Raw genomic sequence first — 72,089 nt, 5'->3', positions numbered from 1 at the left:
CTCAGAACTGTTGGGCACTACAGTGCCACAGGCATCTGTTCTATGGGTATGATTTGGCAGGGCATGCTGAACTGAAAACAGGACAATCAACACAGTGACTCGACAGCACTCTTTCAAATCAAGAAAAAGCATTTGTGTGTGTGTGCCTGTGTGTGTTTTCTAATCCTTCGAGGAAAATGAGAAAGAGAAGAAAGAAAAAAAAAACAAACAAAACTCCAGCATTCTCTTAAGCTTGAGAGTGGCCAACTGCACTCCTCAACTGCAAGTGCATGAAATGTTTCTGTTTGCCTGGTTTCCTCGAGGAGAAGAGAAAACACAGCTTCTCTTCATCTATTTATAGTGTTTCTGGGATTGTCCACAATCATGGGACCCTTGACATGAATCCTTTCTTGTCCCTGGCTGCCAGTGGGAAGAGCCTCAGCCTGAAATCACTGCAGGTTTCAGACAACATGCTTCTGGGAGTCTGCACCCACAAAGCATCAACTTTCGCATCAAACATCTCCAAAATGAGCAGGAAGAGTCCTGCAAGCTGGCAGTAGAGGCAGAGGAAACCTAGGGCTGAAACCAGTTGGGATCCCAGAAGTCCTTGGCCAAGATGGAACATGATTCACTAGGGACAGTTCTCAAAGGGTGCAAGCCCAGGCCCTACTCCCATGATTCCTTTTGATAGGACTCAAGGCATCTGCATTTTACAGAAGTGTCTCAGTGATTCCAGTGTGTACCCAGGTCATCATACACAACTGAACAGGACCAGGCAGCCTCATGGGCCTCTCTAGTTAGAACCACTGGTTTTGACCCAGCAAGCCAAGTAGCTTCTATGCAGAAATATATTTGTATAGGATGAATAAGGATATGATGTCCTTTACTGGCAGTGAGAATAGTCACTGTCATTTCTATCTGAGAGCATGAAGAGGGTGGTGAGGAGAGCTGAGAGGCGGTTATGGCCAGGCCATACCACCCAGGAACAGCTCAAAATACTAATCTGTGGCATATCAACCAGTCAGCAGGGTTCTGCCCAGGACTGACAGACCCAGACGATATGAGACTCTTGAACTCTTTAGAGGAGAGAACCAGATTTTCTTTCTCTCTCTTTGTTTGTTTCGTATAAGCCTCAAAATATAACCTACCAAAATTTAGGAGGAATGATCAAGAAGACATACTACTTATTATCAGTAACCAGCTGAAATCTGTGGCCAACTAGATAAATTGGTGGTTAAGAGTGTAGAGGCCGGAATCAGACTGCCCAGGTTCAAATCCTAGCACCACCACTTACTGTGTGATCTTGCACAAGTTAATCTCTCTCTCTCTGAGCCTCAGTTTTCCTATTAATAAAAAAAGAGATAAAAGTAGCACCTACCTCAGAAAGTTGTTGTGAAGAGTCAGTTAGATAATATACACTAAGTGCTTAGAATAGTGCCTGACCCAGAGCGATGAAAAAAATGTTAATTATTGTTATTACTGGTGGCAAAGTTCTCAAAATTTCTGTCAGTCATCCTCAGGCACCAAATCCTGAAAAATCAGGATCTGAGGGGGTTCTCCCAGGATCCCTGATGGCAGCAGCAAAATAAAGATGCTCCCTCTTCTAGCTCTTTGGAGATTTGGGCCTTAGAAAGAGATGGGGTTAAGAAGAATCTGGATGGGGCTAGTTGAGAAAATTGTGGTACAAGAAAATAATGCAATGTGATGGGGCCATTAAAAATAATGGTGAGCATATATGAATATACATGGAAGCTGTCACTCAGCTCTCATGCTGAGTCAAATAAACAGGTAAGGGAAGAGGATAGTCTTATTTTGTTAAAAGTATACACTTGCACCTTGTAGGAATCATACTCCATGTGCTTAGATCTGCAAAAAGGAACACATGTTGTTATTTTATTTAAATCAGCTCAAATCTGACTCTAAGTTTCACTCTGCTGGGCTTGTAGAAAATGCACTCTGAGGCATTGCTGGGGTTTCTTCCCCTATCCAGCATCAGTTGAGACTCCCACATGTGGTGCCCAGAAACAGAGCCCAGCCTCTAGCCTCCCTCCCTCAGGGCTGCACTGACATTCTCATGTTTGAACCCACAGGCTTCTGTGGATGTGCCAGGCTGTTTATGAGATGGGTGCTCAGGTGTTCATGGGCTGTCACCTGGGGAGAGTCATTCTTCTGAAGTGTCCTTTACCCTCTTCAGGTGCTGCCAGGGCAGGTCCAGGTTGCCTGCAACTAGGGCTCACAGCTGCCATTCCTGATCAGGGCTGGGGAATGGTCTTGTCACCTCTCCCAGCTGTCAAGAGACATGCACATCTGACATAATGTGTGACTTTGAGAACCTTGATTTTCCTGGGACACAGAATGAGAGACACCTCTTTCTTCTTCCTCTAACAAAAGCTCTCCCAGGCTACCCATGCTTAAAATCAGGGATGGAAGGAGCCAGGGAGAACTTGCACCAACTAATAGCATGGTAAATGGCTTGGCTGCATGTGTACATGTGTGCATGGGGTGATTCCAGCTGGGTGTGTGCTCAACATAGTTCTCTCTGATAGAGTGGTGGAGAGACTATTTGTGAGTCTCCTCAGTCCATCCTTCCTGGTGTTCCCTCAGTCCATCCTCTCCCAAGTATCCTCATTCCATCCTTCCACAGTCCCTCCTCCCCAGTATTCCCTCAGTCCATCCTCCCCGAAGCCCCTCAGTCCATCCTGCTTCGAGTCCCCTCAGTCCATTCTTCCTCGAGTCCCCTCAGTCCATCCTCCCCCAAGTCCCCTCAGTCCATCCTCCCCCGAGCCCCTCGTTCCATCCTCCCCCAAGCCCCTCAGTCCATCCTCCCGAGTCCCTCAGTCCATCCTCCCCGAGTCCCTCAGTCCATCCTCCCCCAAGCCCCTCAGTCCATCCTCCCGAGTCCCTCAGTCCATCCTCCCCGAGTCCCTCAGTCCATCCTCCCCCAAGCCCCTCAGTCCATCCTCCCCGAGTCCCTCAGTCCATCCTCCCCCTGGAGTCCCTCAGTCCATCCTCCCCCGAGTTCCTCAGTCCATCCTGCTTCGAGTCCCCTCAGTCCATCCTCCCCCTAGAGTCCCCTCAGTCCATCCTCCCCCTGGAGTTCCCTCAGTACATCCTCCCCCTGGAGTCCCTCAGTCCATCCTCCCTCTGGAGTCCCTCAGTCCATCCTCCCCCAAGTCCCCTCAGTACATCCTCCCCCGAGCCCCTCAGTCCATCCTCCCCCGAGTCCCTCAGTCCATCCTCCCCCGAGTCCCCTCGGTCCATCCTCCCTGAGACCCCTCAGTCCACCCTCCCCGAGTCCCCTCAGTCCATCCTCCCCCAAGTTCCTCAGTCCATTCTTCCCCTGAACCCCCTCAGTCCTTCCTTTTCTGATGGCCCTCAGCTTATCCCTACCCCGTCCCCTCTGCACCTCCTGCCCTGAGATGCAGCGCTACCTCCAGATGTGTTTTCATGTGTCACCACCTCCTCCCCCTCACAATCCTTCACCGGGCGACAAAACAAAAGGATAAGCAAGAGGCTCCAAGCCTTGTCCTGCCCCTGATGGGAGACCTGGTTTATTTGTTTTGGTGAGCTGGCCAGCTGTGAGCTGTTTGTTTGGGGGCTGTGGAATTAGGATTGTTTTTCTTACTGAGTTTGGTGGAGTGGTTTGAGCAGAAGGATCCCAGGCTTAGAATGCCCAGGACCTGGCCTCAGCTGTCACCTCTCACTGCTGCTTGGGCTTTTAGCTCCACTAAGAGATATTGGGAATCTGCTTTTCAGGGCAGGGCAGCTCTCTGGACACTAGTAACGAGGTATCCCCCCTGCCCCAGGGGCTAAAACACTTGTAGCCTCTGGGGCTTTTCCCAGGAGTGGAGGTCTTGGAAAACTCAGAGGAAACAGGAAGAACAGCTCCCATCTCAACTCCTCCCCCAGGCCTGTCAAAAGCCATTTTCCTCCACCTCCCAGCAGATTCTCAGCATCCCCAGGACATGCAGTAAGTGGGGTCCTCAAAGGCTCTTTGATCTCCAATCCATGGGAGTGCCAGGCCATAAATATTATGCTACTACCCCTGCCACTAGTCCTCCAGTGCAACAATGTCTATGCTTTTAATTCTGACTTAGATTAACAGTGGTTATGTTCTGTCTAATGATTCCTCTGTCTGGGCTTTTCCTCTTTACTTGATTGAAAGCTTTCTTAGGATAGACACCATTTTCCCACAGGCAAAAACATAGGTTTGAAAACTAACCAGGTACCCAAACACACTTGTAGAATGACTAGGCTGGCTGGCTGGACGGACAAATGAATGAATAGATGGCTGGCTGGAGGGCAGACATCCTTTGTTGAGGTCTTCCCACAGCAGAAATAGTTTTTCTGTGCAATCATCTAACAAATATTTACTTACGTTTGCCAGCCACTGTGATACAGGCTTGGGATTCATCACAGTGAACAAAAACAAAACAAAATCCCTCCCTTGTGGAACAATATTCCATCGGAGAAAACTGTAAACAATAAACCTTTAAAATAAGTACATCATGTAGACTGTCAGCAAAGGATAACTACTAAGGAAACAACAAAAATAGAACAGGGTAAGAAGGGCCAGCATTTGAAGGAGGCAGGTTGTAGCTATAGAGGAGTGAGAATGGGTCTCACTGAGATGGTAACATCTGAGCAGATTGGAGGGTGGGGAGAGAGGGGATCATATGGCTATTTGGGGAAGGAGTGCTCCAGGGAGTAAACAGGCAGTGCAAAGTTTTTAAAGTGGAGCATGCCTGGTGTGTTTGAGGAACTGACTGCGGTGAGGTTAGTTGGAAGAAGCAGAGGAAACAAGGAGGGGATGAGTTCCGAGAGGTAGAGTTGGGACAGGCTAGCAAGTCCCGCGGGGCCTTAGGGAAATAGAAAGCCATGGAAGAGTTTTGAGAAGAGGAATAACATGATCTGATTTTAGTTTTAAAAGCCTCCCTCCAGCTACTGTTTTGAGAATAGATTGTAGAGGGATAAAGATGGAAACAGGAGGCTATTGCAGTAATCCAGGTGAGAAAGGATGGAGGTTCCAACCAGGATGGGAACCATGGAGGTGGGAAGCCCAAGCTATTGAAAGGATGGAGTTGCCATCAGGTGAGATGGAGATAGCTATGGATGAAGAGGTTCACTAGGTGGGGGTGGGCATGGGGCAGATCAAGAGCTTAAGGTATCATCCAAGTAGGCATCCAAGTTGAGATCGAAGCCCAGATACATCAATTTAAATTTGGTTGTCAGGGGTATTTAATATGCAAGGCCACAAGACTGAGTGAGATCACCAAAAGAATCAATATAAATAAGAAGAGAAGAGGACTAAGGACTGAGCCCTAGGGAATATCAACCCTAAATCATCAAGGAGATGAGGAGAAACCAGCAAAGGAGACCAAGAAGGAGCAGCTTGTGAGACAGGAGGGAAACAGAGAGCCATGCTGTTCTGGAAGTCAAGTGAAAAATACACATCATTGAGGAAAAAGGATCAACTGTGCCAAATGCAGCTGTTAAATCAAAGACCCGACCACTGGAACCAACAATGTAAAGGTTGAAAAGAGCAGGCTGTGGAGTATAGGCGCAAAAGACTGGCTGGAGTGGGTCTAAGAGGCCGGTCACAGTGGCTCATGCCTGTAATCCCAGCTCTTGGGCCAAGATTGTGCCACTGCACTCCAGCCTGTTCAACAAGAGCAGAATTCCATCTCAAAAAAAAAAAAAAAGACTGGGTCTAAGAGAAAATGGGAGTAAACAAATGGCAAGAATGGGCACAAACAATTTTCTAGAGAAGTTTTATAGCATATAAAAATCAAACAAAAAGTTGAAGAAGAAAACTTTCAAGAAAAGGTTTTTTTTCCCTTAAATGGGAGAAGTGATCACATGCTTGTATGCTGGTGGGAATGATTCAGGGAGAATGAACAGTGAAGATGTGGGAGAGAAGCAGGCAATACTGCTGGAGGTGAGAGGGGGTGAAATCACCTTGCGTAGGTGAGAGGGGGTGAAATCCAGTGTGTGTGTGGAGAGGTCTGCTCTAGAAATGGGGATGGAAAGTTCACCCCTATTATAGTCAAAAAAACAGAAGATACAAGGTCAGATGCTGACAGGTGGGAGGTGTGGTCTGAAGAGGGAAGAAGGTCATCTGCCAGGAGTAATATGGGGGGAAGGTGTTAGGGGTGTGAAGAGAGAAGGGATGGTGTAACGTTGTCATCTAGGGGAGTGGATGGACTCGGGACATAGTGTACGATGACTTAGCAGCAACTAAAAGTCTCCATGAATTTAAATTGAGATCAGTCACAGGGTTGTGTGTTTTTTTTTTCTATGAACCAGCATGGAGTAAATGGAGAGCTGAATCTAACCATGGCTATGGTTTTGCCAAAACAGTACAACAAAATGGGAGGGACAAGAGCGTCAAAGGGATACGCACGGGAGTGATTATGATAATTGACCATGGAATTTAAGTTGTATTCTAGTAAGAAGGGTTTCCATTTTAGTAAGTGGGAACATGTGAGGTGTTTTACTTTGCCAAGAGTGAACTGTAGATGGAAAAAGTCTGAGACTCACTGCCTGGAGCCATCATTAACTCAGTGACTCCCTGATGATTTAATGGAGGTGACCTGCCTCCCAAACTTGCTCTCATGTAATTGGTGGGCCAAGAGATATGATGTAGTACAGAAGTTGGCAGTGGAACAGGGAGATTAGGAGCTGTCCTGTTTTACTTAACTTGCTGTTATGCCACCCATGCAGCACCCCGTTTGCCCAAAGACACAGTCCTCCCTGCCTCTTCAGCAAGCCTGGCCTCACCAGGAGTAGCTCTAGTAATCTCTGACTGGGCCAAGCCTTTAAGCTCCTCCAATCTGGGCTGAAGGAGCTCTGCCAGGCAGCTGCCTATCCCTGTGCTCTGGCCTCCCTTCACATAGTTGGCCTTTCCCCACCCAGCCTGTTAGTCCTGGGATGGCAGTTCCCACTCAGTTCACAGCCTTTGATTCCCATATATTTCTGATTCTCTTCTCCTGGCTTATAGGACCAAGTCCTTGGCTGCCCTGCCCTAGTCAACTCTTTACTCTTCCCCATTACTAGCCCCCATCCAACATCCAAGCTGGGCCTCACCAGCCAGCCTCATTCCTACATATTCAGCCCTGGGGCTTGCTGGCTCAGCCTCCCCTAGCATTGGCAGAGAGTCACTTCTAGGCCTGTGTCCAGGATCTGATGATGATAGTAATAACACTAGCGACTACCACAAAGTAACCACTGAGAAGAACCTGATCTACTTTGCTTCCTGCTATGCTCATGGTTCCAGAATGCGGCACAGAACCTTACACATTGTATTTAGGAATGTCTAAGGAATGAAAGAATGGATGAGTACCATCTATTAAGTGTTTATGAAGCCCCAGAAAGGCTACCTAAGTCTTGTTCACACAATACCTAATTTAATCCTCCCAACAACCTTTGGCAATGGATAATACTGTCCTAATATTATGGGTGAGGAAATTGAGATGCTAAGGAATCATATAGCCAGTAAATAACAGAAACAGATATATAATCCAGTTCTAGATGTCTTTTAGACCCACTACCTATACCCACTAGCCTGCGAGTTTCCAAGGTCACTCTGGTCTCACTAAGAACAGGGCAAGAGGTTACAAATCAGAGCCCCCCAGGCCAGAGCCCTCGCCGGTCAAGTTATACCTCATGATGTGTTGCATGGGAATGGCAAGCTGCTGGCTCCCAGAAATGTTTTGGTTCCCCCTCAGCTCTGGCTCCAATGCATAACTTCCCAGTCCCCTCACACAGTTCTGGCCAGGGGGTACCTGCTGATCATTCAGAGCTATGGCCATGAACTCTAGAAGTTCTTCCCACTGGTGACCACCTTCAGCCCATCCCCTCTACACTGTGCATTCCAGGCAGACGTCTCAGACATGAGGTGGGACTCCAGTGATTCTGCAGGCTGAGTGCCTGAAACAGATGAGAAGACCACTGATCGTCCCCAAACATTCATTCTCTCTTTAATAATAGAACTCCCAATTCTATGTGGGTAAGTTCTGGGAAAGAGAATGACACCAAATGTGTACTTTTTCTAGATCAGTGGTTCTTACTGGGGGTGATTTTCCCCCTCCAGCAGTTACTTGACAATGTCTAGAGATATTTGTCATTGACACCATTGGTACCTAGCGGATAGAGGCCAGAGATGCTGCTAAACACCAAAAGTGCACAAAACAGCCCCCCACTAAAGAGAGTTATCTGGAACAAATTGTCAACAGTGTCAAGCCTGAGAAATTCAATTCTAGATCATATCCTTAAAAGAAGTGCACATGACCTCCTCTGGTTTTTTCCTCCTCGTCTCCAGCCTACAAGTTGAGGAAAATTGGAGCAATCTCCTTGGACTTAGAAAATGGAAACTACCTGCTTGGGGATGTCAGAACTGCAATAACAGCCCTGGATGACCTACCTCTACTATTACCATGAAAGAGAAGTAATCTGCCTTGTATTTTGGGGTCCTTTTGTTACAGTAACTTAGTCCATACCCTAATACGAGGGATTTTATAAGGCTAAATAGGATTTCAATTTAGCATAATTTAGTGTAATTCCTTTTTATCTATCCTCTTTCTCTCTTACCCTTGCTTTTTGTAACACTCTGTGGCAGGCAGAATAATGTTCCCCTAAAATGCCTCTGTCTTAATCTCTGGAACTTGTGAATATGTTAGGTTACATGACAAGAGGGAATTAAGGTTGCAGATGCAGTTAAGGTTGCTAATCAGCTGATCTGAATCCAAAAGCGAGTATCCTGGATTACCCTGGATTGCCTGCTGCAATCACGAAGATCCTTATAAGTGAAAGTGGGAAGCAAGAGAGGCAGAGTCAAAGTGATGCAGTGTGGGAAGGACTCAACTGGCCATTGCTGGTTTTGAAGATGAAAGGGAGCCACAAGCCAAGGAATGCAGGGAGCCTCTAGAAGCTGGAAAAGGCAAGGAAACGGCTTCTTCCCTGGACTCCAGAAGGAACCAGCCCTGCAGTCACCTTGACCTTAGCCCAAAGAGACCCCTTTAGGACTTCTAACCTTCTGAACTGAAGGATAATCAAGTAATGTCAAGCACCAAACAGTGTGGTGATTTGTTACAGCAGCCAGATAAAAAGAATATTCACTGCTTTCTTTCTTTCTCCTTCCTCTTTCCTCTATCCCTCTTTTCAGTTTACCTTCTGGGGATCTATTCATTTTCTATGAATGTCTGAGCCACTGTGTAGGAGATGCCAAGGCCCTAGTTGGCCTGTGTCTGGAGTCTCCCGGAAAGTCTTCACCAGCAGGATAGAATGTACACCTGCACATGGAAACAGTGGCCATGCTAATCTGGAGCATGGGTTGGGTCCAGCAACTCACAGATTTGACTCTAATTTCTTTCATGATTTGTTTCCAGAAACACACATTTCATCAACACCCAAGATCCTGCAGTAACGAGCCCAGGCTGCTCTTTATGAAACCCAGGCCATTGCTACAGTTGTCCGCTTTCCCACTGCCCTGCCCAAAGCCAAAGGGACCAGTAGGCAACAGCCATGCTAAATGTAGGTGGAATTAGCCAGCCCTGTAATTCCAAAGTGTTTAGCTTTGGAGCACAAAAAGTTAAACACCTTCTTGCAACACATTGTAAACATGTCAGTGTGTTTAACATGTTAACCATGCTCTGTTCTCCTGCCCATGTGTTTAGAAAAGAAACAGGTTATGATGTTTAACTAGTGAATGGATGTATGCACTCAGAACGGCTAACACTTTCTAAACACTTGCGGATGCTTAAAATTATGATGTGTTTAAGATTTGAACACATTTGCTTTTCTACACTCCTAATCCAATGAGTGCTGGCTGCATTTTTTTTTTCTTTCTAATTGCAAGGGTTTGTCCACCTTGCAAAGGCCGGTCTGCAATGATGTGTTCCAAGAGCTGTCAGTTGCCCTTTTTCTTTAATTAGTATTTTCTTTGATACAAGAATTTCCTTCTCTGGGAAAAGAATAACTAGGAGAGTATGAATAATGGTCATTCTTTAGAGGATGCTGAGAGTCCTATTCTGTTAGAGAATCTAAAGGGTTTTATTGGCATCACTTGCGAGGCTTTACCAATTTCACCATATGGTTCAATGAAAATGAAAACCAAAGAGGCTCCAAATCCCAAGAGGCCACACAGAAGTGTGTGGAGGAATGGGATAATACCAGGCCTCCAGGTGCTGCCCAGGCCTCTGCACACTTGTCCTCTCTACCCATCTCCTCAAATCAGTAGCTGGAAAAGGCATTCAACACTGCCTCCCACTTCCAAGCATGGGCTCACCATCTGCAGTCATCAAGGGAATGTTTGGGGTGGTTATGCATCCACTCCCCTCTGTCCTGCTGTAATCTTTCAATCCTATACCTCCACACTTTTCTGCCTGATAACGCCAGTAATCTTCCCATTAATCTCCTTTATCTACCCTGTATCTGCCCACTTCTCCATTGCCCCATTCTGACCACAGCCCCTCCTGTTGGTGGCCTCCAAATGGCCTCTCTGCCATCAGACACTCTCCCTAACCAGTCTTATTTCTTGCCACTGTCTTCTTTCCCCCATATCCTCCAGCCACCCTGGCCTTCTTTTAAGCTATTTCCTGCCCTGGGGCATTTCAATGCACTATGAGAAAGCTGGTCTTCCCTTGGTTCTTGTCAGCTAGCTTTTCTAAACAGCAATGCCTCAGGAAAGCTTTGCCTGACTACTCCACAACCCCCTCCAACCCACATCATATCCTCCTTTTCTATGCTATCCTGACATTTTTGCTTCTCCCCATATAGCTCTTAATTATTGTTTATTTAGGTTTGCCTTCCCCTACTAGGCTAAATTTCCACTGGGGACAGGGTCCAGGGCAGTCTTGTTCACTTTTGTATCCCGGGCACCCAATGCCTGACACGTAGTTAGCACCCATCCAGTCACTCTTGGAGTAGTGGAAAGAAAGACTGCATTATGAGTTGGGGCTGTGAGTGTTGTTTCCCACCTGGTGCAAGTTATTTAATTTCTCTGACTCTCAGTCGTCTGCATGCCAGATGGGGAACCAGTTCAACTCAGCAAATGTTTATCAAGCTGGCCCCATTGTATACAGATGCTGATAGGCTCTCTTTGTGCCTGCAGAGATGAAAAACACAGTCCTGGCCCTCAAGGGGCTTGTCCTTTAGTGTGTAAGATCAAGACTTCAACATAAATAGCCACAATACAAGGCAAATTTGTTTTTTGTTTTTAGTATATGTCTTCATTTTTTCATTATGCCATTAATATTCTCCCTGCAATATTTTGTAGTTTTTAGCGTACAGATCTTTTACATCTTTTTCAACTTTATTCCTAAGTATTTGATATTTTCCAATGATATTTTAAATTGCACTGTTCATAATTCTAATGTTCAAGGATTCATTATAGATATATAAACATACAATAATTTATATATGTTCATCTTGCATCCTGCAACCTTGTTAAATTTAGTTATTAGGTGTAGAATTTCTTTCTTTCAACTTTTAAGTTCAGGGATACAAGTGCAGGTTTGTTACACAGGTAAACTTGTGCCACGGGAACTTACTGTACAGATTCTTTCATCACCCAGGTATTAAGCCTAGTACCTGTTAGTTATTTTTCCTCTCCCTCCTCCCACCCACAAGACAAATGTGATAATGCTCCAAGATAATTTGAAAGGACTAGGAATGCACAGAAGAAAGAACCTACCTCCAACCAACATACTGAGAAGGCTTTATGGGGAAAGGGACACCTGGGCAAACCTTAGAACAGGAAGGACTTCAGCAGACCAAAATGAGACGGAATCCTTTCACTAAGACAGTGACATTAAACACACAGAGATGGAGAAGCCTGGGAGAGGCTTGAGGAACACCTAGGATCCAACTTAGCTGCCATGTAGGTTACAGAGGAGGAGATGAAACTGGAAAGCTTGATTGGAGACACATCAGGAGATTCTGAAATGCCATTCAAGAGTTTGGAATAAATTATTTATGCTGTAGGAGCTACTGGAGGGCAGTGAGCAGGAGAGTGACCTATAAGAGCTACGCTTTAGGGTGGTTAATCCATCTTCCAGGACAGGAAGGATGATGTGTTAAGAAGCACCTGTAGTTATCAGGAGAGAAGGGAGAAGGCAGACGGCAGTGAGAAAGGCAGCAAAAGGTGGAGGCTGAGCTCAAGGAGCTATCAAAGACAGAAGCAGCAGGACTGAGGAGCTGGCCAGATGAGCAGCCAAGGGGAAGAGTGAAGCCCAGCAAGGATGCCAAGGGTGCAAGCTTGGACCATCAGGAACACGACGGGATAATGCACAAAAACAGAGGCCACCAGACTGGGTGGGAAATACATAGCATATTTCAGAGGCGCTTACTGCAAGGCCCTGGTGAAGCCATCAGGTGAAAACACTTGCAGGCAATGGGAAATGCAGGTCTTAAAACTAGAATGTGGATTAACATTTCCAAAGGAGACGGGGAAGCAGAAGGTACACTGGGACCTAAAGTCACCATGTATATGTAGGGCATGACAATTTGTATTTCTATTACCACTCCGAAATACATTTTAAATATCTCCAAAGTAAAGCTGGGGATGTACATTTGGTCTCTCTCTAATTTCTAATCTTAGAGATCAGAAACCCTAAATTATTCCCTAAGTTTAAAATCAACCCATGAAGGAACAGAATGGAGGTCCTTGTAAGAGACAGAACATGGCTTCAGGGTCATCAGATAATGGCAAGACACTGAACCATCCCTGTGGACATGGGAGAGGGAGAGACACGGGACATGCCAATGCTTATCTGAGTACTATCTAGGGACACAGAGGCAGAAGCACTTCCACCTCCCTAGAACACCTACCCCTGTCATCACACAGGACTTCACACCTAAGTGCAGAGACACACATACATATGTATTCCTGATGCCTGGATGCTACCCCCAGAGATGCAGGCTGGCCTTCTGGTTTATACAGCAGCCTGTGTGAATTTGGTTAAGTGAGTTATGCCATTCATGGCAAGCAAGGCTGATCACCAGACGTTACACCAGTGATTTGCCAAGTGAATACCACTTGGTGGGTCCTTAAGGGATCTTAAGGAAACAAATGATCCTGGGCTTTCAAAACAATATTTTAAATATATTTAACACCTATTTAGAGAAATAAAAGAGAAACTCATTTTCTGATAGTAATGAACTCTCATATTTTCATTAATAAAAATAATTCTAATATAAAATAGAATTCCAGACACTGAATGTGCCATCAGCACCTTAGTGCATTTGAAACTGTCTTTCATTTTCCAGTTTTGGCATCACTCATAAATGGATAACATTAGTCCCTCACACTCACTGAAGTCTGAGGTAACATCCATGGATAATGTTACAAGGTCATATTGAAAATATGATTTATGATTTTTTTTCCTGGCTTTCCATTTTTCTGTAATTCCTTTGGAATCAGGTGGGTGGATGGTTGGTTTCCTGAAGGCAGCCTCCCAGAGAGGGAGCTGGCCTCCTGCTGAGCTCCGTGGCTCCTCTGCAGCTTTCTGAACCAGGTAGCTTCTTGGGAGGTATATTAAGAAGTTTAAATTTTAGATTATAAAATAAATCACTCATTTCCTGAGAACAGCATTACTCCATGCGTGATCCACTTTCCAGAATTTCAGCTGGCTATGCCTGCTAGCTCTGGGCAACAGTCAGCTGGCTAGTCTCAGGACAGATGGGGACACCCACAAGTCACACCATGCAACTCGCAAATGTGAGTTACCAAAGCACTTGACGGATACAGGTTCAGTATGGTAGAGACTGTTTCCCATAACTGTCTGTGAGGACACAGTAGACTTTATTTATTGTCCTCCTGGTACAGGAAGTCTGTACTTCTCAAGCCCTTTGGAGCAGGGCAGAGCCATATGCTGGGCTCTGGCCAGAGGCAGAGAGAGGAGGTGATTCCTAGGTTGAGGCAGTGATGAGCCCATGCAGGGTTTTTTCTCTCCCTTCCTGTACCTTATTAAGAAGGCCATGTGTTTTAGAAATATAGCCTTCATGGGCCCCTGAGTTGTTATATGGAGGACATTTACTTTGCACAGTTGCCAGAATTGGTGTAAGAAGTAAACCTTGTGTGTTAGAACTTGGGTATTTGAAGATTGTATATGGAAATGTGACCCATGCCAGATTTTTCACTTATTTGGTGACATTTCAGCTCCTATAATTGATTGGTGACTATATTATTCTCTATTGCTGCTGTAACAGATTACCACAAACTTGGTGGCTTAAAACCACACAAATTTATTATTTTACAGCTGTAGAGGTCAGAAGCCCAAAATCAGTCTCAATGGACTAAAGTCAAGGTGTTGGCAGGGCTAGTTCCCTCTGGAGGCACTAGGGGAGAATCCATTTCCTCGCCTTTTCTAACTTCTAGAGGTTGCCCACATTCCTTGACTTGTGGCCCCTCCTCTATCTTTAAAGTCAATAGTGTAGCATCATCAAATCTCTCTTGGGCTTCTGTTTCTGTCATCACATCCCCCTCTGTAACTCTGATTCTCTTGCTTCCTCTTATAAGGACCATTGTGATTCTATTGGGCTCAGCCAGATAACCCAGGATAATTTCACCTGAAAATTCTTAACTGAATCACATCTGTAAAATCCCACTGCCATATAGGGAACACATTTACAAGTTCGGGGGATTCCATTGTGGATAGTTTTGAGGGGTTACTATTCAGTCTTCCACAATGACCCATGCATTTGCTTATCCAACTGATCTTTAATTCCATTCTGGTGAGATTTAGCCAGTAGCCAGATGGCCTTTCCCAAGTAATATTCCTCCATATTGCCTATAATAGCCATATAGCTTTTCTTTTGAAACACATACATTTCCACATATGAGAACTGATTATAGGGAAACAGTCCAAATGAAAATAAGCTTTATGCACAAAGATGGTTATGAAGGATTATGAATTTTGTTATAAGAAAAAAATGGAAACATCTAAATGTGTAACAATATAGGGAAATGTGTAAAGAAATTCTAGAATACCCCATGTGTGAATATCATACAGCCATTATAAATCTTTATGACAAATGTTTGTAACTCTGAAATGTTCTTTATAATAATTTTTAAAGCAAGTTACACATTTATATGATCTCAACTCTGAGGAAAACATAGGTAGAGGAGAAAATTCTGTGCATGTATACACCAAAATGTCAATAGTGAGGTGTTCTTTTTTTTCCTGGAGGCTATATATGACTAATTTTCTTTTTCATACTTCCATTTTTTTAAATGTCCACAATAAAACAGGACTTTTGTAATCAGAAATCTCTATTGATGATAACAGCAGATCAGCAGGGTAGGTGGGAGTGATCTGGAAGTCCTAGAGAATTCTGTTTATGAGGAAAGGTGCCAAATCCTCTACTTATAAGCACCTAAGGACTGGGTGCTGGGCGATTCGCCTTCTATGTGTGCTGGGACCCTAGGGCATCCCTTCTCTCAGAGCATTTGCCCTGGGGGAGCATCTAGGATTTCTCCAGAAGGCACAGGGACGCACCCATTGGGCCATACTGGACGATGAGGTGCAAGGTTGGAAACATCACATGGATGGTTACTCTCAGGCTGCTGTTCAGTTCAGCAAGAAGATAATGGAAGGAAGGTCTTTAGTGTGAATATGAAAAAGTATATCATCCTCCAGTGTGGCCAGAGTCAAGGTTAAAAAAAGAAAATCTTAGGCTGAAGCAGTGCTGGTCTCAGACCACATCATCCCCAAGATGAAAATGAGCGGCAGCCAGTGTGGTAGAAGGGGTGGGAAAATGGGAACATTCAAAGACTGCCAGAGGAAGTGCAAACTAGTAAAAACAAAACAAAACAAAAAACCGTGCCTGGATGATAGTAGTGTCTGAATCAAATCACAAAAATGTCAGTTCCTGTGGCTCTGTATTTCTACTTGAAGAAATTATCCTAAAATAAGAAAACTAAAAGCTACATTTCCAGCTTTATAAGATCTGAATATACAACCATTAAAATCATGCTTGAGTAGAATATTTAATAAAAAGGATATTTATTATATATTGCTAAGTTTAAAAAGCAGAATATAAAATAGCAAATACAGCATAATCAACTTTTATAGCAAATAAATACGTAAATAGATGTTCCTAGCAAAAAGTCTGCTTATACTGAAATTATCAAATATGATAGAATAACAGGAATTAGCAGGGTTTTAGGGGAGGTTGCTATGGGGAGGTATAAATCTCAGTTCTCCATGTTTTCTGCATGAAGCATGCATACCCTTAACATAAGGCTTTTGCTTCCAAAATAATCAGCCTAAAATTCCGTCTACTGTTGGAACCCCCATTCTGCTCCCTGGCAGAAACGCCTTCATGTCCTCCTGGGTCACATCTGAGTGGTCACTGGAGAATACAGACTTTGAAGGACTTCCTGGCTTTTGCAGGTCCTGCCCTGCTGTTGCAGGACTGGGTGCCCAGGAGTGGTTTTAAGGATTGGACAAGCTCTTTTAGGCCAAGATTATGGTTCTTTGGATAAAATCATTTTTTCAAGTACATTTAAAATACTTTTGTTTCTCGTCATTCCATATGTAAAACACTAACGCTAAAGTTCTTGCCTATTCACAATTTTTGAACCTACAAACTGTTTTTTTCACATACTGCCTGCTGGGCTCTGCCAGTGCTCACAGTTTAATGGTAACTATGTTGAGGCCATCTGAAAGCATAGGTATGGGTGGAAAGGCAGCCGCCCTTTAGCCCACCTAGACCAGCAGGCTCCCCATCACTGTATGGCAGAACACTGATTTTTTTTCCTCTGCTAAGTCTATGACTTCTTAAATACCACTTACTCTCTGCTTCAGTTTCAGGTACAGAAACAGTTGGCTTTTTCAATCCAGCGAGGCTCCGAATTACTGAACTCTCAGTCAATTTAGACTCCAGGCTTGCAGCATATCTGCTCTTGCAAACTAGCTTATGCTACCCTAACTTCACCGCATTCTTACAGGATGTCATAAAAACAAGATGTAACCCAAAACACACCAAGAATCTGAATCTCTGACATAATTCTCCTATTACCACAAACCTCAGGCAGCAGATGATCTCTCTTCAGTGTCAGGCACAGTGTGATCAAATGTTTTGCCACACACCAAAGTCACTAAGCAACATCTGAGTCCTAACTGACTGGTACCTCAAATTCTTTTTGGAACAAGACAGAGTATGTAGCAAAATATGCACATCCCAGTGCATGACGGCCACTTTGAGGGTGACAAGCTTCACTTGGCTGTGTGCATTCTGTAAACTTCATTTTTAAATTGCCAGCCTCATTATCATATTAGTCTCACTTCATAATTTCCTGCTTAACGTCCCTGGAGGAAGATTTTTCTCCACATTTAAATGCCTTTCCGAACAATTAACAAAAAGCGGACATGGGTTTGGCTTGATTAATCATGTCATGTAGTAAGGTGTCTGCACATAGCAGGTAGGTTCAGCAGTTCCTCATTAGATAGCAGTGAGATGTCTAAGGCTGATCTGATGACAGATATGGAAGCTCAACACTCAGGATAAAGTAGAATGATGCCTCCCAACCCCCAATATAGTTTGGATATGTTTTCCCTCCAAGCCTCATGTTGAAATGTGATCCCCGATGTTGGAGGGGGTGGGTAGTGGGAGATGTTGGATCATGGTTGACAGATCTCTCATGCATAGCTTGGCACAATCCTCTTGGTAATGAGTGAGTTCTCACTCTACTAGTTCGTGAAAAGAGCTGGTTGATAAAAGGAGCCTGGCAGTTCTCTTGCTCCCTCTCTTGCCATGTGACATGTCTGCTCCCCTGTACCTCCTGCCATGACTAAAAGCTTCCTGAAGCCTCACCAGAAGCTGAGCAGATGCTGGTGCCACCCTTGCACAGCTTGCAGAACCATAAACCAAAAAAAAAAAAAAAAAAGCCTGTATTCTTTATAAATTACTCAGTCTCGGGTATTCCCTTAGAACAACACAAAACCTACATCCCCATTTCCCCAGTTCCTGACCAGAATGATGGTGTTTTTCCCCACGGTTCTAGACAGAAGGTGATGAGTTGGGCCCACCAACCCTAGTGGCTGAGGCGACAGCTCTCATTGTGGGTCTGACCTGAGTCTACCAGCCCTTCCTTACTTGACCCTCCTCTTATTGATATTATTGCATTAGTGATACAGCTGCAGGGAGGAGTATGCTTTTTCCAAGACAAATGACGGCACTACTGACAACAGCTTTGCAAGTTTGGAGGAATCAACACCAATTAGTACTGTCATCTCCCTGGTCAGGACAATTCTTCATAAAAGACCAACCTGGGGGTTGGGTGGGTAAAGAGGAGGGGCAAATGAGCAGGCTGCCTTTGGAGCCTGACCTGTGGGTACAGGTACACTGCAAAAGCTCCCTGCTCACAAGTCTCTTGCAGCCCCTGCAGACTCCATAGTCCTCCATTACGGCTCCTGTTCCGTCACTGGAAACCTTAACCAGGTTCCTCTTGTAAGTGTCTCTGCCCAAATGGGACAGCTGGTAATGCAGGTGAACCCCAACACTGAGGCTTAGCCCAGGAAGGTTCCTGACTTCACTCAGAAAAGAATTCAAGCATGAGCCAACAGTAAAAGGAAGCAAGTTGATTTGAGCAACAGCTTACAGCAAAATGGCTGCTCCATAGACAGAGCAGGGCTATCCCACAGGTGGAGTAGCACTGGTGGATGGCTGGCTAGCTACATTTACACATACTCCTAATTACATGCTAAATAAGGGATGGATAATTCATGAACTTTCTGGAAAAAAGGCAAGCAGTTCCCAGAAACATATAAAGTCAGTTTTGGGCATTACCATGGCATTTATAAACTGTCATTGTGCTGGTGGAAATCTGTAGAATGCAATTGTAATTCCTAGTTCTTGCTGGTTGTGGACAGTTACCTTGCTATATCACCAGCGTCAGGAGAACAAACTCTGCTGATCTCCTGGCTCAGTTAGGTTAGGGTTGGGGTCTGAGGGAGTGCCACAGTGAAGACCCCAACCACAGACCCAACCCCAGAACCTTCTCAGTCCTCCAGGCTCATTCCCTACTCATTCCTTTGCCTATTCCGTGTGTTTTTTTGGTTTCTATTTCAGCTCCCCTTCCTGGCTACAACATCCAGATAATGGCTCTCCCCAGTCAGCTCAATCCCTGGGGCTCCTGCTATTCACCATCCTTGAAGGGAGTGAATCCACCCAACACCAAATGCTTCAGAAGAGCTGCATCAACAGCTGCTTCCCAAGAGGATGGGAGTGGGTTCCCAGAGAAAACTTTGGGCAGGGATGAGGATGACACCAAAGGTTAGCTCTGCTCCCACTGTGCTCACGACTCTCCAGGTGGTCATGGTGCTTGGCCAGGTTCTCTTGGCATCAACCTCCTTTCTTCAGGTCCTGGTCCAAAGCCCATCCTTGAGGATGCTGCCTGTCTGAGATCCTGAGCTCCTTAGGAGGAGAAATGGGACCATCCCCGGCACTGGGGCAGATGTAAAGAGCAGTTTAAAAGACTATGGAGAAAAGGAGGAAGTAGAGGACAAGGGAAAAGGGAGAAAGAAGAGGGGAAGGAGGAAGAATGACAGTGCCTCCTTTATTCCAGCCTCCATGCCTTTGTTCATACTGAAACCTAAAGGGCTGCCACGTTTGATCTCCCCACAGCCATTCCCATCCTCACTGCTCTCCCCTACTGCTGGTCTCATGTCTGTCACAGAGCCTCGCCTTGCCTGTGCCCTCCCAGCCCAGCCTGGGCTCACAACCTGCAGCACTGTGGCTGTTTCTACGTGTGCTTCAGGCTCAGGTCCACACTGTAAGCTGCTCTGCTCGCTTCCCTGTGGTGACTCACGGGCCCTTGCTGCAGCCTTGATTGATTGGGTGACAGGGTAGCCAGGGTCTGAGGCACCCTAGTGGCTTTTTGCAGAAGAAAGGGGAGTCCAGGGCACATTCCAAGCCCTGTCAGTGCTGGCTTAGCCCCTTAGTGGTGTAAAATCTCACGCCTGGAGTCCTGTAAGCTCCTGGTGCCAGCTGCAATTTTATTGGTGGTCTGTGACTTCAAAGGCCCTCCTCCCGCTTGGCTGAGCCAGGCAGGCGGCAGAGCAGAAGGCCTGTGCCCAGGGCACCAGGGAATTCTCCTGGGACCTGAACCCAGCCTTCTCTCCAACCTACCTCTTTTTTTTTATAGTCACAAAAATCACTTTCCCAGCTCCCTTGGTAGCCAGAGCAGATGGAACTGCAGAAGAGGAACTGTCTTTCCTGGATCCATTTCTTAGGATACTGCCTTCCTGGATCTGTTTGTCCCATATTTGCAGGCAACATACTTCCGACCAAACATCTCTTCAATGTCCCAACTGGATACTTTTTTTTTTCCTCTAGAAAGCCCCAGCAGTAGAAAGACAGGAAGTTAGGGTGTGAGTCATTCTAAGCACCCACTTGACATCTGTCTGCCTCATCTATCAAGGAGGGTGACAATGAGGCCTGGCCACTGCCTCACAGTTCTTTGGAGGTTATAAGAGGTCAAGTCTGGGAAAGCAGGCAGTGAAGCTCTCAAAGAGAAGGCCCTGCTCAGTCTACACTGCTGGTGCCCCTCGCTCGCCATCTCAACACTCAATGAAGTGTTTAAGACACACTCAGTGTCTGAATTTCAACTCTGACATTTCCCAGCTGCATTCCTTTGGGACAATTACCCAACTCCTCTGGGCCTCCATACCCTCCATGGGGATTAGCTCATATTGGTGAAGCACTTGAACAGTCCCTGGTAGGTGCTATAGAAATGTTTGCTTGCTTTCTGTGTGTGTGTGTGTGTGTGTGTGTGTGTGTGTGTGTGTGTGTGTGTTTGGTTTGGTTTTGAGACAGAGTCTCACTCTGTCGCCCAGGCTGGAGTGCAACTGTGTGATCTCAGCTCACTGCAGTCTCCACCTCCCTGGTTCAAGTGATTTTCATGCCTTACCTCCCGAGTAGCATGGGTTACAGGTGTACGATATCTAGCTAATGTTTTTTGTATTTTTAATAGAGATGGGGTTTTATCATGTTGGCCCCACTGGTCTCGAACTCCTGACCTCAGGTAATCTACCTGCCTCAGCCTCCCAAAGTACTGGGATTATAGGCATGAGCCACTGTGCCCAGCAAGAAATGTTTGCTGTTATTATTGCCACACATATCCCTCATGTTGCTCATTTATTCCACATAATTAGTATCTGTCTCCCAACAAGATGACAAGCTTCCAGTCTCCCTTCCTCCCCAACACACACACATGCCCCCAGCCCAGCCTGGTGTGGTCAGGCAAAAGCAGCAGCTCAGACCATCCTTGGCCTTTTGCTTGTGAAGTAAGCTTGGGCAAGTTATTAAACCCCTGCAACCTGGCATGTTCATTTATAAAGGGGAGCTAAGAATAACCTGCCTCACAGAGTAGCATAGAATTTACATGGAATTTAGATAAAGCTACTAGTAAATATCAGCAAAGCTCAATGCGTGGCCTAGTGCAGGCATTTAATGAACATCTTAATGAATATTTGTAGTTTGCATTTAATGAATGCTTGTTCTTCCTGGTGCTGGGCAAACAACAGCTCCACAACCACGTGGTGGCTTTAAGTCAGTTCTGAAGAGACTGTGTTAAAGGGGGTGGTGGCATCAAGTGACTGGCCCCACCCTCCACTGCTGGCCACACCTTCCATAGTAACCACACTAAGAAAACACTTAGATGGATGGGTGTGAATCCCTTGAGAACAAGGACTGCATCTTCTCTCTCGCACTTGCCAGCATCTGGCACATCTAGGTATTAACCACGCAAGACACCACCCCAGCAGCAGTGGCCCTGGATGTCTGAAATCCCATCCAGAAGAAAATGGAGAGAAAGCCAAAGAAGGAAAAGCTGCCCTCAAACATGCCCAGAATCTTGCTGGAGATGGAAACTAACAAGGATGGAAACATGACAGCAGAAAAATACAGACCAGTTTGAAGTCTGCCCACCTGGGAGTCAAGCCACATTGAAAATCAATAAGGCATCAAGGCTGGGAGCTCCGAGAGCCAACTGGATACCTGCGTGGGCCTCCTTTAAAGAGGGGAAAGCTTTGAAGTTGCAGACGACCAATAAAAATACAGCTGGCATTTACAGCTTCAACTCCTCCTGCTTTTGCTTTTCACCATGTTGCTAACGCTGCCTACAAAGCCGCTCCAGGCTGGAATCCCGGCCCAGGTCAACAGAGCCCATTCCCATTCCAGGGACAAGAACAGGGGCTCTTGGTGTCCACTGGCCAGGGATTGGTGATCAACTTTAGGCAGGCTGGTAACTTCCCAGGACAACCCCATCCTAGGTTCTGAACATCAGAGGCAATGGCTAAGGTTCCCCCAAAATACTTTGGTTAAGTTCATTTAGAAGCAGGCTAAGTGGTGGCCAAGATGAGCCTTGGAGAAGCTACGATACCTTTGCTCTGTTTAGTGTCTTTTCCAGTCTCCTGCCCTTTTCAATGACTGTAACACCAGGAGGAGGAAGGGTCTTCTGGAATGAGCCCTTCCCCTCAAAGATGGAGCAATCCAGGCACAACAGGTTAGTCTAAAAGGGAAACAGTAGTTATAGTGAGAAGGAGCTGGACCCCGATTCCCAGACCAGTGCCTAGGATTTAAGATGCTGAAGCTAGAGGCTCCTCTTTCTTCCCTCATTTCTCTATTTATCACTCACAGAAAGTTTCAGGACCTTCCTGTTTCTTCGATAAGCATAGAAAGGGTTCTCAGAGCTAGGGGCTTCTGGCCCAGTCAGGGAGACAAGACTTAAAGCAAAAAACATCCAGACAAAAAGCTGCAAAACAGTCTCAGAATGAATGGAAGGTGTTATGCTATGCAACATATATGGGCAATGTCAAGCTTAAGGACCAAGCTGAGCTAATGTCAATAAACAGAGAACTATTAGGAAATTCATTAATCAAAGTCTTGTTTATACTCCTATTTGTCAACCAAATTATTTGTTTGACTTGTGGCCTCCTTGGTTTATTATGGTCATTTCTGTCATCAGCAGAGCTGGGCTGCTGGAATTTCACATATAGGTAGTCCTGCATATGCCTTTAGCATGCTCCTGGTCAGCCTTCTCCCAGAATCACACCACCTCTCAGCAGGGGCCAAGGTCTGTCTTCAGTTAACAAATAACCATTCTTTATAATCCAGTGGTTTACTGGGACTTAATTAATTGATTTGCTAATCGCTGTTTCCTGTTTTAGAAACGAGCCCAGCAAGTTGACCTTTGAAGCACTCTCCTGCTCTTGGGGGCATGTCATCAGGAAGAAACTCCAGGCTGAAAACACAACTGCAAGGCCAATGGTGGAGAAACAGCTTTCTCAGGACACCTGAGGTCCTTTCCCACCAGGCTCTGGTCTTCACCTACCATCTCTCACTGTCCTCCACCCCCAAATGCACTTTGCCTTCCTCCTCCCTGAGCTCATGTTTGCCCCTCCCTCAGGATCTCCCCAGCCCCAGCCTGAAGGCCGACCTCCTCCAGGAAGCCTCTTCCTCACCATGAGGCCAGAAAGAGTCTGTTTTGCCTCTAGGTTCTGAGTTTCTTAGTTCCAACAACTGTCCCTGCTCCGTTGGCACCTTCTGTACACAGCTTTGTGAGCTGTGCACATCTGTGGGTACCAGAGGGTAAGTTCTCTGAGGGCCAGCTGACCCCTATCATCTCACAGCTCTGCATCAGGTTTCCTTGGCCCCTCTCCCCAATGGACACACATACATGTGCACATTCACACTTGCACACACACCGCTAGACCGATGGAGAGAACTTTATCAGTGCCACACAACTATTTCATCACACCAGGACCTACCCCTGTTTAAGGACCTACCCCCAAAGCAAGTAGAGAATGACAATTACCTTGGTAAGGAGCAACAGCCTTCCCACTTCCATCTCCTAAATTACACTAATTTCTGGGGTTTCCACCTTCTCTGAGCCAGTGCTTCCTGTTTGGGAAATAAATGTGAAATGATTTCTCCATTCAAAGTGACAAATCACAGAAGGTTTCTGAGTAGCAGGCAGGGGAACCTGCCTCATCCTTTATGACTTTGAAGAGAAAAGGGTGAAGGGCCTTGTGGGGAGTGGGACCAAGGATCAGATTTCTCCAGAATCACTTGGAGTAACATCTATCCTCAGCAGCCGCCCTGCGGATTCTCACACATCTCAAAAAAAGAGGGGTCTGGAAAAAGCAGTCAGCATCTCTTACCTTCTGCAAAAAGCTACCGTGCAGACTGTTCCTTTGTAGTTTGGGTTAAAAAAAAAAAATCAAGCCATCTTGGAAGAATCAGAAAGCAGATGCGCCCATAATTGAACTTGGCAAGGGCAATAGAAACCTCATTATGGGTGTTACAGGCACTCGCACCTCACTTAACCTAGGGGGCTTGGGGCCGTCAGTTTCTCTGCACAGATGTCAGGGGGTGAGAGACCCTCATGGGCAGAAGATTTAGATGCCCTAAGACCTCTTTGGAAACCAAGGGACCGTGATCCCCACTCAGCCCCAGCCTAAGATCCCTCTCAGAGCTTCGGAGCCTCCTGTCCAGGGTAGTCAGTGGACACAGGGCCGCCTCTGGTGCACCCCAGGCTGCCTAGGCCGCCAAGCCCACCCTGGAGTGGCAGGAGCCCGGCCTGCGGCCAGCTCTCTACCAACAGCCATTACCTGGTGCTGAATTTTACTATCTGCCATTTACCATTCTGATGGGGAAAACAAATTTAAAACACCTGGAAATTTATGTCTCTGATGGGTCAGGTTGCACTGTTCCATTATATTAAATAATCCAGGCTGTGCACTTCAAAGGCCTCCAGCCTCCAGAGGCCGCCAGGGCGAGGGGCCTTTGTTAGTGGTGGGGACTTGGGCAGCCCCGTGGCCCACCTGTGTCTGGGAGCACCCTGGGGTGCTTGGGCCTGAAGGCAGGGGGTGGGGGAGAGGGCAGCCTTCAGAATCAGCCCTGGGCACTTGCATGTGCTTGTGAGCTCTTTTGCACGCCTGCTTTCCCTGTCCCTGGGCTGGGTTTGACTCACCATCTGCACCAGCCTGAGTTCAGAAGGCGGAGGTTTCCTTTCTCACCTGGTCACTCACAGGCTCAGTGACTTGGGCCCTCATCTCCTCCTCTGTGTAACAGGACCTTAGTGGCGGGCAGCTCTGTTCGTGTAGCTGACGCCCCTCTCCAGCCCTAGACTTACCAAGGGGGTTCACTTGACTCCATTCAAACTCTCAGAAGCTCTCAAGGCAGGCATGAAGGAGTGAGAAGATTGGAGTTGGGAGGAATGATCAAACTGCTGAGACTTGGGTGGCTAGCGAGGTCAGTAGCAGAAGCTGGGAGAAGGCTCAGGAGGTGCTTGCTAAGCAAAGCTCTCAAGGCCAGGCTGGCCAAGAGCAGCAATGATTTGGGGGAAGGAGGGGTTCAGCACACTGGGGCCATCTGGAGAATGACCCTCAACCAGCACTAACACTGCAGGGGAGGTGGGAGGCCCAAGGGGCAAGAGTAAGGACTTGTGTCCCAGAAGCTGGGCAGGAAGGACAGGTGAGTTTTGAAACCAACAGATTGGTTTAAGAACTCACATGAGGTCTGGAAACTTCTAGAAAATGCTAGAGAATGGGATGGGAGGGGGCTCTGAGATGTTCTCACTCCATGGTGAGGCTTGTGGAGCTTCTCAACGTTTGTGCTACATCTGTAAGATGGAGATAAAAGCTTCCTGCTCCGTCTGCCTCCCAGCACTGCTGCGAGGGCCAGAGGACAAGTCTCCTGGAAGCACCTTGTAAACCTACGATTCTGTAAATGAAGAAAAGGAAGCCTGGAGGAAGCTGGGAACATGGCAAAGCCACAGCAGGAAGAGAAGAAAGAGCTGGGTGTTCTCTCTCCCAGCTCTGCGCTGTCCAGTCCCCTGTCCTCACAGTCATCAGGGCCCCTGCCCCCTCCCCCATGTCTCCTCTAATCCTCCAAGTGTATCATGGGTCCTTCCCCTGGTCACTGGCAATGCCTTGCTCAGCCACAGCACCAGAGAGGAGAGAAAACACCAAAACCATCTTCATAGAACTAAAAGACTTCCTAGAGCATGCTTGCCCTTTGTGCTTTTACAGCTGCTGCTAGGTGGATAAGAGTCATTAGTCAGCTCATACTCAGGACCCACAGAACACTTCCAAAGATGTGTGACCCACCTCAGACACTGGGACTCCAGAGGTCAGCGTGCCTTTGTCTTGCTGTGCTTTCTAGTGAACACGTTACTTCATCTCACCTGGCCTGGGTCTTGTCACTTTGGAAATGAGGGTATTGGGCAGCATTTACTGATGCCACCCTACTCCCTTCAATGGTCTGGAACCTTAGTGGTACATTTGAATCATCTGAAGAGCTCTTTAAAAATACCACGGCCTGGGCTCTGCCCCCAGAGATTCTGATCTGATTGGTCTAGGATAGAACCTCAGGTGGGTCTCATGTGAGGGCAAGCTTGAGGCCCCCTACACTAGTTGCTATGAAAATTTTTTATTAAGCAAACATCAAACCCCACATGGAGCAGTCCAGGTGCCAGAACCCAGACATTCAAGAGGGAGTTCCTGTGAATTTAACTTCCTCTCCTGGAATAAAAATTTTAAGAACTCAAAAAGCACAAAAGGTGATTTTTTTTCTTTTGGTCTCTTTTCAAATTATGACACTAAAGTTAGGCCACCAGCAGTCATATAAAGGGCAAAAGGGGGCCCAGTCCTGGCCTGGATGTTAGATGAATTTATTGGCCACAGAAAGACTAAATTGAATTAATCTTAAAGGGCCCCCTTGGCAGGAGGAATCAGCAGCCATCATGGCCACTCGACTGCCTGACCCAGACCCCCAAGGTGAAGGGGCCCTTTGAGCCTCCACACAGCAGCCCTGCCAGGGGGCACGACAATGGCATATCACCGTGGTCAACCATCCCTCTAAACCTCAGGGCAGCCTTAGCACCGGGTTCCCCTGCCCACAGTGCAAAGCCAGTGCTCTGAACAGGCATGTCAGAGAATAGTGCCAGAAAGTCACTCCACTGCCAGAGGACCTTAAGGTCCTTCAAAAAGGTCCAGCAAAAAGTTCTCCATCAAAGTGTTTAAAAGTAATCCTATGTTAACCTTTTTAAGGATACTAAATGGCAGATGTTGGTGCTTAAAGAGGCCTTGCCCAAACCTTCCCCACAGGCAGAATAGGTTCTCTTAATCCCAAGTTACCTCTATAGTAAAAACCCAGAGGAAGAGCTGATTACGCGCTGCACACCTGGTCTATGCCAGTGAAACAGGATCATCTCTAATTAGCCAGATTCTAAACAAATGGGTGCCATTGACATGCTGGGAACGTTTTCCTAAGAGATAACGATAATATTTTCCCTTTATCATGTGCTTGACTCCAATGTGTTGCACAGGATGGCACTTCATAACCTCTTTAGAAAGTGAGGCAGGTATTCCTGTCACTATTTTACAGATTAGGGACCCAGCATAAGTTAATGCCAGGGCAAAACCATTTGTAAGCCAGGTCTCCTGGCTTATCCCCCGCCTCACATTATTATTAAATAACTCTCTCTCCAGCTGCAATTAAGCTTACATTATCTGTGTGCTCAGCAATTTTATTTTTAATTTAAAGGCATATGTTGTGTTCCCAATTATAATTTAAAAACTTAAAACTATGATATAAAATTATGTTTAAAGTATGAATCCAAGTCTGAAAAAGTGTAAACAGAGAACAAAATAACCAAAGCAAAATACATTAAAATATTAACCATGGTTATCTATGGATGGTGAGAATGTGGTTGACTTTCACTGTCTTTATTCTACCTATCTATATATTTTGAGCCCTTTAACGTGAGCATATGTTAACTTGGAATTCTAACACAAGATGTTTCAAAAATTGAGTTTTGGTTCAGCAGACTGGGCAAGAATAAGCTTCTGTTGGCCCCATCTGCATCATCATGAGTTTCAAAATGGCACTGATCCAATTGGGAATGTCAATTACCAAGGGAGAGCTTGTAGTATAGCACCCCAAGCTAAGCCCAAAATTAATGGCTGTTAGCCATCACAATGGCCGATTTCTCAGGGATCACTCCAATTAGGATCTTCTCCATGGCTTACAACACTAGCCCTCTGACTTCAGACAAGGCGCATCTGCAGCACAGCTGGAGCAGCTGGGTTGGAAAATCAATCACTGCCCAACAACTGTGCAACTGATGGCCCATCAATCAGAAACATAAGGTGTTCACTCCATTTGTAAAACACATACATTTGCTTGCAAATCTGCAAATGCAATAAGCAGCCCAAACAGCTCCAGCTCTGGAAAAATGGCAGCACTGGTCACGTTTGCCTGTAGAGAGTCACAGACTGTCAACCCAAATGAAGTACTCCCACTGCAAGAGTCCACAGAGACCCCTGGCCCCACACTCACTGGCCCTCAAAGCCTCTACTACCCACAGGATGGAGTTCTCCAGATATATTCAAGACCTGACAAGAGTCATGCCTTAACTGTGAGAACCCATCAGTGCTTGAAGAATTTCTTTGAGACCTTCTAATTATTCCTTCCTTCTTCCTTCTTTCTTCTGCATCCTTTCCCCCTTCCTCTCTTTCTCCTTTCCTCTCTTCCTTCCTTCTTCCTCTTCATCCCTTCCTCCCTTTCTCCTTTCCTTCCTCCCTTTCTTTCTTCTAAATTCAAACATTAAAGGAAAAATGTCTTTTCCCTAGGTAATGTTCGAATAAAGACCTAATTTGTAGAATTTAAATGCACACCTGCACGTGAACTGATTTCTGGGGCAAATTCACTTTCTCAATATCCACAAAAACTTTGTTGCAAGGTCCACAGACAACATCACTTCACACAGTGTTCTAGATGCCCCCAGTAAATATATTCAGAATAAATATGAACAGAACACTTTATAGCCATAACTGCCTATGTTCCTCCAGGACACCCTGACACTGCCTGGTGATATCTCCCTCATTTGCCTCTGGAGTAAGATGAACAGTCCTCGGTCTTTGGCAGGCACTAGGGTGGAAAAATAGCCCAGCCAATATTCCTAATCCCTACCAAGACCACTTAATACATTCCTCTCTGAATAATAATAATGATAATTATAACCATCATATGCCACTTTGTGATTTATAATCTCACCTGATTCTGAAAATCCTGCCACATAAGCATTATCATCACCAAGAAAGAAGATAAAACTGAAAGGGAACTAAGGGAGAATAATATTAAGGACCTATCAGTGATGTGCAGCCCTGTGCTAAGTACTTTTCCAATGTGAGATCATCCATTCTTTAGGACACCCCTGAATAATGTAGCATGTAGATATTAGTCCTAATTTATAGACGAGGAACTAAGACTCAAAATGGAAAAAGAATCAGAGAGGTTGTAAGGCACATGGTCACATGTAAGTGATGGAATGAACTTGGACTTACCAAGGTCACATGGTAAGTGATGGAATGAACTTGGACGTAAACTTGAGACTTCTGACTCCAAGTTCTCAAAACTTTCTGACTATGGTTCTGTGAATCAAAGTATGTTAGTGGTATAGTTCTTAAAGTCACATGAGCTTTCCTGGTTGGCCGATAACCTGAAGTTCAGGATTTCTTTTCTGGAGCAGAAGACTGGACCAGGAAAACCCCAAAATGGCCTGCTCTGAAGTCCAAATTCTATCTTGGGGATAGTCTTCCATGACCCACCCTAGCCCAACTCAGCCCTGAAGCTAGAGCTCAGGATTCTGGGGGCATCATTACATGAATAGCAAGTGCAGTGTCAGGCCAACTCCTCCATCCCTGTCCACTCAGCCCAGAACTGCAGGCTCTGTTTGCTCCTGAGGGAATGCTTCCTGAAGCCCCAGGATCCTCCACCTGCACTGATTTAGGAAGAAAAAGACTGAGCTGCCTCTGCCTATGGCTTTCAGAGCCTTTCCTTCTGTAAGCAAGGAGTGCATGCCATTGTGGGGGCAGGAGGGAGTGCTACAACGGGCCCCACTCTTGTTCTGAGAAACTTAATAGTGGCATTGCTACTGCATCAAAAAACTCCAGGCAGCAGTACCAGACTTCCGAACCACATTATGCCTGGGGGTGAGCCGTGAAACAAAGGGGCAAGCAGTACATGGGGAGCTTGGCTGGGTTCATGGGTCTCAGAAATCATCATTGTAGAGAGCAGTCATTGAACATTATTTACACATGCCAGGTGGAAGAGCAATCCAGCTTTTCCATATGGTTCCAAGGAAGGACCACAGGGAAGAAGCTAAAGGGAGACCAATCTCAAGTTGTAAAGGGAAGAACAAGGCTCTGTAGAGATACAAAGGCTGCCTTGGTCGGTAGTGGGTTTCTTGTCACTAGAGGTATTTAGACATAGTGTGGGCAATCCCTTGCTGTGATGCTGTAGATGGAATCATGGAATAGAGGGGCAAAGGGTAAAACCTGAAGATCTTCAATGTCCTTTTCAACGATGAGGTTTCTGTGATTCTACTTTGGTGCAATAGCCTGGTACCTCCTCTCTTCAATCCTTCAAACTAGGCATTTGCTGAACAAGGAGCAAGGTTGCAGAGCTGAGGAGCTGCTGTGCCACGCTTGGAGTCCAGGCACAATGCATGGGGAAGTGGCTAGGGTGGGTTATGGAGAAATGTCCCCAAGACTGAGTTTGGACTTTAAGGAAAGCTACATCTGTCAGGCCCTTCCTGCATTCCCTCATCTCACAAGCTCTTTGTAAAAACTCTCAGAGCTGTGGTAGCTCTTTTTGGCATTTGCAATGAACACAGAATCCAAAACCTCTTTCTGTTACTGAAATAAACCCTGATTCCCAAAGAAACAGGTCTTTTGGATGGCATCAGATTCCTTCCCTTGCTGTTGCCAAATGCTGTTTTCTTTACTTTGTAACTTTCAGTTTTTCCCACAGTTTGCCACTCTGGAAAAAATGTGGAAACCGGGCTCTCACATGTTTGAGACGGAGAGCGAACTCCTGCTGGAAAAAATGAAATCTCCAACCTGGAGCCCCAAGCCTGAGTCAAACTTTCCACTGAATCAAGATCTCTACTTACAACTTGAGAGGCAAAATTAAGTTGTAATATTCCAGCAAATAGCTACAGTCATTCAGAATGTGACTCCTGGCTTCTCGGCTGGATCACAAACCAATGCAGAGGCAAATTTAATTACCTGTCAGGAACTAAATAAAAGGTTTGCTTCATCTAATATTCCCAGTGTGCGGGACAGCTATGAAAACAGCCTGACGCTCAATCGATCTGCTGTTTACAGAGGCCCAAAGAGGCGCTGAGACGCACAAGTGGGCTACTTAAAGCTTGCATAAGTTGAAATATTCCTTAGTGTATTTGCCAACTGCTCCCTATTCCTGAGCTACACTCAAAGCCACTGCCTATCCCCAAGGGCTCCGATCTCTGTTCCTCAAAAATATTCCACGATCTTTCCTTTCAGATGTCAAAAATGGCTGGTAAGGCAAGTCCCACTCCGTTAGATTACCAGCAGCAGAACGCTCATCTCCCGCTGACAGAATCTGGCTTTCTGAGGTTCACTGCCTACTCCTCAAGACTCCAGGCTGCCTTTTACCTCCAGCAGCATCGGCCATCAGGGAGTCAGGGCAGAAAGGAGACTTTGCACCAGGAGACTTTGATGAACAAGGCTAAGTTCACATCCATTACTCTAAAACTCAGTTTCTCCAACTGCAACCTGGGAAAACCCGCCCTGCCCCGCCCACTCACAGGGTTGTAGTAAGCCTAAGTGTGATGATAAATCTGAAAGACCTGGGCTGATGTAAGGCGGTGTTACTGCTGATTGATACATACAATGGCATTTTATTGTCTGGAGTTGGAAAGCACAAGGCTGAGGAAAGAGCAATTTCTATCTTCATGGAAGTTGGAAATGGCAGCTGTGAGCAGCACATGGAGAACACAGAGGAGGAGCAGGGCAGGACTGTGATGGGAGATGGGCAGGGCACAGCCAGCTCCCAACAGAGCTTCTCCTCCAAGGCTTTGCAGAAAGCAGTCAGCCCACAGAAGTGCTTGAGAGCCCACCCCAACTTGTTTCGTGTAAGACCCTGCAGATCCTACAAAAGCAGCCATTTGTTGGAAATGAAGGGCTAAATAAGGACTGGAGACAAGAGCTTTAGTTCTTAAAAATCCTTTCTTCCCTGTGCCTAAAGTCAGCAGTATGGGTTTTTAGAACAAGGACTCCACGTTGCTTTATCACTTGGACACGTTACTTAGCATTACTTAACTTCTTTGAACCTCAGTTTCCTTACCTATAAACTAGATTTTGAAAAAAGTAAATAATCTTATAAGTGAAAATCATTATGTAAACAATTCTTGTACCATGTACCATGATGGCTTCTGCCAGTTTTCACCTAGAAGCCTGACTTGGTGAATAAATGGTCTCATCTGTCCTCACTTATCCTCAAGAAGGTTGTTCCAGAAAGGGCAGTGTATTAGTCCATTCTCACACTGATATAAAGAACAGCCCAAGACTGGGTAATATTAAAAGAAAAGAGGTTTAATTGATTCACAAGTCTGCATGACTGGGGAAGCCTCAGGAAACTTACAATTGTGGTGGAAGGAGAACAGCAGGCAAGAGTGAGTGTGTAAAGCCCAGGGGAAACAGCCATTTATGAAACTATCAGATCTCATGAGAATGCCCTCTCTCACAGTTCTGCCCCCATAATCCAATCACCTCCCATGAGGTTCCTCCCTCAACATGTGGAAATTATGGGGATTACAATTTGAGATGAGATTTGGGTGGTGACAGAGTGCCAAACCGTATCGGGCAGCTTGGGGTCACCCAGGAGACACTGCAGACCTGGGTCACCTCCTCAACCCTGGGTCACTGGGCCAAGGAGACTTTTTCAACATAAAGGCCCCAGGCTCTTGGCATGTATGTCCTGGACTTATGAAGCATGGAGTAAAGCATGGGATCTCCCTATCCGGCCCCAAACCCTGACATCCAGGCACTGTCACCACACACAGCAGGGCTTCCAGGACCAGAGAGGCTTCCTCCTGCCCCTTTCTCTATACCCCTTAAAGACAGGTTCTGGAATGTGCTTGACACAGCTGGCTGGGACCAAAGTCTGTGACTCAGTCACCTCTGCTGGCCATTCTGTCATTGTGGGAGTCACAAGGGGCTCTATCCATATTCCCACCTCCTTGTCTCCCACAGATCGGCTTAGTGTGTACTTTCTCTTAGAGTGTACTTAGTGTGTACTTCCTAAGCCCTAGAAGGGAAGGAAAACAATTTCACTCACCACCTAGCCAAACTCAGGGAGGCTCAAGTCACCCCAGCACCCCTAGCTAAGGATGGGCTAGAGGACAACTTTTGGAGAGTCTCTGGCTTCTTTTTCTAGGAGCAGGGTAAAGAAAGATGCTCCCTGCAGCATCTTCAATAATCCAGTTATTAGGAAGACACCACATTTTAAATTTCTCTCCATGGTGGCTTTTTTCCAAGGCAGTGCTAATAAAATCTCTAACCCACGTGGAGCTCCCCACTGCTCATCAACTATTAGCTGCCCTCAGGCTGCACCAGTCTGTTTATATTATAAATAAAAGCTGAAATATGCAGCTTGCTCTTGCAGGCTCCTTGGGGGCTGGTGGGGAGTGGAGCCAGCCCCCTCCACTGCCTGCCCACCCCCAGTAGGGGAGGGATAGCCCAACAGAGCTTTTGCCTGGAGCTAGCTCCTTTGGACATTAACAAACCACTACAAGGACCTGCGATCCATCCCTGGAATCCTGCTTTAATTATTTAGGAGGAAGAGTGTTTTTGCTCCCCCCAAGCTCTGCAGCCCCCTAGAGTCCCCAGAATCATTGTTCAATGCTTATTACTGCCGCAGGCCCGGGCACCGAGTTGCAGAGACCTCATTTCAATATTTACCACTTAGATCACTTAAGGGCTGTCAGCTTTAATAACATTTTATCAATTGGATACTTATATTATTCACAGCTTCATAAAAATAATAAGACCTGCCTTGGCATTTCAATCATACCCGGACTAATTTCAGTGACTGCTCTGGGATTTCATTTTTATTAACATCTAGATCTGCTGCGACTGATTCTCTTCCTGGATGCATAGTACATGAGGTGGCCACCGGAAGGCTGGGGGGCCGGGTGCAGAGTGATCTGCCCTGGGCATGTGGTCAGGGAAGGCAGGAGTTGACATGCCAAGAGGCCAGGCTGAAATCCTGCCCCATTTGTGTGACCGTTCACAGTGGGTGGCCTAGCTCAGGGCTCTGTTAGGGGAGAACTCCCCCTTCATCCCTTGGCAATCTGTCCCCAGCCTAGCCTCCTTCCTCCCAGTCCTGGGGCTGCAGCCACAGTGACTGTCTCCTGGGCTCTGAAAAGCAGCTACTCCACAGGGCTCTGCCTGGAAGCCCTCCACCCTGCCTTCCACCTGCAGATCCCTACTCAACCTTGTGGGCTCACCTCCAAGGTCACGGCCATGAAGCCTTCCCCTGCTGCCCAAGAGCCAGCTGCATGGTCGGGGCTCAGAGTGTGTCTGTGGAGGGAAGAGCACTCTCCTGGCCCTTCTGGCCACTTGCTGCCCAGATCCTGATGTCCCTTTCTCCCCCAGGCACCAGAGTTCTGGTCTTTCCTGAAGCCACCATCACGTGTCACTCTCCCTTCTCCATCCCTCAGGGACATGGCCTCAGCTGTCTGCTAGAAACTGCGAGGCAACTCCAGGCCTTTTGTCCACTGTCCATCTTGGCAACACTCCTCAGAGATGTTGTCCTTCTTGAGGAAACACTGCCTCGCCCAGCAGCTGCTACATCTTCAGGAGTGGCTCACTCTCTCCTTTGCTGCTCCCAGGCCCCAGGGTCTTCTTCAGTGACCTGTGGCCCCAGGCATGCTGCTGCCATGGAGGCATAGCCTCCTGCCTACCTGGCCTTGCCTGTTCTTTTGCCCTCCAGTCATTCTCACAAAGGCCAAGGTCCTTTTATGTCACTTTCCTCTGGGTAGCTTTTAAGCTTCTCCTTCAGTAGATTTTTATTGCTCCCAGAACCAAATCAAAAGTCCCCCCAACCCAACCTCTTGCTCTGTGTGCCCACACTCTCTGGCCTCACCATGCAGCCCTTTCCCCACTCACAGCTGGCTGGGCATCCTGGTCTTTCAGGTCCTCCGTCCACCAAGCCTGTTTCCACCAGCACCTTTGCGATGACAGCCCTCCCCAGGAAGCCCTTTCCTCTGCTCCCCACATGGCTTACGCTGGCCCCTGATTCCATGTCACCTAAGAGAGACATTGCCTGATGCCCCCTTTAACATGGGTTTCTCCCTCCAGCCCTGTCATTCTCTATTGCTACCTCCATGGGACTGATCACCACTTGTAATTTTTAAACTTGTTGATTTGTTCTGCTCCATGAACTCAGAAACTGTAACTGGTACATAGTAGTTGCTCAATAAAAATGAATTGACTAAACAAATGAACTTACCCACTTCCTTAATTCTTTTCCCTTATGAGAATTTTCCCCATCAGCATCTTTCCTTCTCACATCATCTTTACTGTCTGTACTGATAAACGGAATTTGACTCCTGTGAGCCACGTGCATCACTGGTAAATGTTCAGACTAGTACCCACGGTCCACAGACAGTAGCACAGTGGCTGGGGACAGGCTCCCTTATCAGTCGCACCTCAGTCTGTTCATCTGTAACCTGGGGTTAGCATTATAAGACCTACTTAATAGGGTCACTGTGAGGATTAAATGAGTTGATATATGTAAAGTGCTTAGAACAGTGCCTGGCACATCATAAGTACACTGTAAATGCCAGCTATTATTATAGTAGGTTTAGAATGGCCATCCCCATTTCCCACAAAGTTGTTCCCCAATACACACACACACACACACACACACACACACACTCTCTCTCTCTCTCTCTCTCTCTCTCTCTCACACACACACCCTGTGGGTCACAGGGAGGTGTATTTAATGAAACTGTGACTCCCTCACTTCCCTGCAGTTGCTGTGAATGGCCTTGGGGTGGGGATGGGGTGGTTTGGTGAATGCTTCCTGCTGGCTCTCCAGGCAGATCTTCACATTGAGGGTGACAGGCTTTCTTGCACGAAGGTACTTCTCATTCCTCTCTACCAAAGTAGACTCCCTGAACCTCCATAGAAGAAGCCTATTCTTTGCAATAGAGACTTAAGGAAAGTCAGTGTACAGTAACTGCTCCCATGAGAGGATTGCCACAGCTGCATGCCCCATGGGGGCAACCAGTGCCACTGGAGAGAAGTAGAAGGGGAAGCCTGGGGCTGGCCAGATTCCGACGTCCTCTTCTCCCCAGGCACCACTGCTTTCCTGGCTGGAGTCCTCTAGACAGAGGCAGCTATTCCAGAGCTGCCAGGCTCTATTTGTGCCCCATAATCGGTACTGATTCTGTCAGTAAATTTGTCTATTGCTTGAAGCTTGTATTAAAGAGATGTTTAATGCCTCCCAGGCGACTGGACTGCAAGGTTTCCAGTCTCCCAGAGGCTGTGTGTGTCTGTGTGTCTGTGGTGGGGGAGCTATATGAAGTAAGACCTATCTATTTTGACACCCTCAGTTGCCTGGGTTCTGTCCTCCCAAATGTTCTAAATTGCGGGAGAAATTGCCGTGACCGAACCTCCTGCTGACAGACAGTGTCTTTTGTTACAGACGGAGGTGCTGATCCTTCTCTAATCAACAGCTTAATTAGGTCTGCCAAGATGAAAGAGTCATTTTTACTTTGGGAGCTAATATTTATAGACAACCTTCTCCCCAGCCCCTGCACTGGAGGTGTTAACAACTTGAGGGCTAAATCAAATAAAAATTATAAAACTCGTTTCTTCACTCTACGAAAACCACTGGCAAACTCGGAACTCGACAGACTGTAAGCCGCCCCTTCGAGCGGCTTCATTCGCAGCCCCAGAGCCCAGCACAGATTTGGGCACACAGTGGGCACTCAGGAAGCATCTGTTGAATCTTGAAAGAGTGGAGAGTCAGTTTGATGGCTTCCTTCTCTAGCAGAAATTATTATGGCATTGTGGTTAAGAGCTTGGCTTGAGAATGAGGCGGGCCTGGAATTAAATGCTAGCAGCCTCACCACTCTGCTGTATGACCTTGGGAAAGCTGTTTAACATCTCTAAGCCTCAGTTTCCATGGCTGCAAAATGAGACAATGATAATAACTCTAATTAGGGCTGTTGCCCTTAAAGCCTGTATGTAGCACAGTCTTTGGCACAGAGAAGCTTCTTTAGTATTGGCTACTTGGAGCAGTGGTGGTGGTGGTAGTGGTGGAAGTGACAAGTAAACCTCAGAGCCTCTATCTCTATATGAAGGTCTTTGGGCAGCTTTTAATTTACTTTGTTTTATAGACTGTTCAGTCCTGTTAAGAATGGAATAGACTTCCTCATTTGGGAAAGGAAAATTAAAACCACAAGTAGATACTACCTCATACCCAACAGGCCAGCTATAATAAAGAAAACTGGAAAATAACAATGTTGGAGAGGATGTTGAGAAACTGGAACCCTCATGCATTGATGGTGGGTACAATCAATGGTGCAGTCAGTGTGGAAAATGATCTGGTGGTTCCTTAAAAAACTAAACATAGAATTACCATATATCCAGCAATTCCACTCCTAAGTATATGTCTTAGTTTGTTCAGGCTGCTATAATAAAAATAGCTTAGAATGGGTAATAGGTAATTTATAAACAGTAGACATTTATTGCTCATAGTTCTAGAGACCGGGAAGTCCAAGATTAAAGTGCCAGCAGATTCAGTATCTGATGAGGGCCCATTTCTCATAGATGGATCCTTCTATGTGTCCTCACATGGCAGAAGGAGCAAGGAAGCTCCCTCAAGCCTCTTTAACAAGGGCAATAATCCCATTCATGGTTGTGGACCCCTTATAACCTAATCACTCCCTAAAGGCTCTACTTCTTAATACCACCACAGTGGGGATCAGGTTTCAATGATTTTTGAGGGACACTAACATTCAGACCACAGCAGTACATGACCCAAAGAATAAAAAATAGAGACTCAAACAGATTCTTGTTCACCCATGTTCATAGCAGCGTTATTCACAATAGTCAAAAAGTAAAAACAACCCAAATGTCTGTCAGCTGGTGAATAGAAAAACAAAATGAAGTATATTTACATAATGGAGTATTATTCAGTCATGAAAAGGAACGCAATTCTAATATGTGTTGTAACATGGATGAACCTTAAAAACATTATGCTACATAAAAGAGTCCAGAAACAAAAGACCACATGCTGTATGATTCCATTTGTATGAAATGTCTGGAACAAGTCTATAAAGAGAGCAAGTAGATTAGTGCTATGGCTGCCCACCCCTCCTAAAGCTGGGGAGATATAGGAAAATGGCCTTGGGATAGGGATGGGGTGGAGGTCAGGTGAATACTTGCTGCTGGCTTGCTTGATAATCGGTGAGGGGTTTCTCTTGGGGGTGATGGAAATGGACTTAGTGGTGGTGGTTATACATCATAGTTAGTATACTAAAAACCACCAAATTTACACTTTGAATTTTACATTATGTGAATTATACCTCAATTTTTTTAAAAAAAGAAGAATGCATTGGGCTCCCAGTGCATTGTAGCATAAGGCTACATAATGTAGCCTTTTATGTAGCATAATGTTTTTAAGGTTCATCCACGTTACTGGGTTGACACTCAGCACTCACTCCCATGGCACCCCATGCCCACCCCTGCAGGCAGCCTCCTTCATCAACCTGCTGTCTGGGACCAGAACCAACAACTATAATCACAGCCTGTACAGTATAAAACTTTTTCTAACACTTTACAATTTGCAAGTCACCTTCCAATTTGATTCTTACAACAGCCATGAAGGCAGGTATTATGATCGCTGTTCTACAGATGTGGAAACTAAAATCCAGAAATATGAAGCAACTGGGTGAAGATGACCAGCTAACAAGTTAAAGAGTTGGAACTGGAACGCAAGCCTTCAACCCCTAGCACTCTCCATTTTCCCCACCGATGATACACAATTTGTTCAACAGTGCCTTCAAATCATCACAACAGTGAGCCGCTTCCGAACCTGACTTCCTGTGACCTCCATTCATTGGCCTCATTCCACCTCTTAGGGCTGCTCAGAAACACATTTGCTCATTCTTGCCCATGATGGCTCTCCAATATGTTAAGCCTGCCCTTGCCTCCTCCATGCCTACTCAGTGAGTCTTCTCTTCTTTACATTTCTTACATGACACTGATTTGAAGCTCTAAACTATCCTAGTCATTTTGCTCCTTTCTCTTTTCTTACAATTTACTGTCTAGAGAAGGAAAAGTTCATATTCTGCATTTCCTCTGAAATACTTCTGAACCTCCCCTCCATGGGTTAGCATAGCATAGGAAAATTCAGTAAAGGGATAGTTTTATCTCCTCCTCACCTCCCAAGTGTTCCGTCTCATTACATTGTCATACCTGGATGGCAGCAGGGATGGGGACCTGGACCTAGATGCATCAGCTGGGACATAGCTGCTTCTGAGGGGATGTCAGAGCAGAATGTGACATGGGTTAATGGGAGTGAGCTAGTCCAACAATGAAGGTCTCCAGGAGGGTCTCCCCATAGGTCCAAAGATCGGACATCAAGGAATAAGCAATGCTACAAGAATCAAGCAGACAGTGGCACCAGGAAAGCTTTACAGCAAGTGGCCACACCTCAGGCCCAGGGCCCTCATCTTAAAGAGACTAGAATTCTGTGAAGGCCAACAGTAACAAGAATGCTGGCACAGAAAATTGAGATCTGGGTCTGGATGAGGGACTTTTCTTGGCCAGGTTGCATACCAGTTCTGAGTAGTTGGCAGTAAGTCCTGGGGCCAAAGGCTGAACAAGATTCTGGTTCTACTTGCTCTTGCAGCCTCATCTCTGCCCTTTTGCTCCAGGAAGGCTGGGTTCCTCATGGTTCCCACCACATACTTTGTATATTCTCCACTCCATTCCTTGGCTTTCCTCTGCCTTCTTTTCTCCCACTCCTCATCTCAACATCTAGATGGTTGGATGCCCCCAACACCTGATTCACCTAAGACTCTAGGAATCTAAGACAAGATTCTAAGACTGATTCTAGAAAAGACTTTTATGACTGATTACCAATGTCACCCCAGGCATAGGAGGGAAGAGTAATGGCTTGAATAGTTGACTATTTCCAAACCAGCAGCAAGGTTTGTCTGTGGAACTGGGGACAGGGTCAGAATGGGAAAGCATCAAATGGTACTTGAAGTTATTGAGTCCTGGTACGGGACCAGAGTTTCCTCCTGCCGGAGGACAGGACTCACCCATATAGAAGTGTATAGCAAAATTTTAAACTATGAGATGTTAGGGAAAGGTCCTAAAATCCCAACACTCTCTTCTTCATTTAATTCCCTGGTACTTCATTGAAATAGAAGCTGACCTCCTTCAGAACTGGTCAGATTCAACAGATGCAAAGATAATGGCCTTGTCCTTTTTTCTGGGTACATACCTCTATATGGAGCAGACGGCAACATACTGAACCTGTAGGGGATAAGGAGGGAGAGACTGCCAAGGCTGGAAGACCAGGCAGGAGTCAACAGCCACAGTCTTCAGGACACAATGAGCTTCTGGCCATTTACAATTCCTCCAAATCACAGTGATGCTTGACTTTCCTCAGTTTAAGTGCCAAAACTATGCAGTCGGGAAGAATTCTGCAGAAGCAATTGTTGCAGTGAACAAAAAGAGAATTCCAGCTGTTTTGGGTCAAAAAAAAAAAAAAAAACTTATAAAATCCAGGGGCAGGGAAGGGAGATGAAATGAGGATGGAAACAGTAATAAAGAGATTCACTTCCATGATAAGTAACTGACAAAATATATGAAATTTCTTTATTTACATTTAAAAGCCTTATATCACTACTTGGAAGGTTATCCTACATGGGAAACCTGTGATAGAAACTGGCCAGGTTTTCTTTGAATGACTTTATTGTAAAAACCTGCATTCTTAATGAGGCAAGGGAAGGCGGGAGGATGAACCACAGCGAGGAGGAGGGCAGAGCATCCTGAGGTGTTAGGAGCCTGTAAAGACATTTAAGTAGGATTTTATGCAAATCTAATCAGTTCCCAAATCAAATCACAATTATTTAACCCATTATCACTGGTCCAGAGTAATGCCAGGCATATTATTCTTAGCAACCCCTTGCCCTGTCAGGACCAGGAAAAATATAAGTGTTTACTTTGATTATTATGCATCCTGTTATGAACACCACAGTTGCCAAGTGCACGCAGCACCTTTAACTAAAGAAACTAATTGCAAGCCACTTTCAATATCTCTTGTTTTTTAATTTAATGTCCTCCGAGAGATATAATTGGGCTGGAGGGAAGAATTTTCACTGAAGTCATGAATTTGCTATATAAATACAAACAAGAAAGACAGCTAATACAGTAAGGGAATATGGGATTAATTTTGAAATTGTCTGATTAGTGGATTGCTACCCATCAATAATTGCCTTATATTTTCCCAAGGCCCTCTCTTTATTGGAGTCTGGCACCGCATCTGCCCACAGTCTGTCAATCAGCCTGTGCAGCTGGGAGGGTCTGGGGAGACCACAATTGGAAGCCTGCTGGGGCACCTTGTTAGACAAAGCAATATATCCCAGACGTGAAAACACTCCCATCTCAACTCGACTGCTAATATCTTTACACTCAGTCCTCCTGCCTTGGAGCAGGACCTCAGTGTGACTACGTCTGATTTTTAAAATGGAGAAAAAGTCACAATTGCCTGTTTACATGTATTTTACAGGCCTGGCCACTGCTGGAACTGGAGGTCAGAAACACCTTACCCCTCGCAGTCGCTAAGTTGCCTATAACGTCCTTGAGAAGAGCTCTGCAACAGCTGGAATTTTTAAAGCAACATCAGCATCATGGGGGACACCTAAACACGCTTCAGACATTTAAAAATTAAGAAATATGATCAGAAGGGCTATGAGCGCAGATGGTGGGTTTCTAACTTAATTAATGCCTAAGATCTGGAATGTTCCTTAAGCTCCAAGAACATTTCCCATCTATCCTCTCCAGGCCTGATACTCCCAGGTCCTTAAAGACTTCATCACAGAGAGGAGAGGAGAGTCTGTTGACTGAACTTGCCATACACATCTTTTCAAACTACTGAACTTGCCATACACATCTTTTCAAACTATATGCACATGTGTACATGTGCGCGCACACACACACACACACACACACACACATATAGTTGCAGCCCTGCTAATGTTTATGCCATGTCCATTTCCAGAAATATTTATGTCTCCCTATCTTGCCAGCAATCAGTTGAAATACACAAAAACAGATTTGCATGTAAAGATGCTTCATTTAGAAGACCCAAAATATGGTGATAATGGAACAAAGATGGCTCAGAGCATGCTTTTTATGTTTTCTTACCTTCTACTGTTTTCCTTTTCTGTTTGGTAAACTAAGCATTTGTTTTAAATTTTAAATTGAGATTTTGTTCTTGTGAGGTAGGAAATAAAATGATCTGGAGCCATGGTCCCTAAACATGAGTTTATTAGTGTCAACCAAAAAGTGACTGAAGCAGATGTCAAATTGATTTAGAGGCTTACTTGACCAAGGTTGAGGACACACCCAGGAAAGAGACACACAGGCCACAGTCGGATCTCTGTCCTGTGCTTTTTCCAAATAGGGTTTTGAGGACTTCAATATTTAAAGAGGAGAGAGGCAGAAGGAAGAGGAGGAGGAAACGGGGAAAAAAGGGGAGGGCAGGTAATGAGGCAAGTGGTCACATTCTTGTGAGGCTCTGATCAGCACTCAATAAAGCTACATTTTACATGTGAGAAGAACGGAGTGGTGGGGAAGTCAATTATGCATTCCTACCTTGCTCAGTATATCTACATTCTGCATGAGATAAAGTAAACGTAAAGCTACAGCTGTTTAGGAAGGGAAGGAAGGTAGCTTTTTGCATGACTCAGTTTGCAAGCTGAACTTTCCCTTTGGCATAGTGAGTTAGGAGTTCTGAGATTTTATTTTCCCTTCACACTAGTTATTGAAAGGCAATTTCCTTCCCTCATCACAGGGGCAGAGGTCTAAAGGAAAGAGCTGGCTGTGATCCAGGCCTGTATGATAAGAAAGCCAGCCGTGGTACACCAATTGGCTCATGTCCACGTTCACTACAGAAACCTTAGGACTCATCCATCCCTTCCTTCTACTTTCCATTTGGTTTCCAGCCTTGAAGTTGGTCATACCTTCCTCCAGTGTGTCTTCCTCCTGAGTGACTAATGAGAACAGGTGCTGGTGCCGGCAGCACTAAAATCACCCCAAGTAGACAGCTCAGTGCCCTGGGGCACACGCTACTGTGGCCTTGCCAATTAGCCTGGGGCCAGTTTGAAATGGTACATCTGTTGGGAGAGAACGAGAATACTTATGTCACAGAGTTGTTGTGAAGCTTAAGAGATAGAAGGCAGGTGGGAACACATTTTCAGCTCTAGGCTATAGCGTTCTGTCAAAGGCAATATTTTGTTATTACAAATTCTTTTCATGTCTGGTCATAAGAGCGGTATCAAGGCAACCACCTTGGCTGCTTGCTTTGCTTTGGGTGAGTGGGCAGCCACCAGCTTAGGTCACAGGTACACAGGACTTGTACTCACAAGAGTGACCTTCCCAGGTGCTGGGCTTGCCCCAGGATGGAGGAGTCTTCCTTGCCTCTGTTTCTCTTTTCCAATATGCTACCTCTCTAAGGACTGCCAGACATTGGGCCACTTCTCACTCTGGCTTGAAGGAAATAAAAATTTATTTTCCTTATGAGCTCAAACCTCTAGAAGGGCAAAGCAGTGGCAGGCAAAGTCCTTCTCTCCATGCCCCAAGTTGGCTTCTGGGATCTCTGTAGCATGTACCTGCTATTCCTTCAAGATATCCTCATCTTTTTTCACAGGCTGATCTCATCAACCCGAGTGGGGCTAAATCTTCTACTTGTTCACATTCTGTCCTCACTTGCAATGCTTCTCTTCTTCCTCTGGGGCCCAAGCCTGCCCTTCTTTAAAGCCAATCTTGACCTCATGGCTTCTAACTGCATCTCCCTCCACTTTCTCCAACCACACAAGATTCATCTCCTCCCCCCTGAATCTTGCAGCATTCATGGTTGGTAAAGGTCACTGGACAATGATGACCCTCTATGGGCTTGTTCCTTTCACATTTGTTGAAAATTCCCGATGTCCCAAGCACTAGGCCACAGCAGATCCAAACAAGAATATGTAATTATGTTATTCCTCATTTTATGCTAGCAAGTTTCAATTGCCTGGCTTGATTCTAAGCTCCTGGAGGGCAGAAGCCATATCGTATACTATAGTTTGCAAGGTTCATAGTATCTATCAATAACTATTCAGTGAATGACTCAGTGATAACCAGTGTTTGGAGACATCCAAGGAGTGAGGTTAAACCATAGAGACAACTATCTTGCAAATCAAAATGTTGGTTCCCCAGTCAGAACAGCAATGTCCCTTGCCTCCTAGTTGGCCTGCCCCATATTACAAAACATATAGCATTGGGAAAATCAAAGTGTCACAAAATAGTCATGTCTCTCTCACAAAATAATCAACTCTGTGGTTCAGGTATAAAATGGAAAGTAGTACCGGAGCTGAAGCCATCAGTTTGTAGGTTATAGATTCAGATGCGGGCACCTTGCTTGCAAAGAGGACCCAGGGCTTCTGACTAGAGCACAAGAAGGCCACCAGGACCTGGGCCTTAAGCCACCAATATACAAGACTTGCTCCTGGATGGAGAGGCCAGGAAACCAGGTGGAGATTCTCATAAAACCACAAGACCAAGAGGGGTGAGCCTTCCATTCCAGGTGTGAGTCCTTGAGCCACGGGGCTCTCCAACACTTACAAACCTGGAAGCCTGTCCTCTTCTCCATCTCCCTGAGTGATTCTGTTCAGTCCCATGGCCCTCATGTGATCAACGATGATGCCTATATTTACAGCTCCAGGCTCAGACTTTTCCTGAGCTCCAGATACTTGGATGTCTGATAAGCATCCCAAAGTTAACATATGCAAGACACACCTCCATTCCTATCCCAAACCAGCTCCCTCTCCACCTTTCCCTTTTCAGGAAATAGCATTGCTGTTCAGCCATTCAGGCCAAAATCCTAGGAGCCATTTTTGAGTTCTCACTTTTCCCTCACACCCCACATGCAATCCTTCAGCAAGTTCTGTTGGCACCATCTTCAAAAGATACGCTGAATTTGATGGCTTCTCATCACCTTGACCACTACGGCACTGTGCGAAGCCAGCCAACCCCACCTGCCTGGGCTGCTGCTGCCCTTCCATGGGTCTTCTTGCTTCCTTCTTTCAATTCTCCACATAGCAGTCATAGCGACGTTTGAAAACCATAAATCAAACCATGTCAGTCCACTACTCAAAATCCTCTTGTGGCTTTACCATATGCCTAGTATAAGATCCAAAATCCCTCCTGTGGTCGACAATGACCCGCCCAAGGTGGCCTCATTTCCTGCCATGCCTTCCTTGCATATTGGGCTCTGGTCACATTGGCCTTCTTGCTCTTTCTTGAACACTGTTTCTTGTCTCTGGCCTTTTCTACCTCCTCAGTGTTCTTCTCCTGGCTCTCTGTATAGTTCCAACCTCGTTTCACTCTCACATTCACCCAAATACCTTCCAAAGAGGATCTAGCCCATCTACTTTCCCTTCCCCACATTCTCATCACTCTTTACCCTCTTTCCTTGTTCATTTTTCATCATCACTAACTAAAACTATCTATTTTGCTGTTGTTGCTGACATCTCCACCATAACAAACTCATGAGGGTAGAAATTTTGTCTTTTTTGTTCTTTGTTATATCCTTAGGGACTGAATTGTGTTTGGTACATAAGAGGCACTCAAGGAATATCGGAGTAAGTAAATTAGTGAATGGATAAATAACCTCTAAACTTAATGCAATATTACTATACTCATGATCATGTACACAGTAACTCTTATGGGGTAATTTTTAAAAATAAAAGCCCTAGATTTGTGGGAAGGCCTTTCTTTGTGGGGGAAAAAAATGATCCTAAAATGAAAGGAAGACACTAGAGTTGCTGACAGGACAGGGCAGATGATAAAAGAGAATGATTAGTTCCCTTAATAAAGCAAAACTCAGGTTTTACAAGGTTGAGAAAGTGTGGCTGGGCCTCTCCTCCTCCACCTCATTCCTGTCCCAAAGTTCCCCCGACCCTGCCCCAAGACCTTGGAACCATTAACGCTTGCACCCTAGCTCCAATTTCTTGCAGCAGAGCTGAGACCACACTGGATCATTTCAACAAGCCTTCACCAAAGATTCGGGGAAACCAAAGGAAAGGCTTGGTATACAGTGGGCCAGGTGCTGTGAGATGGCACAGGAAGGGAGGAGGAAAGAACACTGGCAATGCCCTTTCCTGAGGGCCAGGCTCACGCACATTGTAGGACGGCCACTTTGGAAAAGGCAATGTAAGGTTTGGGAGGTAGAAAGAGGCCTTCGAAATGGAGATGGGAAGCTGCTTATACTCTCACATGTTCATGTGCGTCTTCCTCGCCACTCATGAGAGATGAAAACTGGAATCCCAGTTTTTACTAGTAAACACTGTGCTTGGAGACAGGAGTGGCAATACGTCTGCATGCCACAAAGCTAGTGCTTTTTAATCACCGTGGATCCCCATTCCACCAGGACCCATGGAACCAAGGGCTACTTCTCCAGGTGGGGCCTGAGGAACACCAGAGGAGTCCACTTACAGTCTAAGTCTATGGTTTTAAAAAGTCTACAAACATGTGTGCTGGCTTGTTTTAAAATAAATGGTGTCACCCCTGGTCCCCCATGATTCTCACACCAAAATGGGAGTAGGGGAGCCTGCAGGGGAAGGAAAGCTCTGAAGCAAAGCTGCTCCCTAACCATAAGGCCAAAACCCAGCTAGAAACATGACTGATGATGTGATAAGAGGGTGCCCAAACCATACGGAATGCAAAACAGGAATTCCAGGATAACTGGCTACATCTTAGAAACACAGTTTCCATTTACCTACTTGGAACAGAACAATCTGTAGCATAAAAGGAGAGTAAAATTTGGCAGGGCTCACTGTGAGCTGGTGAGGAGGCATGAGTGGAGAGAATTCCTAAAAGGGATCCTAACTTAATCAATCACTTGAAGCAGGAGGCAAAAGCTGCTTTCGGAAATAGATCAAAAGGGTTGGATTGGCCCAGGCGTGCACACACCGTATCAATCTCCGGCCCAACTATGTGAGGCTCCAGGCATCACCTCACAAGCGTGCACCAAGCAGCCTGGTTTTATTTGTAAACGCACAGGAACCACCTGAAACCCAATCTCAGGGTAAGGCTGATGGGGCAGGGGCCGTGTGGAGTAGGAGTCAGGACCAAATGGAAATTCCCTTGGATTTATTTTCTTCCTGATTTCATACCGGTGGAACAAACACTAAATTCATCCCCAAACTGACAAATCAGTGGGGCCTCATCTAAGAGATGGAAAAGGGCCTGAAGAAAGGCCAGGGCTGGCTGATGCCAAGGACAGAAGACCTGCCTCCCTGGCCTGTTCCTGTATGAACTCAACTCCCAGGAACTGAGGCCACTTCTGTCTGTCATCTCCATGCTCAAGGCTTTGGGCCCAGTATCCAGCCTTAGCTCACCTAACCCTCTGTACATGTAAGCAACTCTATTAGTAGCTTCTTTAGTTACACAGAATACATTCATTATATACATTGTGGTCCATCTTGCTTTTCTCATTTTACATCTTTTCTCACTTTACAGTACAACTTGGAAATATTTCTATATTAACTTTGGTCCTATGAAAGAAGTTCAAGCACTTTAAATCTGCAATGAATATCTGGAATTATTTTTGTACTATGCATTCAGAATGGCACTGGTCATGAACAATCCTCAGGAGAATTGAGACGATATTTTCTGTTTTCTGGGGTTTTCGAGGATGTGGGTTAAGAAAGGCTAATGAAGTATGGTGAACTATAGTTTAACGAGTCCTGTATTGATGGACATTTAAGTTGTTCCCTCACCCCTCTTAATGTTCTATTACAAACAATGGTGCAATGAATATCCTTGTAATGTAATTTAGAGAAGTTTGGTGAATATCTTTGTAGAGTTAATTCTTAGCGTTAGAAATGCTCCACAGCTAGATTTTTTAACTCCTTCAGGACAGGAAAATATTTTAATCATCTTTCTTGCTCCCTCACCTAGCACAATAATACACAGTAGGGACTCAATAAATACTCACTGACATGGATTAATGAAAAAGAAACAATCCATACCCTGAAATCAAAGCGCCATAAGCACAAAACAAACAAAACAAAATGGTTTCTTATGAAGTGGTAAGCAAAATGGTACGACCCTGGTAAAAGTGCTGCAGGAATTCCAAATGGAAGGTCTTTGATTTTTACCCTTTTTGCTACAACTGAATTTTATATAGCATTGCTAATTAACATCTCGTGCCAAGAGACCAACAATGGGATAGATCAGCCCTGCGTTCTTACGCCTGGAAATAACAAGCAGGAGGAAGGACAAGATCCTGGTCAGAACTTGTTCCTTTCATTGTAATTTTTGGGAGACATCTAGAATGTTACAGACAGGCCTGATTTCAAAACACAATCTGCTAGTAAATTGACTGGCTCAAGATACAAGCAAAAAGAAATATGTATATAAAATTCCCATATACATGGGAAAATGCTAGAATCTGGAATTTCATATTTTCCTATCTAAAATAATTTGGATTATTTTAGATAGAAAGGACATATCCCACTGCTAACCAGAAGTTTCTAAATTCATACTATACCACAGATATGAGGATTCCAGGCTCTCTATGGGATTTGGGACAACTGTTGTTCACTTTGATATTAGCTGCTATTTCATTAAGGTGATGCCATCATTATCTTATTAGCAGCACAGCACAACACTGTGAGATTTTGTCACCATTTTGCAAATTGGGAAACTAAGGGACAGAGAAATTGAGTAAGTACTTGACATCCCATAATAACTAAACAGCAGAGCTGAGATTGAATCGAGGCCTTTTATTCCACTCTCTGTCCTTTGCCCCTAGGAGTGGATTTATTTTGATGCTTAAGTTTCAGGTGCACACTTGTACTGCAATTTCCAAGACCCTGGGAGGGGCCCTAGCATTGTCTATATGGTCATGTATTTTTGTAAAATTTTCAGATGTAAGATATTCAGCAGTAGTAAAAACAACTACCTCTTTATGCTGACTTTCTTTCTGACTCACTCCCCTCCTGTTGGGTGACCTCTGACTGGTTACGGACATTTTAAGGATCTAAGTAAAGGAAAATTGACCTGGGGTACATTTAGTTTAGGTTTCATGAGATATGTTTATATGATTCATAATCACTTCTATGTAGAGTTAAGTTAATGCTGGCTGTCCTATGAAAGCAAAATAAACTCCTTAATTTTTACTAAAATAATATATATACTGGTAACAAATCAAATAGCACAGGGGGCTTACAGAAAAGTTGAACAGTACAGAATTAAGCATCTCTAGACTGAAAATCCAATATCTGAAATGCTCTAAAATCGAAATTTTTTGAATGTTGGCATGACACTACATGTGGAAAATTCCACACCTGATCTCATAGGATGAATCGCGGTCAATACACAGGTGCACCACACACAACTTAACCATCATCCCAGGTATTTTGGCGATGCCACTGGTTACCCTGAACACATTGTTCTTTCACTGTATTAATGGTATGTCACATTTTTTACTGTTAAGTACTTATGTGTGACTAAGTACAAGAAAGTGATTGCTTGTCAGCAGCATATAAATTCTGAGTCACAAATGATGGTGAGGCCAAACAACCACAGAGTGTCCACATGGGTGACTGACAGTGACACTTGTGCTTTTTGATGGTCCAATATACACAAACTTTGCTTAAAATGGACAAATTTATTACAAATATTGTATAAAATTACCTTCAGGCTATGTGTATAAGGGACATATGAAACATAAAATCAATTTTATCTTTAGACTTGAGCCTCATCACTAAGATATCTCATTATGTACATGCAAATATTCCAAAACAAACAAAGAAAAAACCAGAAATCAGAAACACTTCTGGTCCGAATAATTTTGGTTAAAGGATACTCAACCTATACTACAAAACTGAAAGCAGTTCTCCCACTTGAGATAATTACATTCCGTTATTTTGGCAATTTCTTTTGACACTTATCTCAATATTTTAATTTGCATCATTCTTTTTTTTAACTCTGTGTTTTTAAACAAATCTTTATACTTCTTTTTAAGTCGAAAGATTTGCAAGTATATAAAACTTTCCTTACATAAATTATTTTAAAGTAATTTGATTTTTGTATAGGAAAATAGCTAAATTTGGCTTTGAATGTTATAATATTACATACTACAACCAGCTTTATAATACAATATTTTATACTTTCTTGATTTATTAATATTAGATATTACTATTAATTTCTTATTTCAGTAAAATTATCTTCAACCTATCCACTTCCTTTCTTCCATATTATTTTTATAGTTATGTTATATTGTTTTGGTTAAATCAATAGTCAGAGTTTACATTTTATATAAGAATACTATCTTAAAAAAATTAAATTAATACATTTTCTTTTTCCCCTCAAATAATTATTCCCAACAGAAAAGCACACTTATGTTCATTCACGAAGAAGACAAATACAAGAATGTTGACAGCAGAATTAGTCATTATAACCTCCTACTAAAACCAACCCAAATGCCCATCAACAGTCAAGTGTATAAATAAATTGTGCTATACTCATATAATTGAGTACTCTACATAAGTAATAACAAGTGAGCTATTTTTATATGCAACAAAATGAAAAAAATCTCAAAAACACAGTATGGAGCAAAAGAAACCGGACACATCACCACTGTACATTAATCTAATTTATAACATATAAAAACAGGTAAAACTAACACTTTAGTTAGAAATAAGCATAGTGGATGCCCTCGAGGGAGGTACAACGACTGTAAGGAGGTGAGAGGGAGGCTTCTGTGCTCTGGTAATGTTCTAGTTCTCGATCTGGGTCCTTTATACAGGAGTATATTCATACATTCACTTTGTGAAAATGTAACAATACATATACTTAGAATTTCTGTTTTTTTCTATGTTTTACTTCCATAGAAAGTTTTTTTAAAAAGTCATTATAAAAAGATATTCACACCTTTATTATCTTTTGACCTCCCAGATTTAAAAAATTTTGTTGGAACATCTGTGTCTTTATCCCTTCTCCTCCCAACTTTCATTACTTTGTCTCATTTTCACAACATCTTGGTTTATCTATACTTACATTTACATTCTCTTCTGTTAATAAAACCCTACATTTGTTTTAGTTTTACTTCTGCAGTTAAACAGACTCAGTGCTTACCACCAGATTACTTTCTTGCAGTTTTTCAGTCTTCTCCTAGGAAATCAAAATGCATGCTCTTATTCATCAAAAAAGCTCAATGAAATAATATTGCCTCCACTATGTTCCTGTATATTCAAGACAGCTTGCTGGTTGCTTTAGTACAATATTAGAATGATAGTTCAAGAAAGTACGTTCTATAGTCTTTTGGTCACTAAGGCTTGTCTGATAAAGCCCTACATTTTCCCCTGTGAGAAACTCAATTTCTGCTGGGTGTAGTGGCTCATGCCTGTAAACCCAGCATTTTGGCCGGCCGAGGTGAGCAGATTATGTGGTCAGGAGTTTGAGACCAGCCTGACCAACATGGTGAAACCCCATCTCTACTAAAGATATGAAAATTAGCTGGGCATGGTAGCAGGCCCTTGTAATCCTAGCTACTCAGGAGGCTAAGCAGGAGAACTGCTTGAACCCGGGAGGGAGAGGTTGCAGTGAGCTGAGATCGCACCACTGCACTCCAGCCTGGGCAATACAGTGAGACTCTACCTTAAAAAAAAAACACTAAATTTCTTGCTTTTTTGTTGTTGTTGTTGTTGTTGTTGTTTTTGGGAGGGAGGGACTGTTTTTGCCTCTCTTCTCAAAGAATTCTTTGATTTGAAGTTCAGTAATTTTTGAGGATGTAGCTCTAAATTGACCATACTGGCTCATTTTTTTTTTTTTTTTTTTTTTTTTTTTTCCTGGCTGTGTCCTTTCCTTATAAAGACCCATACCTCTCTTTTATTTCAGGAAGGTTTTTTTTTAATCTTTAAATATTTGTTTAGTCCATTATTTCTGCTGCCTCCTTTGAAGACCCTACGTTGAAACTCCTGATTTGTCTTCCATAACTATCATTTCTCTTATAAGCCTTTGTACTCATTCATTTGCTTTCACTTCATTTTTCTCATTTCTCTTCTCTGTGCTAATAGTCTTAAATGAAGAATGCATACCCCTGCACAAAGACTTTCTTAAGGGTATATAAGTATAGATAGTTTTAAGAGTATCCACTTCCTCATTCTCAATTTATTTACGTATTCTTTCCAAAAGTCAATCTGCCAGTAAATATATCTTAAGTGGAGATGTTTTATGAGTTTCTTTTCCCCCAATCTCCTCTTCCCAAATCCCTCACCATCCCTCGTGTTGGTGAAGTCTCTTTTAATCTAGGCACGATAAACTCTCAGTAGGGCTTCATATCTTTCCTTCTCTCACATATATTTATAGTAAGTTTGAAGAAAGACATTAGAAACTGAGAATCTTGCCAACGTGTTGGCATGTTCTGAATTCATTGTAACATGGGGCTACAAAAGAGATGACAAATTTTGTTTCTCAATTTCACCTCTTCCAATCATTAACTATTGTCAAAAAGAGCACTGTTCTTAAGGGAGAGACTTGTGAGGGCCTGCAGGGGACAAATTGATGACAAGCCCTGGCTCTTATCTATCTTTTCTACATATCCATTAGTCTAAAATTTTGAGAATTAATATTTATTTTTAAATGATATAGCTACCACAACTTGTTCTTTCTGAGTGTCCACCATTCTTGGTGATAGAGCTTAAAGATACTCTCATTCACCCATACCCTGGTCCCTTCAAGGGCATAACTGCATGACTTTGAGGAGGAGGAAGTAAACAGTTCCACACTCATTTCCAGTGCTCTAACAGATTAGTGTCACATCCAGAAATGGAACATATACCTAAGTTAGGGGTTTGTATGAACATTTATTCAGACTGCTATAAGAAACATTTCATTAACTTTTGCCAGTAGATAATGCTATAAACTCCTGTTGACTTTTTATTTCAGCATACATCTCCTTCTCGCTGCTACTGGTCAACCACTTGCTCCTCAATTACTCTTTTTTGCCATGCAGTTATTAGATTTATAGCAGGAATATGCTATAGATACTACTGTAAATAATGTACATAGCAACATTTATTAATAAAGTTTTTATAAGGCCTCCACCTAACTAACGGCCCAATACTTTCCTTTTGCTGTTTCTTTCCATAAAGTAGTTTAAATTGCATTCTTAAAAGCTGAACATCTATCTCTACCCATGTAGGATAAAATGTTCCCCAAACATATTTTAGGAACATAATATCCTGAACTTTACCAGTGCAACTTTATTTAATTAGAGATAATTCCTCCCTTTCAGATGTTGATTGTGCTTCTCTAGTCATATCAAACGCATCAGTATAAACACGCTCCTTTTCAACTATTAAGTAAATGACTAACTTATCTCTGTATAACAGCTGTCAAGGATACAACTCTGTTCATCTGTCTTGCCTTTTTAAGACATTTTGAGATGCTCCAGAACTCAAATTCAGCATAATTATACTTTGTTCACAAAAGATGGACAATTTCTATTGTTTTAAAGTGAAACTACGAACGGAATTTTTAATTTTATGCTGTTCTTTTTAAAAATATATGTTTAATTGAAGCTCCAAAAATGAAGTTTCTCTAAAAAAACAAGAATAATTAATACTAATTTGATAAATCATGAAAATACTTTTTTGGCAAAATTACCAGCAACTGAGAAATTGAATGGCTTTAAAGACTAGGAAACAAGATCTTTTGCAATTTAAGTGGGTTCTAATTCCTGGGTTCCAACAAAATTGAGGGAAGATCTAATCAAGTTAGACCATTAACAGTAATGTTTGATGATCACAATACAATTTTGCATATAACGTGAAAGAAATTCCAAGTCTTTAGTGCCATTAAAAAAAAGACTACTTTTACCTCCATCTACTTATTTCTGTGAACAGCTCTATCTATAAAAACTGAAAAGAACAGAACTGATGCTAAGCCTGTCATATCCTGGAAGTAAGGCATATTTATATACATATCTGTGGATATGTAAATTGAAAAATGCCTCATCCAATACCATTAAGTGATAATTTTCTAATAAACTTTTATTTGATATATTTAATCATTACTTATCAAAATTTATAATATTTATTTTGCTTAATTGTATACTGCTAAAAATTATATGATTTTGGCTGCAGAGAAAAATGATAAGTAATCAATAAACATCTTTTAAATATAAAGATATTGTACTGAAACAAAATTATATGGAAGAAATGGATAGGAAGTAGAAGTTAAAGGAGAAAAGAAATGATGTACAATACTGGACTACTAAAAAGCTCATGTATTTTGGTACATACCAAAGCACTGTGATATTTAGATCTGAATGAATAATTTAAAAGAGTTATGCAAACAGTTGAAAGAGGCTATTGGGTTGTAGTTTGTTAATCCCTGGTCTAGACCTAAAAAAGTATGGAAAAAATGTTAATAATGTAGATGAAACTTAAAAGTGTGTCATGTCTATAGCCATTACATTGTGAACAGGAAAGAAAAGTATTTTTCCAATATTCAGTAACTATTATCCAACTCAGCAAAGTCAGACACACCAATGACAACTGAACTAGTTAAGTTCCAAAATATGTTTATTATTTCACTTGCATCTTACTTGTTAATGTAAACAAAAGTATCAGTCAACACTCATTTCAGAACCACAATGGGAGAGTCCAGCGGCACACACTGCTGGGCTTCCATGTGAGATTCCTCGTTTAGTCCAATTCTTTTTGCTTCTCAAAACCAAATTTCATCTCAGGACACCTCTTACAACGGCCTATGCATTTTCTTCTTGCCATCGAACACAAAGGATTAGGTCTTACACTTTAGGACATTCCCCTCAACTCTGAGAAACACGTTTGCCAAGGCACCTCTGACATTTGCAGAATGAAACCTACTGCTGCTTTCTGCATTCTCTCCTGCTTGAGCTCCACAGCTTTTGTTTTTATCCAGGCTGTATTATCAATGCCTTTTAATCAAAGTATTTATACTTAAGTAATTACTGATGGAGTAGGGTTTAAATCTTATTTGTTTTTTATTTGTCACATCTGTTCTGTGCTATCGCTCTTCTTCCTTGCATTTTAAATGAAAAATTAATCAAATTCTTTCTTATCATTGCATTTCTCTTTTGATTATCTTGTTAATTATACATTATTGGCTAGATGCAGTGGCTCATACCTGTAATCCCAGCACTTTAGGAGGCCAAGGTGGTAGGATCACTTGAGCCCAGGAGTTCAAAAACAGTCTAGGCAACATAGTGAGACACCATCTCTACAAAAAATAAAAATAAAAATATTAGCTGGTTGTGGCATACACCTTGTAGTCCCAGCTGCTTGGGAGGCTGGGGTAGGAGGATTGCTTGAGTCTAGGAGGTTGAGGCTGCAGTGAGTGGTGATAGCACCAGTGCACTTCAGCCTAGGTGTGTATATATTTACACACACGCACAATTATTTTACTACCCTTTTTGTGGTTTCCCTAGAGATTACAACATGTACCTTAATTTGCTAAGATGAGATATAAATTTGTATTTTCACCAATGCAAGGACTATAGAATATTTTAGTTTCCTTTACTCTTTTCCTGCTTTTTTTGTGCTACTGTCATGAAATTTTTTTTTTACATAAACATCTCAAGATAATATAAATGTTTTTATACTGTCAGTATTTATTATATATATCCACATACTCTTCTGGTTTTGGTATCAAGGTAATGCTGGTTTCATAAAATGAGTTGGGAAGTATTCCCTGCTTTAATATTCTAAAAGTGTGTAGAACTCATATTTTTTTCTTAAATGTTTGGTAAAATTCATCTGGACCTGAAGTTTTCTTTGTAGAAAGGTTTTAAACTATAAATCAACCTCTTTAATAGATATAGCACAATGAAAATTATCTGTTTCTTTTTGAGTGAGCTTTTGTAGTTTGTGCTCTCACCTAATTTTTCCACTTTATCTAAGTGTTGCCATAAGGTTGTTCTTTTACCCTTTTTCTATCTTTTTAATATGAATAGGCTCTGAGGTTATGTTAACTCTCTCATTCCTGACAATGAAAACTTGTGTTTTCTTTTTTTTTCTTCCTCTGGTCAGCCTGGGTAGAAGTTTACCTCCTCCCCGACCCCCACAACCTCTCATCTGCCATAAGAATCAGTTTTTGGGCTGGGCGCGGTGGCTCACGCCTATAATCCCAGCACTTTGGGAGGCCGAGGTGGGTGGATCATGAGGTCAAGAGATCAAGACCATCCTGGTCAACAAGGTGAAACCCCATATCTACTAAAAATACAAAAATTAGCTGGGCATGGTGGTGCGTGCCTGTAGTCCCAGCTACTTGGGAGGCTGAGGCAGGAGAATTGCTTGAACCCAGAAGGCAGAGGTTGTGGTGAGCCAAGATCATGCCATTGCACTCCAGTCTGGGTAACAACAGCAAAACTCTGTCTCAAAAAAATAATAATAATAATAAAAAGAATCAGTTTTTGGTTTCATGATTTTCTATTTCATTGATTTTTGCTCATGTATTATTTTCCTTCTGCAATTTTTATTTTTCTTTATTTTTTGGCTTCATTTGCTCTTCTTTTTTCTTTCTTCTTTTTTTTTTGAGATGGAGTCTTCCTCTGTGGCCCAAGCTGGACTGCACTGTTGCCATCTTGGCTCACTGCAACCTCTGCCTTCCAGGTTCAAGCAATTATCCTCCCTCAGCCTCCTGAGTAGCTGAGATTACAGGTGTGCAGCACCAGTCCTGGCTAATTTTTGCATTTTTAGTAGAGACAGGATTTCACCAACTTGGCCAGGCTGGTCTTGAACTTCTGGCCTCAAGTGATCTGCCTACCTCGGCCCCCAAAAGTGCTCCGATTATAATCGTGAGCTACCACGCCCAGCCTGCTCTTCTTTTTCTAGCTTCTTAAGATAGAAGTGGAGATCATTGACAGGACTTGAGGGCAAGAATCCCAAAAGAGAAGGGTAGTACATTTTGCACAAGTTTTCCTTTCCATGAATCTGCTGATCTTACAAGCTTATGTGTAAGAGTTGAAGAAACAAAGCAAAGAACAGCAGCTTAGAACCTGGGAATCCAGTTGGGTCTTTCGGCAATCTCTTGGGCTGGGTGACAAAAATTAGAGATTAGTTCCTATCACTGAGGAGAGGCCCTTGTGTACCTTCCAGATTCCTGTTAAGGTGCTGGAAAAGTAACACCACAGGTTTAAGTTGGAAATAGAACAGCAAGCACAAAGGACTGAAACTCAGCTTCCAATGAGCTAATTAAAGTGATGGATTCCTACTCTATTTGCCTGCCAAATAATAGTAAATCTTCTCTGGAAAAAGAAAACATTGGCCAGAGACTCAAATTGCACTTAGAATTTTCAAATATAGTATCTGGCTTTCAGTCAAGGAATTACCAGACATGCCAAGAGATAGGACCAGTTGAACAAAACCAAGGAATAAAACAGACTCGAGAACAGACTCACAGATGACACAGATATTAGAGTTTTCAGGTACAACTTTAAAGTAACTGTGATTAATTTGTTCAAGACAATATTGGACAAAATGGAGAATTTCACCAGAGAAGTATTATCAACAAAATAAAAGAATAAAATGTAAGTTTTCAACCTGAAAAACATAAATTGTTGAAATTAAAATTTTGCTAAAATTAAAAACAGAATAGACAATGTAGAAAAGAGGATTAACTAAAGGGTAGGTCATTAGAAGATGTCTAGAGTGAAGCAGAGACTAAAAAAGGCTGGTTTCATGGGTATATGCAAATATTAAAACTAATCAAACAGTGCACTTTCAACATGTGCAATTTATTGTCTGTCGGTTATTCCTCAGGTATGTATTGTTCCTACAATGGAATGAGAATCATAGTGGCATCACATTTCTTTCCCATACAATCATTTTCTAGAAGACAATAAAGCAATAATTTGAAAATTCCCAAAAAACTACTACTTTCATTGTAGAATTCTATGCTTAGCTAAATTAGCAATTATGTGAGGACTATTTTCAAACATGTAAGTCTCAAAGTATTTATATCATGTGCACGTTTTTGAAAAAAATATTAATAATATATCATAAATAGAAAAAGGAGTATAAGAAAAAAGACTGAAGCTTCAAGAAACAATAACACCTAAGAGTGTGACAAAAAGAAATCCCAGAATGACAGATATGCAGTAGGCTTAGAAAGCAACTAGTTTCCAACCCCATCAAAAAGTGAGCAAAGTATATGAACAGACACTTGGCAAAAGAAGACATTTAGGCAGCCAACGAACACATGAAAAAGAGCTCGTCATCACTGGTCATTAGAGAAATGCAAATCAAAACCACAATGAGATAGGACCTCATGCCAGTTAGAATGGCGAGCATAAAAAATCTGGAGACAACAGATGCTGGAGAGGATGTGGCGAAATAGGAACGCTTTTACACTGTTGGTGGGAGTATAAATTAATTCAACCATTGTGGAAGACAGTGTGCCAATTCCTCAAAGAACTAGAAACAGAAATAGCATTTGACCCAGCAATCCCATTACTGGGTATAAACCCAAAGGATTATAAATCATTCTATTATAAAGACACACGCACACGTATGTTTATTGCAGCACTGTTCACAATAGAAAAGACTTGGAACCAACTCCAATGCCCATCAATGACAGACTGGATAAAGAAAATGTGGCACATTTACACCATGGAATACTATGCAGCCATAAACAAGGATGAGTTCACGTCCTTTGCAGGGACATGGATGAAACTGGAGACCATCATTCTCAGCAAACTGACACAAGAACTGAAAACCAAACACCATAGGTTCTCACTCATAAGTGGGTGTTGAACAATAAGAACACATGACACAGGGAGGGGAACATCACATACTGGGTCCTGGAGGTTAGGGGCTGGGGGAGGGGTAGCATTAGGAGAAATACCTAATGTAGATGATGAGGTGATGGATGCAGCCTTAAATCTCAATTTAAGATTTGAGTTTAAGATTTAAGTTGTAAAAATAATAAAATACTAGCAGATGCTGCAGGCTAAAATTAGAGAAAAAAGGAAGAAGGAACTGTGGGTATGCTTATTTTCTTACTTTACAAAGTGATATACATATATACATATATGTACACATATATACAAATTTTATATACACACATATATATATTCTATAGATGACTGGCAAAAATAGAGGTTAACATTAGGTAAAATTCAAAAATAACCAAGAGAAGAACTAGATTATTAATAAAATTATCCATCTCTCATTTTAAGATGAAGCAATATATCTCTGACTCTATCTGCTTTCTAAAAACCAATCAGAAAAGAACAAGAATAAAAACGGAATAATAAAAAATCCCAAGTAAGAGGAAATCAAGAAACACCTATGACCTGAACTTTAATATTTATAAAGAAGTGCTGCTAAGTGTAGTGAAGGTAAGACCAGGGTGAGGGTGAGAAAGGATGTCACTTGGGAGGCTGAGGTGAAAGGATCATCTGAGCCTGGGAGTTTGAGGCTGTGGTAAGCCATGATCATGCCATCGTACTCTAGCTTGAACAACAGAGTGAGGCCCTGCCTCAAGGAAGCAAACAAACACACACCTCTGATATCTCTCTCACATTTTCCCCAGAGAAAGTCTTTCTACACAGACAGAGTTTATGTCCAAAAATGAGAATATCTAAGAAAAGGAACCAAGAATGGTTTCACAACTCTGCAAATTTGCCAAAAAAAATTGGACTGTACACTTTAAGTTGGTGAAACATACTGTATGTGAATTATATTTCAAAAAATCTTTTTAAAAAAGAAGCCAGGAGACAAATTCATCACAGAATAAAAGGCAAAAGAGATAAAACAAATTTGGCATTTGCCAGGAAAAAAATTTATTGTGGAACAGTTGAAAATTATGACCAAACAACTTCATATTGGATTCAAGGAACTTGGTGAAAAAGTAGCCATCATGAAGGAAGAGTTCAAAGTGCAGATAAAAGAAGTGACAGAAGTAATAAGACAACACAAGAAGGTAAAATTGAGCCAAGAAAAAAATGTAGAAAAGTAATAACATCACAGACATGGAAATCACACTACTGAAAAGCTAAAGAAATGGAGGACAGGTTTAGGAAAACTGAGCAAAAGAAAAAAGAGTTTTAAAGAATTGTAGAAAAAATCATATACATGGGAAACAGCTACAGGAGAGTTCATGTTCAATTACAGATTCTTCAGAAGACAAAACAACCAAGCACACAAAACATTTTCAAAATATAATCCAAGAAAATTCTAAAATAAAAGACTTGAATCTATAAACAGAATCTATACCATCCAAGAAAATTCTAAAATAAAAGACTTGAATCTATAAACTTGAATCTATACCATCTTCCAGGAAGAAGTAACAAAGATTAATCAGCCTAGAACATACTATATAAAAGTTACTGGACTTCAAAGATATGATCTTTCAGACAAAAAAATCAAATTGCTTCAAGGGAAAGAGATAGAAATCAGGTTGGCTTCATACTTCCTTAAAGCAACAGTCTACATTGCAGAAATTCACTATCTTCAAACACCTCATAGAAAGTATGACTCAAGAATCTTATTTCTAGCCAAAGCATAGTTCAAGCATAAAGGCAGTATGTGGATGGTTTCAAATATACAACTATTCAAAGAAGACAGTTCCTAGGGCTCCTTCTTGAAAACAGCTACTAACAATTAGTTCCATCAATTAAAGACAAATGGAGAATGAAAATAATTAAAAGTCCAATACGGTAAGTTACAAAAAGAATAGCAGAATAATCTTAAGAGCAAAAGAAGGGAGACATTACTAAAGATAAAAGCAACAATTAAAGAACTAGAAAAGAGAATAACTGTAGGACAAACAAACACCTCCTGGAGAATGTTCCTAAGGAAAAATAAAAGGGTAAATATTCACCTAAGCTAATCAAACAACATAAATAAGAAGGGAAGACATGAATAAATAATAAAAATGAACATGAAGAAACAAGCATAGATACTGAGGAAATTAAATGTTAAGAGACTACATCATTGCTCAGCTTTATAAATGTAATAGATAATTAGCTTGGGAAATATAAATTATCAACACTGATCCCAGAAAAGACAAATAAATCAATTTCTAAAAAATTTTACAAGTTAATTATATCAAATATTTCAGAAACATAAACCTTAATATTCTCTAAATGGTTCCAGAGTGTAGAAAAAAAATTTCTAAAATCTTACCAACTCAACATTGACACAGTCTAATCCCTAAACATTATAAATAAGGATACTAGCTGACAGACTATAGTCTATTATTAAGCAAACATATATCATGATCAAGAAAGACTCATACAAAAAAATGCAAATGTGGGCTGGGCGTGGTGGCTCACGTCTGTAATAACAGCACTTTGGGAGGCTGAGGCAGGCAGGTCACTTGAGGTCAGGGGTTTGAGACCAGCTGGCCAACATGGTGAAAACTCAACTACTGAAAATACAAAAATTAGCTGGGTGTGCTGGCACATGCCTGTAATCCCAGCTACTTAGGAGGCTGAGACAGGAGAACTGCTTGCACCTGGGGAGCAGAGGTTGCAGTGAGCCAAGATCGATCCATTGCACTCCAGCCTGGGCGAAGAAGTGAGACTGTCTCAAAAAAAAAAAAAAAAAAGCAAAGGTGGTTTAATATTAAGAAATCTACTATTATAACTTACACATAGATCAAAGGAGAAATACTGCATAAACATTCCTGTAGATGCTGAAAAGTCATCTAACAACATTTAATATCTCTACTGAATTACAAAAAAAGTATATTAATACAATACTAATAGATCAGTAGTTTCTTAATATGAAAAACATACTACTTTACTTCAAAGGCCAGAAACTATACAGTGAGCCTCATTAAAATCAGAAACAAAATAAGGGTGCATACCATTATCACTATTACTTAACTTTGGGCCATACTAGCCAATGTCATTAGAGAAGAGAAAGGAAAAAAAAAGTAAGTTCAAAAAGAAAAACGAAGAAAACATTATTATTTGCAGATGAGATGAACTATGCCAGAAGGCCCAGAAAACCAACTAAAAAAAAAAAAAATCCCTATTTCCAAAAGTAAGAAAATTTAGCAAGGTGGTTGTGAACAAAATTAAAACACAAAAATCAACAGTTCTCTCTATATAAACCATAATCATCTAGAAAATATGATAGAAGTATCCAGTTTATGATTACAAGAGATTTAGTAAAATCCTTAAGAATAAGCTTAAGAAACGTACATTATTCACATAAAGCAAACTTGAAAACATTATTTAAGGCCATTAAAAAAGACTTGAATAAATAATAAGATGTATCATATTCTTATATAGGAATGACAGTAATGATGGCATCCTCTCTAAATAAATCTATAAATTGAACTTTCTAAGTAAAAACACTGGCACCATTATTTTTGGAATAAAGCAAGAAAAAAGCAATAAGGGATAATCAGTCCTACCAGGTACAGAAAAGCATTATAAAAATTACAGTAATCAAAGTAGTTTGGTACCAGCAGATGAACATGAAGATCTATGGTATAGACATCCCAGAAGCAGATGTCAATCTGCATTGGGATTTTGTTTCTGATAACGTTGGCATTTCAAATCACTAAAATTGTGTATTTAATAAATGGTATTAGGACTAGAGGGTAGAGATCCAGAAAATATAAAATTAAATTCTTTGACGTTACACCAAAATAAATTTTAGATAAATTATTTAGATTAACTATTTGGATAAGAAAAAAAATAAAAGAAATTGTATATTTGACTTTATAAAAATTTTTTCTTCATGGCAAAAATCCCAACTATATTTTTTTATTTCCAAGCATTAATTTAGCTTGTTTTATTGTACTTCCATGGTCATTTAAAAATATTATTTTTTCTCTTCATATAAATGATTTGAATATTTAATCCCTTCTTTCATTTAATCAGATTAAATACACTTATTCTTATCTAATTCAATATGTGAAGGCTTTGAAAGTCTCATTCAGCTGTTTCTTTTCTGCTGGGGCTTAACTTTAGTGGCTTGTTGTTTGTTTTGGTTTATTTGTTTGTCTTTAGATTCTTGACTGTACTATCACATTCCTTGGAACTTTTTAAAAAGAATTCTTCTTCAGAGATTTGCATTCACTTCAGCAGTGGCCAAGGGGCACGGTAATTTTAAATTATATTCTTGGCTTGAGGATTTGTAGATCACTCAGGTGGTACAAAATCAACGGTACTAGGTAGCATTTTTGTTCATTTTGATAGGTGGTATTTTCTTCCTTTTAAAAAAGTTCTAAGTATTTTCTAATTTTCACTTTGATTTCTTTGATTGATGGACTATTTCAAAGCTTCCAAACTTCTGTTATTGTTTTTTGCTACCCTCAATTACCTTTATGAGCATTCTGCAGGTGAACCTTCATCACTACTGCTTTATTCAGGCCCTGGATACCTCCTGCTTGGACTAGAATGACCACTGCACACTATCTATGGCACCAATGTTGTCTTTTCACTGATGCTCTTTGTTTTTTGTTGCTGTTGTTGTTGTTAACTGTACGTACTGGCACGTCTAAGTGAGATCTTACAAAACTATTCCAGAGAAAAATTCACAGACAAAATCTCCTAGAGAGGATATCAGAGAGGAATTGAATCACCTGGATTCACATCAAACAATAGAACCCATTGAATCAGGGCAGTCAAACATGCTTCCTCTGAGGACACAGTATTGATTTGTTTAACTTCTGAAAGGTCATCAGCCCTGAGCAAGGGAACGGGAATTGTTCATTCTCTTCCATAGTCTGTAACCTCATCCCCAACAGCTGCAAGGACATGTGTACGGGGAAGAATCTCTCCTCCTCATTCCCCTTTCTTCACCGCTCCTCCTCATTCCCCTTTCTACACACATAACTGCTCGAATTTATGTTCATCATCACGTCCTGAGACGAGCTTTATTTGCTAGGCTTCATGTTTTTCACAGAGGCTTGCCATGGGAAAGCCTCTCTTTATAAGCCCCTCAAATCAACAGACAAGGCATTATTCCCCGCTTGGATTCATCCCTGGAGTGACTTCAGTTCACTAACAATTCCTGATCAGTATACCTATCCATGCCTGATTCTAAGTCAGTGTCTATTCACTGATTGAGGCAATAGCTCCAGAAGGCAAAACACAAACCAAAAGAGTCAAAATCCAGCCAAGTCCAGGCCTCCATTAACTTGTACCAACTGCAGCAACTGCTTCCAGACTGATTTCCGATTTCTATCCCTCTCGCCACCCACAACACATCTGCCAGAGAAATCATCCTCAAATATTACATATTTAAATGCCCCCCAAATTAAACCCTTTTCCCCACCAAATATCTTCAGTGTATCCTCATTGTTTCAAAAATAAGGTACAAATGAAGAGAATCAGAAATGGTAGAGAACAAGGTTATTATAACATACTCTATAAACACATACAGTTAACTTGTGATTTCCACATCCATGAATTCACCCAACTGCAATGAAAAATATTCCTCCACCCAAGAGTGAATGGCTGAGTCTGTATTGAATATTTTTTCCCTGTCATTATCCCCTAAACAATACAGTATAACCACTATTAACATAGTGTTTACATTTATTAGGTATTATAAGACATCTAGAAATGATTTAAAACATATAGGACAATGTGCATAGGATATATGCAAATACTACACCATTCTATATGAAGGACTTGAGCATCTGTGAATTGTGGCAGCTTCAGGAGGTCTAAAACCAATCTTCCATGGATATTGAGGGAAAACTGCTTGCTTCCTTTTCTCAGCATCTTTAATAGACATAAAGATATATGAAGTAATAATTACACCAACATATTGTTGGGTTTGTAACATATATAGACGTAACAGCAATACAATATATAGTATAACAGTACAAAAAGGGAAGAGAATTATAGGAGTAATATTTATCTCACTGAGATTAAGTTAGTATAAATCTGAAGTAGGTTATGCTAGGTTAAGATGTATATGGAAAGCCTAGAAAAACACTAAAAATATAACTGCAAAGACATCACAAATAAAGAGAATGTGTTAGTCTGTCCTTGCACTGCTATAAAGAAATACCTGAGACTGGGTACTTTATAAAGAAAAGAGGTTTAATTCTACAGGCTTTATAGGAAGCACAAGACTGGCATCTGCTCAGCTTCTCAGGGAGCCTCAGGAAGCTTACAATCATGATGGAAGGCGAAGGGGGAGCAGGCATGTCACATGGTGAGAATGAGAGCAAGAGTGTGAGAGAATAAGGGGAGGGGAGCTGCCACACACTTTTAAATGACCAGATCTCATGTGAACTCAGAGTGAGAACTCACTTATCGCCAAGAGGATGGCCCAAGCCATTCATGAGGATTTTGTTCCTATGATTCAAACACTTCCCACCAGGCTCTGTCTCCAATACTGGAGATTACATTTCAACATGAGATTTGGGTGAGGACAAATATACAAACTATATCAGAAAAGTATAGACCCAACATCTGTTATGCATATAGATATAAAAACTCTCAGCAAAATACAAAGGATTATACATTATACAAGTTTGCTAGGGCTGCCATAACAAAGTCCCACAAACTGAATAGTTTAAACAACAAAAACTTATTGTCTCACTGTTCTGGAAGCTAGAAGTCCAAGATCAATGTATTGAGAGGGTTGGTTCCTTTTGAGGGCACTAGGTAAGGATCTGTTCCAGGCCTCTCTTCTACCTTCTGGTAGTTTCTTGGTTTGTGGCAGTATAATTCCAATTTTCACATGACATTCCCCGTGTATGTGTGTGTTCAAATTTCCCCTTTTTATAAGGATACCAGTTCCAATGGACTAGGGTCCACTTTAATCCCATATGATCTCATTTTAACTAATTACATCCACAAGGACCCTATTTGCAAGTACAGTCACATTCTGAGGCACTGGAGATTAGGACTTCAATGTATTAATTTTTGGAGGTCACAATTCAACCCAAAACATAGACCTTGACCAAGTAGCATTTATCCCAGGAATGCAAGATTGGTTTAACATTTGAAAATTAACTAAGGTAACATACAATATTAATAGAATAAAAGACAAACCCTAAAAGATCATCTCAATAGATGTAGAAAAAGAATTTGAAACAATTCAATACTCCTTTGAATTGATAAAAATACTGAAAGAAAAAGGAGGCCGGGCACGGTGGCTCATGCCTATTATCCTAGCAGTTTGGGAGGCCAAGGGAGGTGGATCACTTGAGGTCAGGAGTTTGAGATCATCCTGGCCAACATGGTGAAACCCCTTCTCTACTAAAAATAAAAAAATTAGCTGGGTGTGGTGGTGCACACCTGTAATACTAGCTTGAACCTAGGAGACAGAGGTTGCAGTGAGCTGAGATTGCAGCACTGCACTCCAGCCTGGTCAACAGAGTAAGACCGTCTTAAAACGTGTATGTATAAATATATATTATATATTTTTTACCATATAATATATATAATATAAAAATATATAATTATATATAATACATATATTTATGCATTTATTATATATAATATATATATTACATATATTACATATATATATTATAGGAATGAACCTTGAAAACAATTACACTAAGTGATAGAAGCCAGCTGCAAAAAGAACCACATATTGTATGATTACATTTATATGAAATGTCTGGAATAGGCAAATCCATGGAGATAAAGTAGATTAGAATTTGCCTAGAGCCAGGGGTGAGATGTTGGAACAACTGCTAATCAGGGTACAGGATCTCTTAATGGGGTGATGAAAATGATCTAATATGTATTGTGTTAATGGTTTCAGAACTCTTTGGATATATTCAAAACCACTGACTGGTACCCTTTAAATATGTGAATTGTATATGATATGTGAATTATATCTCAATAAAACTGTCAGAGAGAGCAAGGGTGTGTAACGGAAAGTTTCTAGACACAAAATTTTTTATTGTAGACTATTTTCTTTGGTTCTGGCCCTATTCACTCAGGCCAGCAGACTGTATTAGGGAAGAGTTGGCCAAAGCCCAACTCTCTTCATCTGCGCTTTGCTCTGAGCAATTTATTTTTAAATAACCCTTTGTCAAATTAGACATACACAGTCTAGTTTTGCATATCCTCTCCTAGGGTTTTTGATGTTTTTATCTTAGGAGGATGGGGCATGGAGGGTATGTTTTCTTGTTTGAAAGATGTGATAGGTTAAGGGCCAATTGTCAGTTTTAGTTTTCTTGGCCCCTGACTCATCATTTTCAACTCCAACAGCTTCCAGTATCAATCACACAGGAGCCAAACTCTCCATGAGCCAGAGAGTTCTCTCCACTGCCTAGAATTTCTAATTTTATTTAGTGGACCTGCAGCCACTGCTCAGTGTTCTTAGAGATCTAGGTGGGAGGGAAGTGATCCAAGGGAACCTTGTAAACAGTGAAGAAATAGAGACATTTGGCGCCTTGGTCACCTGGTGTTGTAACAAATTGTGAGGCCAGGGATAAGGTTCTGGGACTGGATTGTTCTGGAGCTGGTTGGGTTGCATGGGTTAGAGTTGAGTTCCACAAGTAGAGAACAGGAGCAAAGAACAATTGGGGTGGAAGCAGGGGCAGTTCAGGTAAGCTAAGTTAGTTTGAAAGAATCCCAATTTTAATGCTCTGAAAGCTATGTACGGACTGGTTTATGAGGCTCACTCAAAGCCCCACTCAGATTCACTTGGCCTTGCCTGTATCCCTCCCATCCCTGTCCTCAGAAGCCTGGTTGCTACTGCAGTCATAGTGCATGCTGTCTCACCTTAGCTGGGGGTGGTAAGGATCAGACTTCAGTGTGGTCTCCTTCTCACCTGCTGCTGTTGGATCCAAAGTAGCTCAAGCACAAGGGTCTGACCCAACTGGTACCATTTCCTTAGCAGCTCTCCAGAGAAGCCAAGTAATAAAACCTTGAAGTATGGAGGAACTGATCCCTGGTAAGGTGAACACTGACTAGTAAGAAAGACACAGGAATCGGCCAATGAACTTCTCCTTCCTACCTTCCACCCTTCCATTGTCTGTGCCATCATCTCCACACAGCTTCTTCCATGATAGCCTGGTGACTAAGAAACTGCCAGTGTTTTCCTATGAAAACAGCTAAGTAATTACTGTTACTAGCTAAGTAATGCAGCACTTTGTATTTGCTTTCTCTGCTTCCTGGCTCATCTCCTGTTTCCCCTTTTTCTTTCTGCTCTGGGACTATAACCCCCAATAAAGCATGAGTACATATGCTTTTTTTCATGCTCTGTTTTCTCAAAAAAATGAGCTAAGAACTAAGACAGAGCCCAAAGCCAAACACTATATCTAGAGGAATCAAAGTAAAAAGATGAAAGACTCAAGTCTGGTGAAGATAGGAACAAAATTGGAGAAGGAATGAATAAAAGGAAAGGTGGTGAGTTTCCTGATTATCACAAATAATGGCAGATATTCAAGACTGCTGTCCTCAGAGGAAGACATTAATTACATGCTGTTGTCATGTACATAAATGTATATGTGCAGGAAGTAACGGAAAGTCATGTGGTATAAGAAGAGCCTGTAACAGTAAACTTGATTTAGTCTGGGAGAAAATGCCATCTGAGGTAAGATCCAATACTGGGACCTGATAAAGGGGTGGAAATGACAGGGAGTGGAGGCTGTTCCAGGCAAAAGGAATGACATCTACAAAGGCTCTGCAGTGTGAGGTACCATGCTGAGCAGGGGAACAGAAAGAGTTCTTTCCACAGAGAAAAGCGCCTCCCAGTTTTGACTTTCATTTTTTAAAACCTTAATCCACAATAAAGAATGTATTTTATATATTTTTTCTTCCTTTTTTTTTTTAGACAGAGTCTTGTTATCAACCAGGCTAGAGTGCAGTGGCACAATCTCAGCTCACTGCAACCCCCACCTCCTGGGTCCAAGTGATTCTCCTGCCTCAGCCTTCTGAGTAGTTGGGATTATAGGCATGCGCCACCACACCTGATGATTTTTGTATTTTTAGTAGAGATGGGGTTTTACCATGTTGATCAGGCTGGTTTCAAACTCCTGACCTTGGGATCCACCTGCCTCGGCCTCCCAAAGTGCTAGGATTACAGGCATGAGCCACGACACCCGGCATATATTTTACACTTTAACCCAGTACCAATACACATATATGTGCTTATACAACTCTAACAAAAATCATGAAAAACTATTTAACCTTACTGCATTGGTGGTAGTGGTATGGGGTTCACAATAACTATCGACCTTTAAATGTGCATATTCTTTGACAGAGCGGTACCACCAGGACAGTGTACCACTGTGTTTACTGCAGCATTGTTTGCAGCTATTTACGCACACACAATGCAACATATTAAGGTAGATATGTAGGTACTGACGTGAAAAGATGTACATGCCTAATGGTAAAGAGAAAAAGAACAGTGTACATAGGAGGTCAGTTCATTAAAAAATCTTTATCTTGGAAGGAACATATCTATAGAAAAATGGACAGGGATGAATGTAAACTATAGAAGGTGTCTACTCAGCAGACGAGATTTTTATTTTCCAACTTTTGTATTTCATTATTTTTGCCTTTTAGACTTCATGTATTACTTTTTCAATCATGAAAAAAATCATAAAAATACAATTATAACAAATGTCCAAAATAACTTGATGTTTCTTGTGGGTGATAATACAAGTTAAATTATAGTATGCTTCACTGGAAATTCAATTGTTTTAGTAATTGAAGTAGCAAATTACATCAAGTTTGACTAAACTGGGCATTTTGAATTTTAGCTTCATCAAATCACCTTAACCCTGTGAAACAAAGAGTGTGAGTACACCTTAGGTGTGACTTTCACTGGTGCTGCCTTCTCCTTCATTGCTAAGAGACTTAAACCTGGGAAGCAGGTGGGCAAATGTCAAATGATCAAAGAATCAATCATTAGGACTGGAGAGAGACATCCAAAAGCATGCTCCCTTGGGGGAAATTCCCTTGGTTATTGTGGGCCTGGCTATTAGAGGATGCAAAGTTTTGTCAGAAGTGAAAAGCTGTCAGTAGCAGGCTTTCATTTGTCTTACTTGATTGCTTTTGCAAAATACTGCAATAAATCTAGAGACTTGTATTTGACCTAATTGCTTGGATAAAACTGAACCCTTAACTTTGTACCCCACCAATGTGAAGCTATTAAATTGCTCTCTCCCCATACATCCCTCCATTACCCCATGCCTCCCTTCACCATTGTATCTTTAACTTTAAATTTTTCTGGTAGGATTGGGCTACATAACATTTCAGGCCTACCATATTAGATGGGCCATATAGTTAGGATAAACTCTGCTAGTTCAGAAGTTTCCCTGCAACATTTAGATTAATAATTTACTTCCTTTCTTCAGGATGAGAGTTTCTCCTTAAAATATTTAAGGAGTGGCTATATAATCCTTATTTAGATTCTTGATGTGAGGCAAGAGAACAACAAATCTTTTTAGGGGTGGTTTTTAAATTAATTTCTAAAAAGGTAATGTTTAGTGCTGACAGGACCAGAGTCTGCTTATCCCACTCTCTCCCTAAATAAGAAACGCAGCCCTCATGCACAGAATCATCCTCACCATATAAAGTGAGTGAGTGAGAAGAAACCTAATCTTTCTTCCTGTGGAACAGACTGCTTTGGCAATGAGCCCAGTCATTCAGGAGTTCTCCGTGATCTGTTATTTAAATCCAACTCATTATGACTGATTTTAGGCAGGAAGCCAGAATGAAAAGATGGACTAAATATATTTTTGGTTTTTCTATCCTGTCCCTTCTCGCCATCTCCAATTTTGACACAAATGTTAACTCTGAGGTCAGGGTTAGATATATAGACACCCCAATGTAAGCACTACATTAATCCAAAGCTAAGCTTTCTAAAGGTCCTGTGGTTTCGGATGAGATGGGATGCCACCATCCCAAGTAGACAGCAGCCAACTGAATTCCAAAATTTCTCATAATACTGAACTTAAAACAAACCTTACTGTAGCTTAAATTCCAACTCCTTCAGGCTGAAGACATCCTCAAAAGATGTGCTTTCTTTTTTATCCCTAGCACCTGGCACAGGGTCTCACAGGTGTTCAGAAATGTCTTCTGAATGAAACTCTTAGGTCTATAGGTCTGTGTTTCCCCCATTTTTCTTCACATTCCACAACAGTGGCTATTCAATCTCTTCTCAAAGCCCTTCTAGCTTACTTGTAATTAAAAAAATAATTTATATATAATCCATCTGGAATGTATTTTAGTTTGTAGCATGGCAATATAATTTTGCCCCAATCTGAAGTGTCATTTCCTAACATATATTAAATTCCCATTGACTTTACATTGTTTTTGTTTTTCCCTCACTTCAATAAGCTGCTCTATGAATTGTTTTATTCCACTCTTCTTTTCCTGTGTTAGTAACATACTATTTAAATGATGGCACCTTTAGGGTATACTTTGATAGTAGTAAGGCAAAATATCCCAAATCATACAATTCTATGCTTCTTTTTTTTTTTCATTGAGACAGGGTCTTGCTATTGCCCAAGCTGGTCTCGAACTACTGAGCTCAAGCAATCTGCCTGCCTTGGCCTCCCAAAGTGCTGGAATTACAGGTGTGAGCCACCACATCTGGTCTCAATTATTCTTTTGAAGTACTGATTTGACTTTTCTCACACCCTTTTTCAAGTAAGTTTTATTTTTTAAGTTTAAATATACAGACAAAAGCAAAGCCAATTGGAATGCTGATTAAAATTGTGGCAAAAGTAGATGTATATATCATTTTTGGAGGACTGGTTTTCTATAATACCAATTATAGTTTTACAATTTAGGAAAATGGTGTATTCTGCTTTTTAAATGTCATCAGTAATGCTTTATAATTTTTCCTCATAATCATCTTTTATATTGCTTGTTAGAGTCTAAATATTTTATAGTGTGTTGTAACTAATAGGACTCTATTCCATCATATTGTTTTAACATGATTTTTTTGATGTTCATTTTATATCTAACCATTTTATGGAATTCTTAGATGTTCATTTATTCACCCAATCAATATTTATTGAGCAATTCTC

General features: G+C 42.4%; 1 long non-coding RNA gene across 1 annotated transcript; it reads right to left on the bottom strand.

The window, feature by feature from the left end:
* Window positions 1-16,631: 16,631 nt before the first annotated feature.
* LOC144579169 (uncharacterized) lies at window positions 16,632-50,159 on the bottom strand. The gene is made up of 2 exons (XR_013526109.1): window positions 23,801-50,159; window positions 16,632-22,495 (listed from the first exon to the last, which is right to left on the bottom strand). It is a non-coding gene; the product is annotated as an uncharacterized LOC144579169 (long non-coding RNA).
* Between the last annotated feature and the right edge of the window lie 21,930 nt (window positions 50,160-72,089).

Source organism: Callithrix jacchus, chromosome 14, assembly GCF_049354715.1.
Source record: "Callithrix jacchus isolate 240 chromosome 14, calJac240_pri, whole genome shotgun sequence".
NCBI classification, from domain to species: domain Eukaryota; kingdom Metazoa; phylum Chordata; class Mammalia; order Primates; family Cebidae; genus Callithrix; species Callithrix jacchus.
This window is presented reverse-complemented; position numbering and strand designations above follow the sequence as displayed.